This window comes from Schistocerca piceifrons, chromosome 7, assembly GCF_021461385.2.
Source record: "Schistocerca piceifrons isolate TAMUIC-IGC-003096 chromosome 7, iqSchPice1.1, whole genome shotgun sequence".
Classification (NCBI taxonomy): domain Eukaryota; kingdom Metazoa; phylum Arthropoda; class Insecta; order Orthoptera; family Acrididae; genus Schistocerca; species Schistocerca piceifrons.
In genome coordinates this window covers 27,978,877-28,050,965 of record NC_060144.1, presented here as the reverse complement: position 1 = coordinate 28,050,965, position 72,089 = coordinate 27,978,877, and positions in this window count along the sequence as shown.

Here is a 72,089-nt window from a genome sequence, read left to right as displayed (position 1 = left end):
GCTCGCATCCCACCGCTGTCTGAGGTGTCGATTGGAGTAGAATTGTCTTCAGCGATGAGTCTCGCTTCGAACTGTGAGCAGTGTGGAGACGCCCCGGACAGATGTGGAGTACCAGCCCAGGTGTCGCCCGCCATACGTCCAGGAGTGATGGTGTGGGGAGCTGTTTCATTTCATAACTGGACTTCTTTGGTTGTCACCCACAGCACTCTTCGGTACAACGGTACGTCGACGATTATCTACGTCTCATTTTGTTGTCCTTGACGGCAAGCCGCCCTGGGCTTACATATCGGTAAGATACTGCCACCAGCATACGGCGAGAATTTGCCTCTGTCTACTTCCCACCTCTATCTATCTCCTCCTCCCCATTCGGTCTGTCTGTTCATCTCCCCTTCTCTTGGTCTATTTCGTCCACCCTCTCTCTCTGACCATCCCCCCCCTCTCTTTTCATCTCTGTCCATTCCCTCCTCGCCCTTGTTCTATCCATCTGAACCTATCCCCAGCCATGCTCATCGCCCCTTCTAACCCCTGCAATACGGATCAATAAAGCAGGCCATTAGTACTCCCACAGCACGCCCATCATGTGGGGCAGCCTGCATGTCGAGTCCCTGAAAACAATTTCCTGCCTGTCACATGTAGGCTTCCCCACAAAGCAGGTTGATTTGGCAGGCCTTTAATGTTTCCACACAACTAGCATGTAATACAAGGCACCCTATACCGAGAGACCGGAAAAAATACGTTTCGACCGTGTCTCTACATATTTGGAGCTGGCAGGTTATAAACCCAACACTGCTGGTACTTATGAGGCCTTCTTTCTCGTACCAAATTTGGTTAAAATCGATCCAGGGATTTGGGAGAAGAGCTCACACATACACACAAATGCCTTCATCTCTATAACAGATACGTGTAAACTGTACGCAATTTGAAACTTTCTGGCAGATTAAAACTGTGTGCCGGACCGAGACTCGAACTCGGAACCACTGAGGTACCCATGCACGACTCACGCCCAGTCCTCACAGCTTTACTTCGGCCAGTACCTCGTCTCCTACCTTCCAAACTTTACAGAAGCTTTCCTGCGAACCTTGCACGACTAGCACTTCTGAAAGAAAGGATTTTGCGGAGACGTGGCTTAGCCACAGCCTGGGGGATGTTTCCAAAATGAGATTTTCACTCTGTAGCGGAGTGTCTACTAATATCAAATACCGGCCTTAATTTGAGGAAGAAATTTCTGAGGATGTACGACTGGAGTACAGCATTGTATGGTAGTGAAACATGGACTGTGGGAAAACCAGAACAGAAGAGAATCGAAGCATTTGAGATGTGGTGCTATAGACGAATGTTGAAAATTAGGTGGACTGATAAGGTAAGGAATGAGGAGGTTCTACGCAGAATCGGAGAGGAAAGGAATATGTGGAAAACACTGATAAGGAGAAGGGACAGGATGATAGGACATCTGCTAAGACATGAGGGAATGACTTCCATGGTACTAGAGGGAGCTGTAGAGGGCAAAAACTGTAGAGGAAGACAGAGATTGGAATACGTCAAGCAAATAATTGAGGACGTAGGTTGCAAGTGCTACTCTGAGATGAAGAGGTTAGCACAGGAAAGGAATTCGTGGCGGGCCGCATCAAACCAGTCAGTAGACTGATGACCAAAAAAAAGCGGAGTGTGCGCTGATACGAAACTTCCTGGCAGATTAAAACTGTAAAGTAAAGCTGTGAGAACTGGGCGTGAGTCGTGCTTGGTAGAGCACTTGCCAGCGAAAGGCAAAGGTCCCTAGTTCGAGTCTCGGTCCGACACACAGTTTTAATCTGCCAGGAAGTTTCATGTCAGCGCACACTCCGCTGTAGAGTGAAAATCTCATTCTGTATACAATTTAGCTATACAGTTATACAGGGTGACAATATTGTTGCAGAGCTGTATAAAATAAAATCGTTATAACTTGTGAACAGTTTGCGTCAGTACGTTCAAACTGCACGGCTGGCCGCGGTGCTCGATGGGAATTAGTAAACTGATGCGCACGCCACTTGCTGTTGTCGGCCATTTTCACGTTAAAATGTCACGGTACGGCGTGCCTGAGCGTATAGCGCTTTTGAAGGAATACACTGCGAGCAATAACAGCACAACTGTGGTCCAAAGGGAGTTTACGCCCGAGTTCAAGCTGGAGACAATAGGTCCAAGTGTTCTAACAATCAAGAATTTGATTCGATAGTTTGAGGAACGGGTAGTGTTCGTAATGACAGTGTTGGCAATGTCTGTCGTCCACAAATGGTGAAAACGCCTGAAAACGTCTAGAAGACACGCGCTGAGATTGAAACCAGCCCCAGGAAATCGATCAGACGAGCTGCACAACAGATGGGAATCAGTCGGGAGACACTGTGACAAATTGTTCCTGAAGACCTGCATCTCTCCCCATACAAAATTCAAACCCATCAGCCATTAAGCCCCAGGACCATGGAACCGCCGTTGTGTTTCGCCAGGACTATTGGCCACAGAACTGACGAACAGGATTTTAATGTTATTATGGTTTCATTTATCGACGAAGCCCACTTTCATTTGGATGGGCCGTCAACAAGCAAAACTGGCGCATTTGGGGAACGGAGAATCCGCATTTCGCGATCGAGAAGTCTCTTCACCCTTGACGGGTGACGTATGGTGTGCAATGTCTGGTCACGGAAATAATCGGTGCGACATTTCTTGATGGCACGGTGCCTACCGATCGGTAAGTGAAGGTTTTCGAAGATAATTTCATCCCCTTTATCCAAAGTGACCCTGATTTCCTGAAGACGTGGTTCACACGAGGCAGAGCTCGACCCCACCGAAGCAGGAGTGTGTCTGATGTCCTGGAGAAGCACTTTGGGAACCGCATTGTGGCTCTGGGGTACCCAGAGGCCACTAGCATGGGCCTCCATTGGCCGCCATATTGTCCGTATCTGAACACATGTGACTCCTCTTTGTGGGGCTATATTAAAGACAAGGTGTACAGCAATAACGCCAAAACCATTGCTGAGCTGAAAACAGCCATTCAGGAGGTCATCGACAGCACTGATGTACCAACATTACAGCGGGTCATGCAGAACTTCGCTATTGATTTGCGCTACATCATTGCCAGGGACGGCAGGCATATTGGACATGTCGTAGCCTAAATCCGAATATCTGTGTTGACGTTTACATGTTGAATAAAGTGTGTATACGCCGTAGTTTGTAACTGATTTAAGTTTTTGTCATATAGTTCAATAATTGCCACCCTCTATCGTTTAATCAAATGATAATATTTATAAAAAGTATCGTCCTGACTCCCCGTAAAGTAGGCTTATAGCTTGTTCTGTCTTCACAAAAGCCACCTTTTCCGTGGTCTTCCTATGCGTCTCTTTCCTTTAGACCTATATTCTATTACATGTTTAACTGTTCTTACCGTCTCACAGTCTTTCAGTGTGCTTCTTCCAGTTTGTTATCGCATATTCTATTCTTTCATTAATGCAAAATATATTTGTTTCTTTCCTTATTTCAGAATTCTTTATTCGATCTCTCAGATTACATCCTTTTACTGTCCTTAAAAATTTCATTTCAGCTGATTGTATCTGTCTTTGGGCTTTCTTAGTTATTCTTCTGGTCTCACTGTTGCATGTAAGCATAGATGTTGGCATTAATTTGTAGAATTTTGTGTTTGGCCTTTCATGATTTTGTTGGCTAAGGGTCTGTATCAATTTAAACTTGTTTAACTTATCAGAGATGTCATTACCATAATCATAACTTATATCACAACCTAATAACCGAAAGTGAGATATCTGTTCTACTGATTTTGCATTTAATATTGCTTTGGAGATAATGGGGCATTTTATATTTTCCTTTAAAAGCCATATTTTTGGTTTTATTTTATTATATTTCCACTTTATCGAGTTTGCCTATTAAGCTCACACGATGCAGATCGAATTATAAATCATCCTCCATGTTTTGTAAAATCGCTTGGTCATCAGCAAAGAGTTCGATATTGAAATGTTAGTTTCAAGGAATTACTTTTATTGCTCGCACAACTTCATGTTTCTCTTGCCTGATAATGTCGTCAATGTTTACATTAAATAAAGTAAGTGAGATTGCGCCCTCGTCACACTTCTGTATTAACTGTTATTGGACAAGTTCTCTCTTTGCCTGTGTTAATTAAAATTTCGATAATTGAATACAACTTTGTGTCACTTGTATTAAATTTCTAGGATAACATGGTCTTTGCATTACATTCCACAGCATTTATCTACACACTCTGTCGACGGCTTTTTCAAAATCCGCAAATGCAACACGAGTCTCCAGATTATGTTCACGTCTCCTTCCAATTATCTGCCGCTGTGTCGTATTACTGTCACCGTATAATCGTCCTTTTCTAAATTGACTGCTGTTGGTTATTCTCAGTGGATGCAAGCACTGTAACATAGTGTAAGTTTGTTTTCAGGGTATCCTATGATTTCACACATACTGTCAACAGCAGTATTGTTGGTGGCTGTGATATGTATGTGGCAAGATAGAACAATAGATAAGTGCAGTAGATTTGAGTTAATAAACAGAACTTTGTGAGAGTGTTATGTGCCACCATTAGATGTACGGGGAGCGGACAAAAATGAGGAAACACTAAAAACACAACACATTACCATGGCTAACACTCTATCGACGGCTTTTTCAAAATATCTTTGGCATCTAAAACATCTCCCAGTCGTCTCGGAATGACTTTCAAGGGAGTCTTACACCATTCTTCCTGCGAAATAATGGCAAGTTCAGACAGTAGTGATGGAGGTGGACCACAAAGGCTCAGTAACATGGAGATCTGGTGACAGTGGTGACCAGGGTAGGTCCTGGACTATGCGAGATGTTTGAGCCGGTGCCCTGTCGTCTTGGAATACTACTTCACCGCTGGCGAACAAACATTTTACCATGAAATGGAACGGATCAGTCAAAACGGTTCAAAATGGTTCAAATGGCTCTGAGCACTATGAGACTTAACGTCTGAGGTCATCAGTCCCCTAGAACTTGTTGTTGTTGTGGTCTTCAGTCCTGAGACTGGTTTGATGCAGCTCTCGATGCTACTCTATCCTGTGCAAGCTTCTTCATCTCCCAGTACTTACTGCAACCTACATCCTTCTGAATCTGCTTAGTGTATTCATCTCTTGGTCTCCCTCTACGATTTTAACCCTCCACGCTGCCCTCCAATGCTAAATTTGTGTTCCCTTGATGCCTCAGAACATGCCCTACCATCTGATCCCTTCTTCTTGTCAAGTTGTGCCACAAACTCCTCTTCTCCCCTATTCTATTCAATACCTCCTCATTAGTTACGTGACCTACCCATCTAATCTTCAGCATTCTTCTGTAGCACCACATTTCGAAAGCTTCTATTGTCTTCTTCTCCAAAATATTTATCGTCCATGTTTCACTTCCGTACATGGCTACACTCCACACAAATACTTTCAGAAACGACTTCCTGACACTTAAATCTATACTCGATGTTAACAAATTCCTCTTCTTCAGAAACGCTTTCCTCGCCATTGCCAGTCTACATTTTATATCCTCTCTACTTCGACTCTCATCAGTTATTTTGCTCCCCAAATAGCAAAACTCCTTTACTACTTTAAGTGTCTCATTTCCTAATCTAATTCCCTCAGCATCACGCGACTTAACTCGACTACATTCCATTATCCTCGTTTTGTTTTTGTTGATGTTCATCCAAGTCCTTTGCTGTCTCTGACAGAATTACAATGTCATCGGCGAACCTCAACGTTTTTATTTCTTCTTCATGGTTTTTAATACCTACTCCGAACTTTTCTTTTGTTTCCTGTACTGTTTGCTCAAAGTACAGATTGAATAGCATCGGGGAGAGGCTACAACCCTGTCTCACTCCCTTCCCCACCACTGCTTCCCTTTCATTTCCCTCGACTCTTATAACTGCCATCTGGTTTCTGTACAAATTGTAAATAGCCTTTCGCTCCCTGTATTTTACCCCTCCACCTTCAGAATTTGAAAGAGACTATTCCAGTCAATATTGTCAAAAGCTTTCTCTAAGTCTACAAATGCCTTTCCTAAATCTTCCCTAGAACTTAGAACTACTTAAACCTAACTAACCTAAGGACATCACACACATCCATGCTCGAGGCAGGATTCGAAACTGCGTACGTAGTGGTTGCGCGGTTCCAGACTGTAGCGCCTAGAACCGCTCGGCCAATCCGGCCGGCAGTCAAAACGGTCTCACAGTCTTTGGCAGTAATGCAAAATGAACACAGGTCGCATGGAATACTACGATATGGTTGCCCAAATCATCACCGAACGCCTACCATCTTTCCCTCTTAGGACGCAAACTCGACCAGAAATTGGAACAGTGTGAAACAAGACTCATCCGACGAAATGAAATTCTTCCATTGCTCCATCGTCCAGGTTTTATGGCTTCAGCTCCACGTTTACCTGTTACAGGAATTTCATCATTGATGAGTGGTTATGGAATTTCAACTGATACTGCTGTTCCGAGCTTATGGAGCTCCCTTCGTGATGTTTCGGTGTTGACAAGGTTCACGAGTGCGGCATTCAGTTCTGCAGTGACTTTTGCAGCTTCCTTCCTCTTATTTTTCGTCACAGTCCTCTTCCAACGATTGTTCGTTACGATCACTGAACAGCACTTTGGTCCTCGTTGTGACTTAATGGATGATATTTTTCCGTTCCCTGTATGCGGTATAAATCTTCGATATGGCACTGCATGCGCCAACTTGTGTACGGAAGAATCCACCATACGAACACCGACAATTTGCCGACCTTCGAATTCACTCAGCTCTGACGTAATGTACCGACAGCCACAAAGAACACTGTTCTGGGGACTGCTGACACCTGCAACGTACTGAGAACACTGCACAGGTGCCGTTACTCGTCGGACACAACAGCGCAACCTGTAGGCTTCGCTAGCGTCTGTATTTCTGTTGAGCACGCATTTCTCCCGTTGTTCCCGTACTGAGTGATGACCTCAGATGTTAAGTCCCATAGTGCTCAGAGCCATTTGTTACCGTACTTTTGCCCAACCTCTGTGTGGTGGCTTTTTTAGTGAGACTTCAGTCTGGAAATGTACTTATGCTCTGTACGGCCAAAGGGAGAAGGTGGGAAACTACCTGCTTCGGCTGCGAGTAGAATAGCTTGCTGGATAACGGTTTCCAGCAATGGGGAGGGACGCTGGACGCACGCTCGGGGACGAGAAACCTGACAAGGGAACCTCCCCATCGCACCCCCCTCAGATTTAGTTATACGTTGGCACAGTGGATAGGCCTTGAAAAACTGGACACAGATCAATCGAGAAAACAGGAAGAGGTTGTGTGGCACTACGAAAAAAATAAGCAAAATATACAAACTGAGTAGTCCATGGGCAAGATATGCAACATCAAGGATAGTCTGAGCTCAGAAGCGCCGTGGTCCCGTGGTTTGCATGAGCAGCTGCGGAACGAGAGGTCCTTGCTTCAAGTCTTCCCTCGAGTGAAAAGTTTAATTTTTATTTTCAGACAATTATTATCTGTCCGTCCGTCCGTCCGATGCGAGGTAACTGCGCCGTAGTATGGGGACGCTACACCTAAACAAACATCGAAACACACGACGTCAGTCGACTGCAGCGCACGGAAACCTAAATCTGGCAAGGTAGAAGAATCTTTTTACCCATTCGCCAAGTGTACAAGCTAGGTGGGTCGACAACATATTGCTGTCATGTGACGTATAGAATATATCAGACGTGTTTTCCTGTGGAGGAATCGGTTGACCTATGACCTTGCGATCAAATGTTTTCGGTTCCCATTGGAGAGGCACGTCCTTTCGTCTACTAATCGCACGGTTTTGCGGTGCGGTCGCAAAACACAGACACTAAATTTATTACAGTGAACAGAGGCGTCAATGAACGAACGGACAGATCATAACTTTGCGAAAATAAAGAAAGTAAACTTTTCACTCGAGGGAAGACTTGAACCAAGGACCTCTCGTTCCGCCGCTGCTCACGCTAACCACGGGACCACGGCGCTCCTGAGCTCACACTCTCCTTGATTTGCCTATGTTGCGCATGGACTACTCAGTTTGTATATTTTGCTTATTTTTTTCATAGTTCCACACAACTTCTTCCTGTTTTCTCGATTGATCTGTGTTCAGTTTTTCAAGGCCTATCCACTGTGCCAACTTATAACTAAATCTGAGGGGGGGTGCTATGGGGAGGTTCCCTTGTGAGTACGGTGGACACAGCGAATTCTTTCTCGGAAGACACTTGCAGTTGTTATGGAATTATAGCGGATTTTGGAACTCTGAGGCTGTTTTGCAAACCCAGAACGGAGGAGTAATGGCAGCTGTCAGTTGTATTCCTTTTTACTGTAATTGGTGCGGTTCCTGGCCACAGTTCTACAGGGAAATTCATCTGAGAGCAGCAAGCAGGACAGCGAGGTAGCAGGGAACTGAGTTACCAATGAGAGCTAGTCAGTGTGGTTGTTTATGAGTAAGCCCGTGAAAAGAGCATGGAGGCCAATATTTGGGGTATGGGGATACAGGAGTAGAAAAAGCAATGAGGATAGTGAGTTCATCCGTAGGACGGGGCGGGTGGGGAGGGGGGGGGGTAGTGCTTTTAATTGCGAAGTGGTGACGGTGGCGTTAGGAGAAAGGAGGAGCCCGAAGGAGGAGGGTGGCTGTTCGGCCTGGACAGGCGAAGCGCCATAGTAATCTTTCTGTTGTTGCATTTTTGCGAGCAGATAATTCTAATCAGTCGAAGAGTTGAAGACTTCCTAGCAGATTAAAACTGTGTGCCGGACCGAGACTCGAACTTGGGACCTTTGCCTTTGCGGGCAAGTGCTCTGCCAACTGAGCTACCCAAGCACGACTCACGCCCCGTCCTCAAAGCTTTACTTCTGCCAGTATCTCGTCTCCTACCTTCCAAACTTTACAGAAGCTCTCCTGCGAACCATGCAGAACTGGCACTCCTGAAAGAAAGGAGCACTTGCCTGCGAAAGGCAAAGGTCCCGAGTTCGAGTCTCGGTCGGGCACACAGTATTAATCTTCCAGGAAGTTTCATAACAGCGCACACTCCGCTGCAGAGTGAAAATCTCATTCTGGAAACATCCCCCAGGCTGTGGCTAAGCCAGGTCTCCGCAATATCCTTTCTTACAGGAGTGCTAGTTCTGCATGGTTCGCAGGAGAGCTTCTGTAAAGTTTGGAAGGTAGGAGACGAGATACTGGCAGAAGTAAAGCTGTGAGTACCGGGCGTGAGTCGTGCTTGGGTAGCTCAGTTGGAAACAGTTCGGCGCTAGCGGCCGTGCGAAGCGGAGGTCCGATACTTCCGCCTGTGCGGTGTGTGCGAGTGTTTGTTTACTTGTGGACTTAGTCTGCACGCGGGCTAGTAACACCGATCATGGCGAACAAGTACAGGAAAACTACATTACGATTCAATTTCTGCAAAGACTACGAACGACCAAAGGCTTTAGCAGTGGAACGATTCATTCGAGAGGACGTCAAGATACCGCCAAACGATATTATCGGAATTCACCTATCCATCGTTAGTCCCACGGTGTATGTTAAAATGGTAAATGACGCGGCGTGTGAGAGAATTGTACAGGCGACAAATGCAGGTCTCCGATTTTGCCATAGTGACGGGAATGTCGGCACGGTAACTGTAGAACATGCTGGTCTGGGTATACGGACAATACGTGTTTTTGAGCTGCCATTTGAGCTCCCGGCTGACGAAGTTATCGAGGCTTTTAAGCCATACGGCACAGTACATGGTCACACAGCCGAACGCTGGACACAATTCGCCACATACCCCGTTCTTAACGGAGTGCGGCAGATCACTATTGATCTTCAGAAGCATGTACCGTCCTATCTGACAATTGGTGGTTGTCGGGCGGTGGTGATTTACGATGGTCAACCACGTACATGTTCTGGATGTGGCCAGGAGGGACACCTCAGGTCGAACTGTATGCAACGGCGGATTACGCAACTGCCTTCAGATGTGCGGGAGCCGTCGCCGGCGATGACAGTACTACCAATCACCTATGCCAAAGCCCTCACTGCGTCCGCTGATGACCGAAAGGACACAGCCTCGGTGGAAGATTAAGATGGCACTCTCCGAAACCTTGTCGCAGACGTCGGGATGACAGAGCATGCTGCTCCGTCGAGCATACAATCTACGGCGACAACATCAGATGAGACCGAACTCCCACCCAGCACACCGATAGTACAAGAAGCAGTTCCAGCCACTACGGATACTGTTCCGTCTGAAACGCACTCTGAGACGACATCATTAGTTTCGACCGAACTCCCGCCAAGTTCAACGATGGGACTCGAAACACTTCCAGTTCCTACGGATGCTTTTCTGTCGGGCAGCCGTGATTCCCTGCAATCTGAGGACACGGACGGAAGATCACGCAAACAGCGTTCCCCGAAAAGGAGGAAACGGCGGCGTCGCACGACATCTCCTCGGGATGACTCCCCATGCCCCGACGACGATGTGCCTGTGGACCAAGACGACACAACAGTCTCTACGAAACAGGATGAGGCACTGGGAACTGTTCGATCCGACCCACAGCGGTCTGTCACATTGACGGTACCGGGACGTGGTGATGCTGAAGAGAAATCACAGCCAGTTGGCTCTCCAGACGCAGATGCTGTGGCTATGGACACGAATATATCACAGCCTGAAAAGATGTGGTATGAGGATATTGAGGAGGCGCCGGACGTCATACAGAGGCAGCCGGCACTCACGAAGACGGACTAATAATTGCTGAACGTGAAGGGAGAGGGGCGAGAGAACGTATTTTAACTCAGCCCCCGGCGCCGGTGCAGGGAGATGTTGTTGCGCCTCGACAGAGTGGGATTCAACGCCATGCGAACCGTATTGCGACATTAAATATCAATGACGTGCGTTCACCGGCCAAAATACACCTATTGAAGGAAACGGTTTGGGCATCTGATGTGGATATTGCTTTGCTGCAGTCCACATAGCTGCAGTCCCATACATCGCAGGCTACCAATCCTATTCGTCACATGGAGATCACAATGGGGGTGGGGTGGCAGTTTACGTGCGAGATGACTTCCCAGTGGATAACGTGTGTTACCTTCCGTCGGCCAGGGGAATGGCTTTCACGACGTTTGGGACACGCATCATCAATCTTTATGCACCGTCGGGAAACAATCGGCGGCGGGAAAGGGCGCGATTTTATGCAGAAGACATTGCCCCACTATTCCATGGACGTTCTGAATGTGTAATAATTGGTGGAGATTTCAACTGTGTTCTCAGCCAGAAAGACCAATTGCCGCAAGCAAACATCAGCCAGGAGTTGCGAATCGTTGTCAACGACCTTGTACTTAGTGACACGTGGGAATTACGACATGGAGCTGCACCGGGATACACCTATGTGACAAGTCATTCGGCGAGCAGATTAGATCGCATTTATATCTCACGGGCTCATGCAAATGATGTCCAGGACGCGGAACGCTGGCCATTGGCATTTTCCGATCACAGCGCTTACATCTGTACGGTGCTTCTTCCCCGTAGAGAGGTGTGGAACAGTAAGGCCCCGTGGAAACTAAACATTCAACATCTACATGATCCTGAATGCCGTCAACGGATCCTTGAGACATGGACGATGTGCGAGCGAAGGGTTGGAAGGTATGCGACGAAGCTTGATTGGTGGCTGACTTGTGCTAAACCGGCGCTTCGCGGTACGTTCATCTCATATAGCAGGGAAATGGCAGAATGGCGCCGCCGTACCACCGACTTTTATTTTGCAGCACTGCGCGACCTGGATGATGGCCCGCCGGGACAGGACATCTGGATCGAACGCAAAAGGATAAAAGCTAAACTAGTGGCTTTAGCTCGGAAACATCTTCAGGGAACCATGGTGCGCGCCAGATGTCGCGATACGATAAGGCACGAGATTCCTTCCATGCATCACGTCGTGAATGAACGAAAGCACCGACGACGCGTTTTGGTACGGGAGTTAATCACCCGCGAAGACCGAAGAGTGACGCGTCAAGCGGACATTGTTTCTGCATTCGTCGACCATTACCAACACATCTATCGGGAAGAAGCGGCCTCTTTCGATGACCTCGACCGTATAGCCACGTCCGTCTCCCGTACACTGACGGTGGAAGCCGCGGGAACCTTACTGGAAGCCATTAGCTGTGAGGAAGTACATGATGCGATCGCACAAGGTGCGTTGAATCGGTCCCCAGGCATTGATGGGCTTCCTGCTGAATTCTATCGCGAATTTCGCAACGAAATGGCACCGCGATGGACGGAAATGTACAACGAGATGTTAAATTCCGATGCGCCTATTCCACCGGCTTTTATGGAAGGCCTCCTGGTGCCAGTACATAAACCGAAGCCAGGAATTACGGTCACACATTATCGCCCCATCACCCTGCTTATTGCCGACTATAAGATCTTTGCACGGTTGCTAGCGTCCAGATGTCGTATGTTAATCCGTAGCGTTCTCTCTCCGGAACAGACGACACCGGGTGGATCGGTGAATGTGCAAACAGCTACTGGCGAATGCCGTGATGTGATAGCGCTGGCGGAGGAGTGCCGGCTTAAAGCGGATGATTTTGACAGTGCTTTTGATAAGGTGCGCCACAACTATCTGTATGCTGTATTGGAACAAATGGGTTTTCCAGACCGTTTTACTGGTCTCATTAGAAGGATTTACGGGGGCGCCCAATCATTGGTACAGGTTAATGGGCGTATAGCAGGGCCCATTCAAATTCGACGATCCATTCGCCAGGGCTGCCCTCTTTCGATGCTGCTGTTCGCGATAGCGTTGGAACCATTAATTGGGAGGCTCACCAATTCTCTTTCTGGGATGGAACTACGGGGCTACACCTTCAAATGTCGTGCCTATGCGGACGACCTCCTGCTGCTCGTTCGTTCTGAGGAAGAGGTGAAGACGGTCCTTGAACTGTTGTTGGACCACAGTGTGATCGCGGGTAGTGCAGTGAACATGAACAAATCGGCGGCAATGCCGGTGGGAAGGGGCCTTACGCCGGAAGAAATCAGTCCGTTTCCTTATGTGCAACGATTCCGCTATCTCGGCATAGACTTTACCTCATCTGTAAAACATACTGCAGCAGTTAACTGCCGACGTATTTTACAGACAACACTTACCATGGTCCGACAACATCTCCTACGGCGCCTTGATCCTTTGCAGCGAGTCGAGTACCTGAACACTTATGTGGTTTCTCGAATGGTGCATATTTCGCAGATCCTGCCCCTACCACTCACGCTCGGACGTCGACTTCAATCAGCACTAGGCTATTTCGTGATGATTGGGTCGCCCCTCAAGGTGCGATACGAAACGCTCACTCTCCCTACGGACAAGGGAGGACTCGGACTTACGGATGTTCACTGCCGAGCGACGGCGCTCCTTCTAGCCACGATGTACAAGCAATGGCGTAGCGGGCGTGATTCCCTTACATCCCGCCTACTGGATCTCCTGGTTCCAGCGTCCCTCACACCTCCGGTGGCGGTGGGCAACATTACGCCACATTTTGCGCATGTCTCAACATTTATCGTGGAACTTAGTTATATCAGAGACGAGCTTCCGCGCACGAGACCGCCATGCGCGAAGGATTTTTATGTTTGGCTGCTACGACGGATAAGTTGTAATGTAATTGAACTGAAACACCCCAGGTTGCATTGGCCGAAGATTTGGAGACATGTGCACCAAAAATTCTTTCCTACCTTCGTTCGGGCACTGTGGTTCTCTGTCGCCTGTGGCAAGTTCAACACCCACCAACGGCTCCATGCAATTGGACTAGTGGACACTCCACTATGCCCGAAATGTCACCAAGTGGATGACGACCATCACCGCTTAACTTGTATCGCGGTGGAGGACGTCTGGCTCCTAGGAAGACAGATGGTGGCTTGCTACCTCCGTGTGAGCCCGCAACATATTACACCTGCTTCCTTCTTTCATCCGGAGAGTGACTACTTTCCGGCGACTATATCACAGTCGATCATCTGGATCAAAGGTTGGACGATCGCGTACCTCTATGGGGATACTGCCACGTCGCGACTTGACTTTTGGTATTTCTTGCAGCAAGCCCACAGTGAGGTTCATAGATGGTCACACTATCGGAAAACCTTTGCCAATTATCTTCAGGCAGTCTTCCTTGACCCCCACGCAGTTGGAATGTGCCGGGTGCAGTCGGTGTGCACATTTGACAGTTGATGATGAACGTCACGCTTCTCTCACCACTCACTATGTAATGCACATACTATACGATGAAATGGTCTATATGTTCCTTTTAACAGAGTGATCCTTATAAAAAGAAAAAAAAAGTTGGTGGAGCCCTTGCCCGAGAAAGGCAAAGGTGCCGAGTTCGAGTCTCGGTCCGGCACACAGTTTTAATCTGCCAGGAAGTTTCAAGAGTCATATATGTTTGATAGTTTATATATGCTGCTTCATTATTTTTGGCTATGCCTAGTGGGATATTAATTTTAAAGAATATAATAATACTACATGGCAATACAGATAGATTTACATTGCATGTGTGATAGTATGTGTAATAATCGGAAGTAATGACTTACGTAGCCTTGTTTTATAGAACTTTACAATCAAATAGAGTGTTCCCCGATCATGTTGTGTCAAATAAATGACATTTTCGGCAACTGGTGCTTAATAATGTCCTTGCTGATTCGTAATACAGTCGTACGATGGCTTCAGAGCTGACAGAACGTGTAACTAGGAAAGACAGTGTGTTTGCGTCTCTGCGGAATGTACAAAATAACGAAGTCCACTAGCAAACGCAGTAGTGCCAGAGCCACCGGGCACCTGCGCTGCGCCACTTGTTCGCGCAGCCCGGTTTTCGGCCTCGGCCGGCAGGCAGTCTGAGCCTCGCAGCCGAAGTGCGGCGCGCGGCGCGGCCTGCCGTTTATTCGATTAGACCGGCGACAGGTGGGCCTGCGGAAGTGACGTCACGGCGTCTCTGACGCGGCAGCTATTTTGGAAGGAGCGCGAGATGTTTGCTGACTGCCCTCCACCCCTGGGCACGCTCCTCTCCTCCCCAACAAACCTCCTCTCTCTCACTTCTTCACACAGTACAGTAGCATTCCGTATTTTGACGAGAAGGCAGAAAGAAGCAAAAGTAATTGCGAGTGTGCCTACAGCTGTAGTTGTCAATGAGGCGATTGTCGCGTTGTCATTGTCTTGTGTCCGAAGACTGGTTCGATACAGATCCCCACACTGCTCAGATTTGTTCAACCGTGTGTAGCTACCGCCATGGGCGTACCCAGCGAGGGGCACGAACTCGTTCGTGCAGATCCGGGAGTAATTTTTTCGTCTTCGGCACGCTACTGTCGGCAGGGAAGTTTATAGAAATAATAAATTTAGCGATAAGCAATCCGCTCTGCTACTCGCAGGCATGTTACGTCGCCAAGGAACAGCGTATTCACTTGTAGGCAGTAAGGGATCATGACTATGTTTAGTTTCTAACGAACAACATCGTTTTTCGTACCATATTTAGATGTAAAATGCTTTTCTGCTCCAAAACTATTAATTTTTTAGTTACAGCTGACGCTAACTGTAGATTAATAGCAGTTGACGTGCAGGTTATGAGAAGTAGTAGATGGCGAGACATTTAGTGCGCGTGATTTATAAAATAATTTTGAGAACGTTCCACAAAACTCCAGTAAAAGCCCTATTAGGGCTGCCTGAAGCCCTTGTTCACTTGCATAATCTTATCTTTACAAACAATAGCCAAATACTCAGCAGTTTTGGAACCAGCAACTAATGTCCTGCAGTCTAAGTCTGCAGATATGATCGCGGTGACGGAACACACCAGAGCAATCCTTGACGTGCTCAGTAATGATCGAGCCGGCCGGTGTGGCCGTGCGGTTCTAGGCGCTTCAGTCTGGAAACGCGTGACCGCTACGGTCGCAGGTTCGAATCCTGCCTCGGGCATGGATGTGTGTGATGTCCTTAGGTTAGTCAGGTTTAAGTAGTTCTAAGTTCTAGGGGACTGATGACCACAGCTGTTAAGTCCCATAGTGCTCAGAGCCATTCGAACCATCAGTAATGATCGAAAGGAAGCAGACAGAGTAACTAGCGAATTACTTGCAAAAGCACAAGTTATAGCAGAGGAACTGGAAATAGAAATTACTTTTCCACGTTTTGGATGCAAGCAAAAATTCAGAAACAATCCACCATCCCAAAATGACAACGAATACTGGCGACGTTCGCTGGTAATACCATACATCGAATCATTCATGTCATCATTAAGTATACGATTTTCACCAGAAAATACACCAGCTTTTGCTCTAAATTAGCTACATCCCTCGAATATGAGCAATTCTAGTGTAACAGACTTCCTTAAAAGTGCAGAATTGTTTAAAACATTTTGTGGATTGGATGATATTGCCGGAGAACTGGAACTATGATACAATTTGTGAAGGAAAAACAATATAACTGAAGCTAAATTAAAGGATATGGAAGTCGTTAACCTGTTTAACGAGACCAATATTTTTTTCCCTAGCATGAAAAAGCACTAAAGATTTTGAGCACTATTCCATGCACAACAGCGACTGTGGAACGATCCTTCAGCACACTTTGAAGAGTGAAGACGTGGCTCAGAAGCACTATGGGAGAAGAAAGGCTCACAGGATTTTGCCCTATGAGCGTACACCGCAAATATGTAAAAGAAAACTGCGAGATGTTAGAGAAGAAAGTAATTGAGAAATTTGCGGCAAATCCTAGAAGATTATTACTGAATTATAAAGTTGTATTTTTAAACAAGTGCAGTCTTATATTTAAAATGTTTATTGAAAGCAGTTTTTCACTAGTTAACTGTTTTATTTAATAAGAAATGCTGCATGTTTTCTCGGATTGTACAAGTGCATTCTTGTATTTAAAATGTTTATTAAAAGCAGTTTTTCACTGGTTTACTGTTTTATTTAATAAGAAGTGCTGTATGTTGTCCCGAGTCCTTGTTTCCTGAGACTAGTATGACCTGCCTCCCTCCCCCCCCCCCCCCAGTTCAGATCCTGGGTACGCCATTGGCTACCGCAACCTCCATACCTGCTTACTGTATATGAGCCTTCGTCTGCCTCTACAAGTTTTTTCCTCTCCACACTTGCCTCCATTCCCAAACTGATGATTCCTCGATGCCTCAGGATGTGTCATACCAACTGATCATTTCCTTTCGTCAAGTTGTGCCACACATCTCTTTTTTTCCAGTTCGATTCAGTACCCCCTACTTATAGGTTGACTCTTTTCATAGAAGACAACAGAAACCAACCACTTTTTACAATGCTATTTATTTATTTAAATAGCGCCGTTACCAGTTTAGAACCGACTAGTTGATCTTCAGAGGGCTAGTTCACAATAGTTTTCGCCTTTTGCTTACCCAACTGATGAACTCTCCTTGGGGTGATGGTGCCCTACAACCGAAACAAGATGTGAGACAGTGCCTTTTTAACTTCAGTTATTTACGATGAAAAATCGGCGCCATTATGTTCCAATGCAGACTGCTTATGGCATCATACAGCTTTCGCTGCTGCAAGATCAGAAGCAGTCTGCACTGGAACATAATGGCGCCGATTTTTCATCGTAAGTAACCCTTTAATAATTTGTTTACTTCACTTAAAACCGTTGTGAGCAAAATTACAGCTGAAAAGACATTGTCTCACATCTTGTTTTGGTTGTAGGTCACCACCACCACAAGGAAACTTCATCAGTTAGGAAAACAAAAGGCGAAAAATAATGTAAAACGTGAACTAGCCGGAACCGGTAACGGCGCTATTTAAATAAGTAAATAGCATCGTAAAAGTGGCTGGTTGCTGTTATCTTCTATGTAAGAGTCAACCTGTATTTTGTACACAGCCACGGGCTCAAAATGTCAGATTTTTACAAAACAGCACCCCCCTGCTTACTCTGTCAACTCTTGTAATCATAAACATTCTTCTCTAGCATCGCATATCAAACGCTTCTATTCTCTTCTTATGTGACCTATTTATCCTCCACATTTCACTCCCATACAAGGCTGCCCTACAGACAAATGCCTTAGGAAAAGATTCCCTGACACTTAAATTTACACTGATAAGCAGAAACTTTATGATCACTTGCTCAATAATTTGTTTGTCCGTCTTTGGAACGAAATACATCAATGATTCTGCATATCAGAGATCAGGCAGTTTCTTGGTAGCTTTGTGAGGTATGTGGCACTAGATGTCTACGCAATTATTAGATGTTTTACCTCCCCCCATGAACTATGGACCTTGATGTTGGTGGGGAGGCTTGCGTGCCTCAGCGATACAGATGGCCGTACCGTAGGTGCAACCACAACGGAGGGGTATCTGTCGAGAGGCCAGACAAACGTGTGGTTCCCGAAGAGGGGCAGCAGCCTTTTCAGTAGTTGCAGGGGCAACAGTCTGGATGACTGACTGATCTGACCTTGTAACATTAAACAAAACAGCCCTGCTGTGCTGGTACTGCGAACGGCTGAGAGCAAGGGGAGCCGGCCGAAGTGGCCGTGCGGTTCTAGGCGCTGCAGTCTGGAACCGCGAGACCGCTACGGTCGCAGGTTCGACTCCTACCTCGGGCGTGTAAGTGTCTGATGTCCTTAGGTTAGTTAGGTTTAAGTACTTCTAACTTCTAGGGGACTAATGACCTCAGCAGTTGAGTCCCATAGTGCTCAGAGCTATTGGAACCAAAGCAAGGGGAAACTACACCCGCAATGTTTCCCGACGGCATGCAGCTTTACTGTATGGTTAAATGATGATGGCGTCCTCTTGGGGAAACTATTCCGGAGGTAAAATGGGGGCATTCGGATCTCCGGGCGGGGACTACTCGAGAGGACGTCGTTATCAGGAGAAAGAAAACTGGCGTTCTACGGATCGGAGCGTGGAATGTCAGATCCCTTAATCGGACAGGTAGGTTAGAAAATGTAAAAAGCGAAATGGATAAGTTAAACTTAGATATAGTGGGTATTAGTGAAGTTCGGTGGGAGGAGAAACAAGACGTGGTGAGATGAATACAGGGTTATAAATACAAAACCAAATAGACACGAAGCCCACGTCCACCACAGTAGTACAAGTTTATATGCCAACTAGCTCCGCAGATGATGAAGAGATTGAAGAAATGCATGATGCGATAAAAGAAATTAAGGGAGATGAAACTTTAATAGTCATGGGGACTGTAATTCGATAGCAGGGAAAGGAAGAGAAGGAAAAGTACGAGTAGTAGGTGAATATGGACTTGGGGGTAACGAATGAAAGAGGAAGCCGCCTGGTAGAATTTTGCGCAGAGGATAACTTACTCATACTTGGTTTGAGAATCATGAAAGACGGCTGTATACGTGGAAGAGGCCTGGAGACACTGGAAGATTTCATATAGATTATGTAATGGTAAGACAGAGATTTAGGAACCAGGTCTTAAATGCAAGATATTTCCAGGGGCAGATGTGGACTCTGACCAAAATTTATTGGTTAATAACTGTCGATTAAAACTGAAGAAACTGCTAACAGGTAGAATTTTAAGGAGATCGGACCTGGATAAACTGAAAGAACCAGAGGTTGTAGAGAGCTTCAGAGAGAACATTAGCGAACATTGACAAATACATGGGAAAGAAATACAGTAGAACAAGAATTTATAGCTTGAGAGATTAGATAGTGAAGGCAGTAGAGGATCAAGTAGGTAAAAAGACGAGGGCTAGTAGAAATTCTTGGGTAACATCTACATCTACATCTACATGGTTACTCTGCAATTCACACTTAAGTGCCTGGCAGAGGGTTCATCGAACCATTTTCATACTGCTTTTCTACCATTCCACTCTCGAATGGCGCGTGGGAAAAAGGAGCACCTAAATCTTTCCGTTCGAGCTCTGATTTCTCTTATTTTATTATGATAATTTCTCCCTACGTAGGGGGGTGTCAACAAAATATTTACACATTCGGAAGAGAAAGTTGGTGATTGAAATTTCGTAAATAGAGCTCGCCGCAAAGAAAACCCCCTTTGTTTCAGTGACTGCCACTCCAACTCGCGTATCATATCAGTGACACTCTCACCCCTATTGCGCGATAACACGAAACGAGCTGCCCTTATTTGCACTTTCTCGATGTCCTCCGTCAATCTTACCTGGTAAGGATCCCATACCGCGCAGCAATAATCCAGCAGAGGACGGACAAGTGTAATGTAAGCTGTCTCTTTAGTGGGTTTGTCGCATCTTCTAAGTGTCCTGCCAACAAAGCGCAGTCTTTGCTTCACCTTCCCCACAATATTATCTATGTGGTCTTTCCAGTGTAAGATGCTTGTAATTGTAATTCCTAGATGTTTAGTCGAATTGACAGCCCTTAGATTTGTGCGATTTATCGTATGCCCAAAATTTATCGGATTTATTTTAGTACCCATATGGATGACCTCACCAGCTTTCTTTGTTTAGTGCTAATTGCCACTTTTCGCACCATACAGAAATTCTCTCTAGGTCATTTTGTAATTGGAATTTATCGTCTGATGAGATGACAGGAGAGATATTGAATTTAATTGGTGAAAGGAGAAAATATAAAAATGCAGTAAATGAAGCAGGCGAAAAGGAATACAAACGTCTTAAAAATGAAATCGACAGGAAGTGCAAAATGGCTAAGCAGGAATGGCTACAGGGCAAATGTAAGGATGTAGAAGCATATATCACTAGGGATAAGATGGATACTGCCTACAGAAAAATTAGAGAGACCTTGATAGTGGCGGCACTCCTACGGAAATTCAAATGAGAGGTTCTCGGCCACCCTCCATACAGTCCATACAGTCTCTCCCCGTGATTACGCCATTTTTGGTCCCCAGCTGTACGTGCGGAACTGGTTAACATCGCAGCCCCGGGAATTTTATGAGACAGCCATTCACCGCCTTGTGTCACAGTCGGACAAGTGTTTCAACAGCCAGGGTCAATACTTCTAACATACAGGTACCGGTTTCTTTGATTATACCTCCGGCTCGTTTCTTTCTGAACGTCCCTTATATATCTCACTTCGCAGCTCGAAACCTGTATCCACTAGGCTACTGCGAACACACAAAATCTGCGCTAATATTTTTTATTTACATCTGAAGGCTGTCAACTGCCAATCTGTCATTACCTTGCATTTAATTACAACAAACCATATCGACGCTTTTTCGAGAGATCCTCAATATCTGGAACAGCATATATTTATAGGACATAGATCATAGAATAAAAATTCGTTCTCTTAGCTAAGTGGTCAGGGGGAAAAACTGCCTTGCAGCAGACCCGTGCTCGATTCCCGGCGGTATCAGAGATTTTCTCCGCTCGGGGACTGTGTGCTGTGTTGTCCCCATCACTGTTTCATCATCATCGACGCAGAAGTCTCCCAACCCGTCAAATACTGGCTTCAACAGAAACGACAAAATCTAGAATGGCGTATACTCAGAACTTGATACCATCGCAGAAGTCGATAGACATCCCAAACCGTCGAACCTGGTCATTTACATGTCATAGAGATGTCGCGGAGAGGTATCGACGCGGTGAGCCTAACGTCTCCGACAAAAGAAAAGGTATATCGATTGATCTGAAGGGAGAGGTGAAATCTAGTGAATAGCTAGGAAACTGGCTGTGTGTCGGTTGAAATAAAATATCAGTGATGGCATTAGTAGTAAACCTATATAGATAAAATACTTCTTCAATTTCCTCGGTACATACATTTTCTTCCCCCAAAAATTCTTCAGGGTTTACGTTTCCCCAAAAGTAACTCCCTAGAAATATTGATCCCCAAAACTGCGAAAACAAAACCAGTGTGGCGTCGCTGCCTCCCATGCAGGCGCGTCACAGGTAACGTTTTGGCGCTGTTGAACGGAACAGCGGGACAAACTGTCCTGCAGGAAAAGGCTCGCTCAGGTTCGAATGCTCCACAGAAAAATGGCTCTGAGCACTATGGGACTTAACATCTGAGGTCATTAGTCCCCTAGAACGTAGAAGTACTTAAACCTAACTAACCTAAGGACATCACACACATCCATGCCCGAGGCAGGATTCGAACCTGCGACCGTAGCAGCAGCGCGGTTCCAGACTGAAGCGCCTAGAACCGCTCGGTCACAGCGGCCGGCGCTCCATAGAACCAGCGATGCGTAAGGGGTACGACAGACCATGTCTTGCCTCTTTTGATGGCAGTAGTCTCATTTCCTAGTCTAATTCTCTTAGCATCACCTAATTCGGCCACACTCCATTACCCTTTGTGTTACTTTTGTTGATATTCATCTTATAACCGTCATGAAAATTGTCGCCTCACCCCTCTGTTTCGGAATTCATGCCACAGAAAACAAAAACTAGCACTTAGGCACGCGTATACATTCGTTTGCAATGGGTCCAGATCACGAAATCAAGGCAAAAAATATTTGTGTACCGACAAAATCGTCTGTATGGCATCGGGGTTTTTCGCTGTGCTCCTGAGCAACATTATTACGTGGTGGAGCGTCCCCTTGGTCGATGCAGGCTTTAATCCGTCTTGGCGAATCAGTTTATGTCACGCACACCATGTGGTTCTTCTCCAAGTTCACAAGTTCAGAAACAGCTCAGTGTAAGGGATCCAACATACGTTCGATTGCGTTCATGTCGGGGGAACAGGCAGGCCACCCCATTCTGGGGCAATCCTGGCGTGCTGAAGGAACGTGGTCACGAGAACAGCACTCCGAGCTCGCGAATTATCATCCATCATGATAAAACTAGCATCAAAATGTCAGCGATACGATCTCACTCTTATGCCGGCAGTTTTCGGCTACCATTTGCGGATGATTTTTATTCAGAAGTTAAGGAATGGATTAAGAATAAATCGGAAAAGACGAATGTAATGAGAAGTTGCAAAATGAGAACTGGTGATCACGAAGTAGATGAAGTTCAGAAATTCTGCTATCTAGGTAGCAAAATAACCCATGACGGACGGAGCAAGGAGGACGTAGGAAGCAAACTATCACCGTCAAAAAAAGGCATTCCTGGCCAACAGAATTCTGCTAGTGTCAAACATAGTCCTTAATCTGAGGAAGGAATTTCTGAGGATGTACATTTGGCGCACAGCATTGTATGGTAGCGAGACATGGACTGTGGGAAAACCGGAACAGAACAGAATCGAAGCATTTGAGATGTGGTGCTACGGACGAATGTTGAAAATGCGGTGGATCAATAGGAGAATCGGCAAGGAAAGAAATGTATGGAAAACACTGACAAGTGAGTAGGGACAGGGTGATAGGGCATCGGTTAAGACATCAGGGTACAACTTCCTTGGTACTAGAGGGTACTGTAGAGGTTAAAAACTGCAGCGAATAATTGAGGACATAGGTTGTAAGTGCTACTCTCAGATGTAAAGCGTGCCACAAGAAAGGAATTCGTGGCGGGCCGCATCAAACCAGTCGGAAGACTGAAGAGACAAAAAAAAATTAATAATAATAATGGTGTTATTGATTGCAGAACCTCGACTCTGTACCTCAAAGCAGTGAGAATGCCCTCTACAACCAAGAGAGGCGTACGGTGGTCCCATGTGTTACTGCTGCAGAACATCGCTCCAACACCACCTTGTTGTACATGTGAGACGTAGTGCCGGATACGTTCGAACTTACCAGCTTGTCTTCGGACACGATGTTTGCGTGTATCAGGGTACATATAGGTTCTCGTTTCGCCCGTAAAAAACACCCGCCGCCAGCCCTGGGGCGTCCATTTTGTATGATTTCTTGCCCATCTGTAACGGAATCGGCGGTGCTCTGGTGTACGACGGTGTGCTTCCAGTGGTCGGCGGGAATGGAGATTCGCATCACGAAATCATCAAGTAACAAAAAAAAAAAAAATGGCTCTGAGCACTATGGGACTTAACTTCTGAGGTCATCAGTCTCCTAGAACTTAGAACTACTTAAACCTAACTAACCTAAGGACAGCACACACATCCATGTCCGAGGCAGGATTCGAACCTGCGACCGTAGCGGTCGCGCGGTTCCAGACTGTAGCTCCTAGAACCGCTCGGCCTCCCCGGCGGGCTCATCACCTAACACTTTGATGCGATAGATGACGTTCTGTAGTCTCTTCGAACGCCAAATTCAGTTCTGGAACACTCAGATAGGGGTCCTTTGACTCACAAGTCATAGATATCGATCACCCTGTACGCCTGTGGATAGTGGATGGTCTGTGCGGTGTAAGTTCTCAACATTCGCGTAAACTGGAATTGATTCCGTGTCCGCCCTACATCAGTGTGTTATCACGTCTGAAAGTGTGTGAACGCTCTCGAAATGTTTGCGGATCGTGTAATTCGGTGGGGGCTTGGGTACCAGTCCAATATTCACCTAGTGGGATGTGGGAAACCGCCTAAACGCGCCGTCTGTCTTCGCTAATCCACCGGGCGTATTCGATCCGCGGCTGGTGCTGCTCACCGGGTCTCGGAAGCGGCGTGCTAACGCGCGCCGGTATCCGGGATGGCCAAACTGCTTACCTGCTACTTGTTTGTAGCTTTCCCCCTGTCCCTTTATAAATGTCATTCAGTCTGACAACAGAAATACACTTTTGACCATTAAAATTGCTACACCAAGAAGAAATGCAGATGATACACGGGTATTCATTGGACAGATCATTGGATAGATCCTGAGAAATCAGTACCCAGAACAACCACCTCTGGCCGTAATAACGGCCTTGATACGCCTGGGCATTGAGTCAAACAGAGCTTGGATGGCGTGTACAGGTACAGCTACCCATGCAGCATCAACACGATACCACAGTTCATCAAGAGTAGTGAGTGGCGTATTGTGACGAGCCAGTTGCTCGACCACCATTGACCAGACGTTTTCAATTGGTGAGAGATCTGGAGAATGTGCTGGCCAGTCAGCAGTCGAACATTATATGTATCCAGAAAGGCCCGGACAGGACCTGGAACATGCGGTCGTGCATTATCCTGCTGAAATGTATGGTTTCGCAGGGATCGAATGAAGGGTAGAGTCACGGGTCGTAACACATCGGAACTGTAACGTCCACTGTTCCATGCGAACAAGAGGTGACCGAGACGTGTAACCAATGGCACCCCACACCATCAGGGCGGGTAATATGCCAGTATGACGATGAAGAATACACGCATTCAATGCGCGTTCACCACGATGTCGCCAAACACGGATGCGACCATCATGATGGACGTTTTGCCATTCGTGCACCCATGTTCGGCGTTGAGTACAACATCGCAGGTGCTCCTGTGTGTCATGCAGTGTCAAGGGTAACCGCATCCACGGTCTCCGAGCTGATAGTCCATGCTGCTGCAAACATCGTCGAACTGTTCGTGCAGATGGTTGTCGTCTTGCAAACGTCCCCATCTGTTGACTCAGAGATCGGGCCGTGGCTGCACGATCCGTTACAGCCATGCGGATAAGATGCCTGTCATCTCGACTGCTAGTGGTACGAGGCCGTTGGGATCCAGCACGGTGTTCCGTATTACCCACCTGAACCCAACGATTCCATATTCTGCTAACAGTAATTGAATGTCGATCAACGCGAGCAGCAATGTCGCGATACGATACACCGCAATCACGATAGGGTACAATCCGACCTTTATCAAAGACGGAAACGTGATGGTACGCATGTCTCCTCCTTACACGAGGCATCACAACAACGTTTGACCAGGCAACGCCGGTCAACTGCTATTTGTGTATGAGAAATCGGTTGGAAACTTTCCTCATGTCGGCATGTTGTAGATGTCGCTATTGGCGCCAACCTTGTGTGAATGCTCTGAAAAGCTAATCATTTGCATATCACAGCATCTTCTTCCCGTCAGTTAAATTTCGCGCCTGTAGCACATCGTCTTCATGGTGTAGCAATTTTAATGACCAGTAGTGTACGTGTAGTACAAAAGGAGCCCGATTTCGCGGAAAGAAGATTTGCAGGCAGTAATTCCTTTAGCAGGGAACTGTGATAGCCAGGACACCTCATTCATTTAGGCAATACGCATCTCTTCAGAATGCCGGATCGTAGACGAGCCCCAGCGGCGGCGGTTCGCGGTTTCCGTGGCAGCCGCCGCGCCCCCTGGTCCAGCGGCGTTCCGCCGCGGCCGTGACCTCGGGTGACCGGCGGTGGCGGCGCGGCCTATTGTTCCGGCAGCGCCTGGCCTTGACGAGTGGCCGTCGCAACTCTCTGCTCTCCGGTACAGCCGCCCTCGCACCAACGCCGCGGTCTGCACAGCCGCCTCCGCGTCTTGTGCGGAGAGCCGTCGTTCTGACTGCCAACACGCGTTTGTCACCCTACAAGCATCGTCCTCGACGTCAGCCACCAATAAATGAAACCAACATCACACTCCATAACTTATAACGAAGTACGACAAGTAGTCATAAAGTAGCGCCTAGAAAAACTGGAGTTACGTAATAAATGTATTGTTTCTTTGCAGGTATACAGGGTGTTACAAAAAGGTACGGCCAAACTTTCAGGAAACATTCCTCACACACAAAGAAAATATCTTATGTGGACTTGTGTCCGGAAACGCTTACTTTCCATGTTAGAGCTCATTTTATTACTTCTCTTCAAATCACATTAATCATGGAATGGAAACACACAGCAACAGAACGTACCAGCGTGCCTTCAAACACTTTGGTACAGGAAATGTTCAAAATGTCCTCCGTTAACGAGGATACATGCATCCACCCTCCGTCGCATGGAATCCCTGATGCGCTGATGCAGCCCCGGAGAATGGCGTATTGTATCGCAGCCGTTCACAATACAAGCACGAAGAGTCTCTACATTTGGTACCGGGATTGCGTAGACAAGATCTTTCAAATGCCCCCATAAATGAAAGTCAAGAGGGTTGAGGTCAGGAGAGCGTGGAGGCCATGGAATTGGTCCGCCTCTACCAATCCATCGGTCACCGAATCTGTTGTTGAGAAGTGTACGAACACTTCGACTGAAATGTGCAGCATCTCCAATGTGCATGAACGACATGTTGTGTCGTACTTGAAAAGGCACATGTTCTAGCAGCACAGGTAGAGTATCCCGTATGAAATCATGATAACGTGCTCCATTGAGAGTAGGTGGAACAACGTGGGGCCCAATCCAGACATCACCAAAAATACCTGCCCAAACGTTCACAGAAAATGTGTGTTGATGACGTGATTGCACAATTACGTGCGGATTCTCGTCAGCCCGCACATGTTGATTGTGAAAATTTACAATTTGATCACGCTGGAATGAAGCCTCATCCGTAAAGGGAACATTTGCACTGAAATGAGGATTGACACATTGTTGGATGAACCATTCGCAGAAGTGTATCCGTGGAGGCCAATCAGCTACTGATAGTGCCTGCACACGCTGTACGTGGTACGGAAACAACTGGTTCTCCCGTAGCACTCTCCATACAGTGACGTGGTCAACGTTATCTTGTACAGCAGCAACTTCTCTGACGCTGACGTATGGGTTATCGTCAACTGCATGAAGAATTGCCTCGTCCATTGCGGGTGTCCTCGTCGTTCTAGATCTTCCCCAGTCACGAGTCATACGCTGGAATGTTCCGTGCTCCCTAACACGCCGATAAATTCCTTCGAACGTCTTGCTGTCGGGACAACATCGTTCTGGAAATCTGGCTCGACACAAACGTACCGCGCCACGGCTATTGCCCCGTGCTAATCCATACATCAAATGGGCATCTGCCAACTCCGCATTTGTAAACATTGCACTGACTGCAAAACCACGTTCGTGATGAACACTAACCTGTTGATGCTACGTACTGATGTGCTTGGTCCTAGTACTGTAGAGCAATGAGTTGCATGTCAACACAAGCACCGAACTCAACATTACCTTCCTTCAATTGGGCCAACTGGCGGTGAATCGAGGAAGTACAGTACATACTGACGAAACTAAAATGAGCTCTAACATGGAAATTAAGCGTTTCCGGACACATGTCCACATAATATCTTTTCTTTATTTGTGTGTGAGGAATGTTTCCTGAAAGTTTGGCCGTACCTTTTTGTAACACCCTGTACACCTGGAGTCCTGGTTTCCCTCTGAAGTCTCCGCGCCACAGTACCGTGGCAGGCCGCTAGGGGAGACAAAGCAAGAAGTGCGCAGACGACTAACTTAAATCGAAACGTGCTGCGCGCTTTGTTCCGGTTGCACTGAGGCGTGCTGCGGTACTGTGGTGCAGCGATTTCCGAATGTATCGCCATTACAGACATATACCTGCAAATATTTATTCGACAATATTATGGAAATGGAAGAGGATGTAGATGAAGATGAAATGGGAGATATGATACTGCGTGAAGAGTATGACAGAGCACTGAAAGACCTAAGTCGAAACAAGGCCCCGGGAGTAGACAACATTCCATTAGAAGTTCTGATAGCCTTGGGAGAACCAGTCCTGACAAAAAACTACCATCTGGTGAGCAAGATGTATGAGACAGGTCAAGTACCTTCAGACTTCAAGAAGAATATATTAATTCCAATCGCAAAGAAAACAGAGGTTGACAGTTGTGAAAATTACCGAACTATCAGTTTAATAAATCACGGCTGCAAAATACTAACACGAATACTTAACAAACGAATCGGAAAAGTGGTAGAAGCCGACCTCGGGGAAGATCAGTTTGGACTTCGTAGAAATGTTGGAACACGTGACGCAATACTGACCCTAAGACTTATCTTAGAAAATAGATTAAGGAAAGGCAAACCTACGTTTCTAGCATTTGTAGACTTAGGGAATGCTTTAGACAATGTTGACTGGAATACTCTCTTTCAAATTCTGAAGGTGGCAGGGGTAAAATACAGGGAGCGAGAAGCTATTTACAATTTGTACAGAAACCAGATGGTAGTTATAAGAGTCGAGGGGCATGAAAGGGAAGCAATGGTTGGGAAGGGAGTGAGACAGGGTTGTAGCCTCTCCCCGATGCTATTCAATCTGTACTTTGAGCAAACAGTACAGGAAACAAAAGAAAAGTTCGGAGTAGGTATTAAAAACCATGAAGAAGAAATAAAAACGTTGAGGTTCGCCGATGACATTGTATTCTGTCAGAGACAGCAAAGGACCTGGAAGAGCAGCTGAATGGAATGGGCAGTGTCTTGAAAGGAGGGTATAAGAACAAAAGCAAAAACGAGGATAATGTAATGTAGCCGAAATAAATCGGGTGATGCTGCAGGAATTAGATTAGGAAATGCGACCCTTAAAGTAGTAAATGAGTTTTGCTATTTGGGGAGCAAAATAACTGATGATGGTCGAAGTAGAGAGGATATAAAATGTAGACTGGCAATGCCAAGGAAAGCATTTCTGAAGAAGAGAAATTTGTTAACATCGAGTATAGATTTAAGTGTTAGGAAGTCATTTCCGAAAGTATTTGTATGGAGTGTAGCCATGTATGGAAGTGAAACGTGGACAATAAATAGTTTAGACAAGAAGAGAATAGAAGCTTTCGAAATGTGGTGCTACAGAAGAATGCTGAAGATTAGAGGGGTAGATCATATAACTAATGAGGAGGTATTGAATAGAATTGGGGAGAAGAGATATTTGTGGCACAACTTCACTAGAAGAAGAGATCGGTTGGTAGGACATATTCTGAGGCATGAAGGGATCACCAATATAGTATTGGAGGGCAGCGCGGAGGGTAAAAACCGAAGAGGGAGACCAAGAGATGAATACACTAAACAGATTCAGTAGGATGTAGGTTGCAGTAGGTATTGGGAGATTAAGAAGCTTGCACAGAATAGAGGTGCATCAAACCAGTCTTCGGACTGAAGACCACAACAGCAAACAACGTGCAAACAAACAAAATAATAATTACACAGCTTTATTTCTTCCGCCCTCCCCTCCCCCCATTTAACCAATGATCTTGCTCTTGGTGGCGAGGTTTGTTTGCCTCAGCAGTAGGGATAGCCGTACCGTAATACAACCACAACGGAGGGGTATCTGCTGAGAGGCCAGACAAACGTGTGATTCCTGAAGAGCGGCAGCAGCCTTTTCAGTAGTTGAAGAGACAACAGTCCGGATGACTGACTGATCTGGCCTTGTGACACTAACCGAAACAGTTTTGCTGTGCCGATACTGCAAACCGCTGAAAGCAAGGGGAGACAGCAGCCGTAATTTCTTCCAAGGGCATGCAGCTCTACTCCATGATAAAAATATGAAGTCGTCCTCTTGGGTAAAATATTCGGAGGTGAAATAGACCCCCATCCGGATCTTCAAAATGGTTCAAATGGCTCTAAGCACTATGGGACTTAACATCTGAGGTCAGTCCCCTAGACTTAGAACTTCAGTATTTAAACCTAACTAACCTAAGGATATCACACACATCCGTGCCCGAGACAGGGTTCGAAACTGCGACCGTAGCAGCATCGCGGTTCCTGACTGAAGCGTCCAGAACCGCTCCGCCACAGCAGCCGACCCATCCAGATCTCCGCGAAGGGACTACTCAAGACGACGCCGTTATCAGGAGAACGAAAACTGGCGTTCTACGGATCGGAGCGTGGAATGTCAGATCCCTTAATCGGGCCTTGATTTTGTATTTATAACCCTATACTCACCTGTGCGGAAGTCCTGTACTTCTGCCACCGACCTTAACTAATTACCACTATGTCTAACTTTAACCTATCCATTTTCCTTTTAATATCACAAGAACTCTTAGCTTTGGTGATCGTGTAATAGTTTCGGTTACTGATAATAACTTGACACCAGTGCCTATGAGTTTAATTTGTACACCACAGCACTGAAGATGATCACTATGTGACTGAAAATCGATTTTTCTGTCAATAAACCATCAATATTACGACCAACGCTGACCTTCCTTCTAATTTCACGTATATGGTCGTTGTGCATCCACCACTCTATGGAGTCGCCAATCAGTTAGCCATATTTGATGAAATGATTTTTCTTTCAGATATAGTGACATTTATGTTTCTAGACAATCACTTGTGACCGCCACATTCAGTCATCCTCAGATTAACTCGCAGCAGACTGTCTAAAAATAAAAGCCATTCCAACAAATACGTCGTTAACTATCCTCAATTTAGTTATATTTTTGTTTATTTTGGTAGTACTGTCGTTTTACGTTGATGACACATTCTTTGTTTATTTGTTGTTATATCTTTGCAATTTTCAAGCTGCTAGGTGAGTTTCGTTATCGCTGCCTTGCTGTTAATCATGGCTGCTCCGCTGTCTATTTGCACCAAAGAAGAGCAACGTTCAGTGATCCGTTTTTTGTGGTCGGAATGCGTATCAGGGGCCGAGATTAATCGAATACTTTCGGTACTGTACTGGAACAGTGTTTTGCCACGACGGAGTGTCTACGAATGGATTGAAAAATTCCGAAATTATCGCACAAGTGTTACGACGTTTACCGCTACAAATGAAGAGGCCATTGAGCGTTCACGTGAAATGATTCTCTTTGGCCGACGATTAACAATTGACGAAGTGACACATCGTCTGCAAGTTAGTCACGATTCTGCCTACGAAATCATACACAACAGACTTGGATTTCATAAAGTTTGTGCAAGATGGGTTCCAAAACAACTCACACAGTTGCATAAACAAACGCGCCGCGCTTGGACATCTGCAAAAAACATTTGGATCGCTATGGTAACAATGGGGACAACTTCTTAGACAGGATCATTACTGGTGACGAGACCTGGAACCATCATTACGATCCGGAGAGTAAATGGCAGAACATGGAATGGAAACATCCAAATTCGCCGTGCAAGAAAAAGTTGAAGACCCAACCGTCCGCAGGAAAACAGATGCTTAAGGTTTTTTGGGACGCACAAGGCCCAGTACTGGAACATTATGGGGAGAGAGGCACAAGACTAAACAGTGTACGCTACAGTGAGATGCTTACTGCCAGGCTGAAGCCTGCAATTCGAAGCAAACGCCGGGGATTGCTGTCAAAAGGTGTTGTGTTGTTGCACGACAATGCCCGTTCGCATACTGCTGCCCACACTGCTGAAACGCTCCAGAAGCTCGAATTTGAAGTACTGGATCATCCTCCAAGTAGTCCCAATCTTGCCCCTTCTGACTATCACTTGTTTGGTCCACTCAGACAGGCATTAAGGGGCCGTCGATTTGCCTCGGACGAAGCAGTGAAAGAAGACGCCCTCTAACATTGCTAAATGCAGATTTCACACGCCAGCCCCGTGAAGATTCGTCATAAGGCCAGGAAGAAGAAGGAGTGGAAGATGCGAAGACGGTATAGGTGGCATAGAGCGTGACGAGTAGTACACATTTTGGCTCATAAACTAGATATCTGCTCCAAAAACCTTTTATTGGCATATTGAGGCTGTTATATTTATGTAGTTATTTTTCAAGCAAGCACATTGAGGAGGAGTCCATGGCACCTATGATGCAGAGGAGTTTTGGGAGAAAACGTCGTCGCTGTCGCTGCAAACTAACACTGACTTGCTTTTGTTTCAGGTAAGCTGCCTGGATGGCAACGTAGCTTGTTCTGGCGTACAATGTCTGCCGGGTGCTCTAAAGAGATTTGGAACTTATGACGAAAGGTACGTATCCAATCACTATTTACGCCTTTCTGTCAAACTGGCGGCTAACTGCAAATACGCGACATCGCGCTTTTCTGGTATAGCTGGATTTAAACTCGCTGAATGAGTTACTACTCATTCTCTTGAAAGAGAAACCTGGTCACTTTGAAACGCTATACGTGACGTAGAACTAGTACTATGAGGTCATGTGATCCTCCACTCCTGACATAAGCCATGGCCGTAAGGTGGTGTCTGTGTGGCGGTCGGTCGTAAGGAAACAACTCAGTAAGACGGTTAAACGTGCAGAAGTCACAGAATGGCAGCAGCAAGAGGCTGGCACCACACCGTGATTGGAGCAGCCGGATTTGCTGTTGTATAGAAGCGGAGTGTCCACCGTGCCCACAAGGAATGATGATACAAGGAAGTAAGAAAAGAGATCGTAAAAATATCCTAAACAGCGGGGCGTGGAGAGGAACGTCACGCTTTGTCACTGAGAATCGGTTTCAAATCAGATACACTACTGGCCATTAAAATTGCTACACCACGAAGATGACGTGCTACAGACGCGAAATTTAACCGACAGGAAGAAGATGCTGTGATATGCAAATGATTAGCTTCTCACAGCATTCAAAAGGTTGGCGCCGGTGGCAACACCTACAACGTGCTGACATCAGGAAAGTTTCCAACCGATTTCTCATACACAAACAGCAGTTGACCGGCGTTGCCTGGTCAAACGTTGTTGTGATGCCTCGTGTAAGGAGGAGAAATACCTACCATCACGTTTCCTACTTTGATAAAGGTCGGATTGTACCCTATCGCGATTGTGGTTTGTCGTATCGCGACATTGCTGCTCGCGTTGGTCGAGATCCAATGACTGACTGGAGAATATTGAATCGGTGGGTTCAGGAGGGTAATACGGAACGCCGTGCTGGATCCCAACGGCCTCGTAACACTAGCAGTCGAGATGACAGGCATCATATCCGCATGGCTGTAACGGATCGTGCAGCCACGTCTCGATCCCTGAGTCAACAGATGGGGACGTTTGCAAGACAACAACCATCTGTACGAACAGTTCGACGATGTTTGCAGCAGCTTGGACTATCAGGTCGGAGATCATGGCTGCGGTTACGCTTGACGCTGCGTCACAGACAGGAGCGCCTGCGATGGTGTACTCAACGACGAACCTGGGTGCACCAATGGCAAAACGTCATTTTTCGGATGAATTTAGGTTCTGTTTACAGCATCATGATGGTCGCATCCGTGTTTGGCGACATCGCGGTGAACGCACTGGCGTATCACCCGGCGTGATGGTATGGGGTGCCATTGGTAACACGTCACGCTCACCTCTTGTTCGCATTGACGGCATTTTGAACAGTGGACGTTACATTTCAGATATGTTACTACCCGTGGCTCTATCCATCATTCGATCCCTGCGAAACCCTACTTTTCAGCAGGATAATCCACGACCGCATGTTGCAGGTCGAACAGAAAATGTTCGACTGCTGCCCTGGCCAGCACATTCTCCAGATCTCTCACCAATTGAAAACGTCCGTTCAATGGCGGCCGAGCAACTGTCTCGTCACAAAACGCCAGTCACTTGTCTCGACGAACTGTGGTATCGCGTTCAAGCTGCATGGGCAGCTGTACCCGTACACGCCATCCAAGCTCTGTTTGACTCAATGCCCAGGCGTATCAAGGCCGTTATTACGGCCAGAGGTGGTTGTTCTGGGTACTGATTTCTCATGACCTACGCATCCAAACTGCGTGAAAATGTAATCACATGTCAGTTGTAGTATAATATATTTGTCGAATGAATACCCGTTTATCATCTGCATTTCTTCTTGGTGTAGCAATTTTAATGGCCAGTAGTGTAGAAACTGATGCAGTCAGTGAGTGGAGGTCCATCTCATCCAGTCTGTGACCTAACACTACGAAGCAATCAACATCTGCTGCAGGGTACCTCGCAAGAGGCCATTTTTCACAGCGGCACATAGAGATGCACGTCTGCAGTGGGCCAGACAGCACGGAAACTGCACAGCAGCTGGCTGGCGACGTGTAGTGCCGCCCGACAAGTCGCGACTTTGCGTCTGTTCGAAGGGTGTACGGCGTCCAGAGTGCAGTCCAGTAAGGCGTTTATCCTTCAGTGTCGGATGTGGTTTTGTGGAGGCTGGCTGCTTTCTTCGTGCCACGACTTGAGTCTATTCATTGAGGTTACCGTGAACATGAACCATGGTGCTTATGTCAACACTCTCTGTGACCAAGTGTTCCGTTTCTTGTACATCTTGATGGTGACTGTGGTGTGGTCACTCCAGTTTCCCGAGGAAACAGCAGCTGTATTCGTTGGGCGCCACGCGTACTTTTTTGCTTTGATGAACTCTCAGGCACCCAATCACATCTCGCCTGGCTCCCTGAATTGCAAGGAAAACATACGGCACTATCTGCAAGAACTGGTGAACCGCGGCAGTCACCATCCCTTGAATCTGGTACAGTTATACGGGATCTAGACATCGATGAGTGGCTTATGCTGGATATGACACACGTGAAGAAACATATGGAATCTCTTCCTCGCTGGATTGAAGCCATTATTAAGGGTATAGGCGGTGTGTGTACTAGCGCGATGCGCTCTGGGGAGGGGGGGTGGGGGCTAATTTTGTTGTAGGGCTGCATCTAATCATAAATGAACGGCTTCTGCTGGATATGGCACACGTGAAAGAACTCGTGAAATCTCTTTCTCTCTGGATGGAAGCCAGTATCAAAGCTACAGTATTAGCGTGATGCATGCTGGGGGTGGCTAATTTTATGCTAGGGGTCCGTAGTCGGTGCATTGGTTAAAAAGGAAGACTCGTATTCGGGTGGAGCTCGGCTATATACTATTCATACATGTCGACTTAGCTCTTCTGTGATTGCGCGTAGGGTGATTGCTGTAATAGTTTATTTCTATCGGCGACTGACGCATTTCTCGTCCCGTCCACTCTCGCCCCTCCCTCGTTATGCACATATCCACATCGTCGAATGCAAAATAATGTTACCCATAATTTCATGTTATTTGGACCGCTGTTTACTTATTGTGCTGTGTTCTGGTATTATTGTTGACGTTAATCTTTCCATTATATACCTTGCATGACCCGCATTTCTCGCGGAACTTGTTTCCTTGCCGTGTTTGCGCTGCGAGAAAATAAAAGAGCGTTCTCGTTCACTGCCGATTTGGGTCCGTCAGTAAAATAAAGAGACTAGTTATTCTTTCTTTTCTTATCAGCTTATCTCACAATACTGCTACCGCAAGTTAACCGGCGACATTGTTAATGTTAGTTGACGGCAGTAGGTAAAAAAAGAAAGAAACACGCCCGACGAGGAAAGTATCCGAATGGGACGGAAATCGGTAGATGTGAAATTTTGTATTAGTTACACTTGCAATACCAGTGTCTGATATCTGAATTTTTATATCCAGTTTTCTCTAGGCATTATGAAAGTTTAATGCTATTGTTTTACTTTTATTTATTATTAGTTTGTTTTGGTTAACCAGTTCACATCACTAGTTAATGTCTCTGATTGTGTTGCCTGTAACATTTCTGCTACGTTCCACCGACTAAAATGCTTGTTTCATCTGCAAAGCGAATAGTGCTATGACACTGTTTTATTAATACTAGGTCGTTTATATACACCAAAAATAGATGGGACCCAGTACTGAGACGTGCGTACCTTACTTCTTTGTTATCAGAATAGTGTCTGGTTGATTTATTATCTTCTTGAAATCATTATTTATACTACTTGCCTGCGGCCAGTGGGATACAGTATGAGCCAGCTGTTAGATCTTCCTCTGCGGCAACAAGATATGGTCTGTGATGTCAAAGGTTTTAGACAGATCAAGCTGTGCCAGTTACTTGTACTCCAATATCAAATTATTGGAACAATTCATTCAGAAATTTAAATAGTGCTCTTTCTGTTGACCGGCCTTTCTGGAAACCATGCTGGGCTGTGGAAAATACGTTGCATTGTTCTATAAAATGCAGCAACCTCTTACGAAAAGCTTTTTCTAGTATTTTCAAAAATACAGATAGCAAAACGATAGGTGTATAATTAGCTATGTCTTCTTTCTTACCCTTTTGGAATAGTAACTTACTGGCCACAGTCAAATAGTAGAAATACAATTATATGCCTGGTAAATGTATGAATGATTACAATTACATAAAAATTGGATGAGTTAGTCAAGTGAAAGAGCTTCACGTATTGAGCAAGTGAATAATGCGTTGTTTAAACTCTGGCCCTTATTCAAGGCCGGCCGGTGTGGCCGAGCGGTTCTAGGCGCTACAGTCTGGAACCGCGCGACCGCTACGGTCGCAGGTTCAAATCCTGCCTCGGGCATGGGTGTGTGTGATGTCCTTACGTTAGTTAGTTTCAAGTAGTTCTAACAAGGGAACCTCCCCATCGCACCCCCCTCAGATTTAGTTATAAGTTGGCACAGTGGATAGGCCTTGAGAAACTGAACACAGATCAATCGAGAAAACAGGAAGAAGTTGTGTGGAGCAATAAAAAAAAAAGCAAAATATACAAACTGAGTAGTCCATGCTTAAGATAAGCAACATTAAGGACACCACCATCTCAGTAGCTCTGTGGTCCTGTGGTTAGTGTGAGCAGCTATGGAACGAGAGGTCCTTGGTTCAGGTCTTCCCTCGAGTGAAAATTTTAATTTTTTATTTTCAGACAATTATCAAAGTTCAGGCACACACACACAATCAACTTCGCTCTCCAAAGTTCCAGGACATGTTCAGATTTGCTTGGACATATGCAGGATTTGACGGTGTACACACGGAAAAATTTGAAAACGTTAAAAACATATGTTTTGACAGAGCACAGGGAAAACTGTGCGACTGTGAAACTGTTGCATTCATTTGTTGCAGTTTATGAGACAAACTCTTGTGATTTCATCAATTTTTCGGGAGTGATTATCAGATCCACAAGAAAACCTAAATCGGGCAAGGTAGAAGAATCTTTTTACCCATTCGCCAAGTTTACAAGTTAGGTGGGTCGACAACATATTCCTGTCATGTGTCGTATAGAATATATCAGACGTGTTTTCCTGTGGAGGAATCGGTTGACCTATGACCTTGCGATCAAATGTTTTCGGTTCCCATTAGAGAGGCACGTCCTTTCGTCTACTAATCGCACGGTTTTGCGATGCGGTCGCAAAACATAGACACTAAACTTATTACAGTGAACAGAGACGTCAATAAACGAACGGACAGATTATAACTTTGCGAAAATAAAAAATTAAAATTTCCACTGGAGGGAAGACTTGAACCACGGACCTCTCGTTCCACAGTTGCTCACGCTAACCACGAGACCACGGCGCTCCTGAACTCATATTCTCCTTGATGTTGGATATCTTTGACATGGACTACTCAGTTAGCATATTTTACTTAATTTTTTCATAGTTCCACACAACTTCTTCCTGTTTTCTCGATTGATCTGTGTTCAGTTTTTCAAGGCCTATCCACTGTGCCAACTTATAACTAAATCTGAGGGGGGTGCGATGGGGAGGTTCCCTTGTAAGCTCTAGGGGACTGATGACCTCAGAAGTTAAGTCCCATAGTGCTCAGAGCCATTTGAACCTTATTCAAGCAGTTATGCGGCTTGAAATTGATGGACAGAGTTGTTGGATGTCCTCCTCAGAGATGTTGTACCAAATTCTGCCCAATAGGCGCTTTAGCTCGTCAAAATCCCGAGCAAGTCGGAGGGCCCTGCCTATACTGCTTCAAACGTTCTGAACTGGACACGGATCCCGCGACCTTGCTGGCCAAGGTAGGGTTCGCGAACCACGAAGACAAACAGTAGACACTCTCACTGTGTGCGGCGGGCATTGTCTTGCTAAAATGTAAGCCTAGGATGGCTTACCGCGGAGACCAACAAGTCGGGACGTAGAATATCGTCGACGCACCGCTGTACTGTGAGTGTGCCGTGGATGACAACCAGAGGCGTCGTGGTATGAAATGAGATGGCAAGCTACACCACTGCTCCAGGTTGGCAGGCCGTAACGCGGGCGGCAGTCGGGTTGACACCCACCACTTGGCGGGTCGTCTTCCGGCACGTCTTACCACCGGGGCTCGTCGCTGGAGACAGTTCTACTCCACTGAATGTGCTCGCTGCTACTTCAGATGGGTTTGTTGGTGTACAGCCCCCTACTGTGAGCCGCCCATTAATGGTCCTTGTGGTCACTGAAGCAGGAGTTGCTCGTCGGATCAATGATAATGGTGAAAATGGGTCTCTGAATGCCTTTTTGACTACTGCCCGGTCCTCACGTTATGTCGTCTCCTTAGGTCGATCGATTCCTTCTCGAAGCTGTGTTCGGCCATATTTCATCCGTTCCTGCCAATGTCTTCAATAGTGACGCATCGCTACAATTCAAATGCCGAGCGATTATCTGATTACCCAACCTTCTTCGAACTCAACTACATGTCTTCTCTCAGATGCTGAAATCTGCGTATATTGTCCATGCGTCGTTCTGCGAGGCGTTGTTACTGTGCAACTTCACGCTATGGTATAGACGTGTCCCCTGTTTTACTATTCTTGCCAGCTATGCAGCGAAACTGCTCTGCAGCGACACGTATTCATCCTCAGGCCGCCAATATTTCGCGTTTGCCGCCAGTAACTGTGTGAATATCTCGATCTGTGAACAATTTGCATAACTTCCCGTTGTGCCTTTTTCTCCTTTTACAGTATATTTGTGGCGCCTGTGAAACCTCCGTCCCATTATTCCTTCAGTTCACATATTTCCTCATCAATGCATGAGTCCTCGCATGATTCAGCACATTTCCTGTAAGTGAGAGTACAGTCTAAGAGAGAAAAAAGAAAAAAAAAAAAGATGCCCGTTGAAGGAATCATCCAAATGGGACGGAAATCGGTAAATGTGATGTACATACAGAGACAAATAAATGATTACAGGTTCAGAAAAATTAGATTATTTATTCAAGAGAAAAAGAGTTTAATAAATTGAGTAAGTCGATAACGTGTTGGACCACCTCTGCCTCTCATGCAGGCAGTTATTGCGCTTGGCATTGATTTATAGTTATTGGGTGTTCTACTGATAGATATCGTGCCAAATTCTGTAAAACTGGCACGTTAAATCGTCAAAATCCCGAGCTCTTTGGAGAGCCCTGCCCTCCAATTGGGGATAGATCCGTCGACCTTACTAGTCAAGGTACGGTTTGGCAGGCACGAAGACAACTCTCGCCGTGTGTGGCTGTGCATTGTTTGCTGAAATGTAAGTCCAAGATGGCTTGTCGACGTACCCCTGTGCTTTAAGCGTGCCGCGAATGACAACAAAGGGTGAAATGATAATTAAATCGAAACCCTTAGCTGCCGACAGGTGTTGTTGATGTAGATCAATGGGGGACAGCTGAAAATGTGTACCCCGACCGGGACTCGAACACAGGATCTCCTGCTTACATGGCAGACGCTCTATCCATCTGAGCCACCGAGTTCGTAGAGGATAGTGCGACTGCAGGGACTTATTCCTTGCTCGCTTCCCGTGAGACCCACATTCCCAACTGTCCACAACCTACAGTCGTAGTGTTCCTACTAGCAATTTGCACATCATTCACTATTAGGAACACTACGAATGTAGGTTGTGGACAGTTGGGAATGTGGGTCTCACGGAAAGCGTGCAAGTGATAAGTCCCTCCAGTTTCACTATCCTCTGTGCCCTCTGTGGCTCATATGGATAGAGCTTCTGCCATGTAACCAGGAGATCCTGTGTTCGAGTCCCGGTCGGGGCACACATTTTCACCTGTCCCCATTGATGTATATCAACAACACCTGTCGGCAGGTAAGGGTTTCGATTTAATTATCATTTCATTCTAGAGAAGCTAGTGATAGCTGTTCTTTCGGGAGCAGATAACCATGTTCATATACAACCAAGGGATCTTGGTATGAAAAGAAATGGCGCCCCAGAGGATCACTCTTAGTTGTCGAGGGGTACAGAGGGCAACAGCCAAGTTGGTATCCCACAGCTATTCCGGACATCTCCAGACATGTCTTCGGCCTGGAATCTCATTGACTGTAGCACAATTGCCTTCAGTAATTAGTGTCACTTAGAACCCAGCACAGATGACCAGCGAAGAGGTGTCTGGAGACGTCCTAGACAGTGACGCCCACCACCAGGCCTCACAGCCGGGACTGATCGTCTGGGCTGCCGTTTCATTTCATAGCAGTACTACTTTGGTTGTTATCTGCGGCATCATTAAAGCACGGCAGTACGTTCCCCTTCATGGCAGGACATCTTGCGCTCACAGTTCAACAAGACGATGGCCGGCCGCACATGGCAAGAGCTTGTATTCCTGCTTGCCAAATCCTGCCTTGGCGAGCAAGGTCGCCGTATCTACCCCACAACTAAGCAACTTTAGAGCATTATGTGCCACTTTGACAGAATTTGGCACAATACCCCTCAGGAAGGCATCTGACAGCTCTATAAACCGATAGCAAGCCGAATAATTGCTTGTATAAGAGCCAGAGGTGGACCAGCGAGTTGACTTGCTCAATTTGTGATGCTCGTTGTCTTGAATAAATTATGCAGTTTTTCTGAAATTATAATCACTGGTTTGTCTGTACATGTACATCTACCGATTTCCGGCCCATTCGGATAATGCCGATTTCAGTCCCATCCTGATAATTCCTTCGTTGTGCGGCTTTCTTTTCGTAGGGTGTACTACACTTACCGTGCCCACAGCTCCACCAGGCGCCATTCAACCCCGGTGGTCATAATACACTGCTGGCCACCGTAAATGCAACACCCTGAAGGAAGCATCCGAATCAAGTGAAATTTACACCATGGGTTTGCAGCGATGAGATATGCAACTGATTAGAATTTCAGCGCAGACGCACATCACGCGCGCCTGTGGCGCCACCTCATAGCGCCGTTTAAGGCTTGGCGATTTCGAAGAGTGTACGTTCGGCACGTGTGTTTACCTTGTGGTTGTTTCACAAGACGATCAGTTATGCCTCGAAGACAACAGCGAACATCTTCTGATCAAGTATCCGAGTTCGACAGAGGAAGGATAGTGGCTTACCGAGATTGTGGATTATCATACAGAGAAATCGCTAGTCGTGTTGGACGAAACCAAACAAATGTAATGTGGATATGTGACCGTTGGATGCAGGAGGGTACGACGGACCGACGTGGTCGATCGCATTCACCTCGGTGCACCACTGCACGTGCTGATAGGCAAATTGTGCGCATGGCAGTGACGGATCGCTCAGTGACATCCCGAACCATAGAACAGCACATTGCGTCTGTAACGCATCATCCAGTGTCTGCGCGTACCATTCGACGCCGTTTACAGCAGAGTGGTCTGTCCGCAAGACGTCCATTGCTTCGTCTACCATTGACGCAGAACCACAGACGCCTCCGTCGCCAATGGTGTGATGACAGACGGATGTGGACGGCAGAATGGAATGACGTTGTCTTTACTGACGAGGCACGCTTCTGTCTGCAGCACCACGATGGTCGGATTCGAGTGTGGAGACACCGTGGAGAGAGGATGCTGGACAGCTGCATTATGCACCGCCACACTGGTCTTGCACCGGGTATTATGGTATGGGGCGGCATTGGATATTACTCTCGCACGCCTCTAGTACGCATTGCCGGTACTTTAAATAGCCGGCGCTACATATCCGAGGTGCAGGAGCCAGTTGTCCTTCCTTACCTTCAGGGCTCGGCCACAGCCATATTTCAACAGGATAATGCGCGACCACACGTGGCACGCATTATCCAAAGGCTATTCGTCAATAACCAGATTGAATTGCTTCCCTGGCCGGCTGGCTCTCCGGATCTTTCGCCGATAGAAAACATGTGGTCCATGGTTGCTCAACGAGTGACCCAGATTACATCCCCAGCTGCCACACCAGATGATCTTTGGCAACGTGTGGAAGCTGCTTGGGCTGCTGTACCCCAGGAACACATCCAACGTCTCTTTGACTCAATGCCGAGACGTGTGGCAGCGGTGATCTCCAACAATGGTGGCTACTCTGGCTACTGATTCTGGCAGGAACCACATGTCACAGACGTCTGTAAACGTAATCATTTGATACTTGGTCAACATGTTATCTACCAAATAAATTTTGTTGTGCTACCTCTTGTCTTTCGTGGTGTTGCATTTACGGTGGCCAGCAGTGTATTTTGACTCATCAGTGTACACCCCGCTATGGCTGGACGTGTAGGTCACTGAAGGAGTAGCACGAATTTAACAACCGTGTCGAAAAAGTGCGAACATGTTTACACCTCTGCATTGTGTCTCCCCTAAGAGCCACCAGTCGCATTTTCTCTGGCGTTTCAGCGGATACTTGCAGTGTTATTTTTGTAGTGTATAGCTGGAGTCAGTCCCAACTAACACTGTTCACCATGCCCAGCAGTGAACACCCAATGTCGACAGAAGGCGTCAGTTGTTTCGCTGTTGCAAACAAAATTATTTTTAAGGTGAAATTTTAAATGCCGATATGATAGAGCAATCCCGAAACAGTTGTAGTGCGATACTCGCTTTAGCTACATGTAGTAACAGGGGCAGTAAAATACGAAGAATAAGCAGTACTAGAGGGGCCCACGATGACTGCTACTACAATGCAGCAGCACTGCCCAGGCGCTGCTGCAGTACTGGTTATTCCTCGTGTTTACCGTCTCTGTAAGTATACGTATATCGATACGAAGAACATCGCACTAAACTGTCTCCACCTAACGCGGTATAGAAAGAATAACTAGATACAGAATGAATATGAATTTTGTTGTAACACACATAAACTGTCTTCTACATCTACATCTACTTCCATACTCCGCAAGCCACCTGACGGTGTGTGGCGGAGGGTACCTTGAGTATATCGGTTCTCCCTTCTATTCCAGTCTCGTATTGTTCGTGGAAAGAAGGATTGTCGGTATGCCTCTGTGTGGGCTCTAATCTCTCTGATTTTATCCTCATGGTCTCTTCGCGAGATATACGTAGGAGGGAGCAATATACTGCTTGACTCCTCGGTGAAGGTATGTTCTCGATACTTCAACGAAAGTCCGTACCGAGCTACTGAGCGTCTCTCCTGCAGAGTCTTCCACTCGAGTTTATCTATCATCTCCGTAACGCTTTCGCGATTACTAAATGGTCCTGTAACGAAGCGCGCTGCTCTCCGTTGGATCTTCTCTATCTCTTCTATCGACCCTATCTGGTTCGGATCCCACACTGTTGAGCAGTATTCAAGCAGTGGGCGAACAAGCGTACTGTAACCCACTTCCTTTGTTTTCGAATTGCGTTTCCTTGGGATTCTTCCAATGAATCTCAGTCTGGCATCTGCTTTACCGACGATCAACTTTATGTGATCATTCCGTTTTAAATCACTCCTAATGCGTACTCCCAGATAATTTATGGAATTAACTGCTTCCAGTTGCTGACCTGCTATATTGTAGCTAAATGATAAGGAATCTTTCTTTCTATATATCCGCAGTACATTACACTTGTCTACATTGAGATTCAATTGCCATTCCCTGCACCATGCGTCAATTCGCTGCAGATCCTACTGCATTTCTGTACGATTTTCCATTGTTACAACCTCTCGATATACCACAGCATCATCCGCAAAAAGCCTCAGTGAACTTCCGATGTCATCCACAAGTTCATTTATGTATATTGTGAATACCAATGGTCCTACGACACTCCCCTGCGGCACACCTGAAATCACTCTTACTTCTCTCCATTGAGAATGACATGCTTCGTTCTGTTATCTAGGAACTCTTCAATCCAATCACACAATTGGTCTGATAGTCCATATGCTCTTACTTTGTTCATTAAACGACTGTGGGGAACTGTATCGAACGCCTTGCGGAAGTCAACAAACACGGCATCTACCTGGGAACCCGTGTCTATAGCCCTCTGAGTCTCGTGGACGAATGGCGCAAGCTGGGTTTCACACGATCGTCTTTTTCGAAACCCATGGTGATTCCTACAGAGTAGATTTCTAGTCTCCAGAAAAGTCATTGTACTCGAACATAATACGTGTTCCAAAATTCTACAACTGATCGATGTTAGAGATAAAGGTCTATAGTTCTGCACATCTGTTCGACGTCCCTTCTTGAAAACGAGGTTGACCTGTGCCCTTTTCCAATCCTTTGGAACGCTACGCTCTTCTAGAGACCTACGGTCTTCTCCGGCAGGAGTTCGATTGCAACACAATAATTACACTCCTGGAAATTGAAATAAGAACACCGTGAATTCATTGTCCCAGGAAGGGGAAACTTTATTGACACATTCCTGGGGTCAGATACATCACATGATCACACTGACAGAACCACAGGCACATAGACAAAGGCAACAGAGCATGCACAATGTCGGCACTAGTACAGTGTATATCCACCTTTCGCAGCAATGCAGGCTGCTATTCTCCCATGGAGACGATCGTAGAGATGCTGGATGTAGTCTTGTGGATCGGCTTGCCATGCCATTTCCACCTGGCGCCTCAGTTGGACCAGCGTTCGTGCTGGACGTGCAGACCGCGTGAGACGACGCTTCATCCAGTCCCAAACATGCTCAATGGGGGACAGATCCGGAGATCTTGCTGGCCAGGGTAGTTGACTTACACCTTCTAGAGCACGTTGGGTGGCACGGGATACATGCGGACGTGCATTGTCCTGTTGGAACAGCAAGTTCCCTTGCCGGTCTAGGAATGGTAGAACGATGGGTTCGATGACGGTTTGGATGTACCGTGCACTATTCAGTGTCCCCTCGACGATCACCAGTGGTGTACGGCCAGTGTAGATCGCTCCCCACACCATGATGCCGGGTGTTGGCCCTGTGTGCCTCGGTCGTATGCAGTCCTGATTGTGGCGCTCACCTGCACGGCGCCAAACACGCATACGACCATCATTGGCACCAAGGCAGAAGCGACTCTCATCGCTGAAGACGACACGTCTCCATTCGTCCCTCCATTCACGCCTGTCGCGACACCACTGGAGGCGGGCTGCACGATGTTGGGGCGTGAGCGGAAGACGGCCTAACGGTGTGCGGGACCGTAGCCCAGCTTCATGGAGACGGTTGCGAATGGTCCTCGCCGATACCCCAGGAGCAACAGTGTCCCTAATTTGCTGGGAAGTGGCGGTGCGGTCCCCTACGGCACTGCGTAGGATCCTACGGTCTTGGCGTGCATCCGTGCGTCGCTGCGGTCCGGTCCCAGGTCGACGGGCACGTGCACCTTCCGCCGACCACTGGCGACAACATCGATGTACTGTGGAGACCTCACGCCCCACGTGTTGAGCAATTCGGCGGTATGTCCACCCGGCCTCCCGCATGCCCACTATACGCCCTCGCTCAAAGTCCGTCAACTGCACATACGGTTCACGTCCACGCTGTCGCGGCATGCTACCAGTGTTAAAGACTGCGATGGAGCTCCGTATGCCACGGCAAACTGGCTGACACTGACGGCGGCGGTGCACAAATGCTGCGCAGCTAGCGCCATTCGACGGCCAACACCGCGGTTCCTGGTGTGTCCGCTGTGCCGTGCGTGTGATCATTGCTTGTACAGCCCTCTAGCAGTGTCCGGAGCGAGTATGGTGGGTCTGACACACCGGTGTCAATGTGTTCTTTTTTTCCATTTCCAGGAGTGTAGAACCGTCACTTCTTGAATGTTGAAAGAACATTAATTATATCTGGAGGCTGACGGCCTGAATAGTCACAGTAAAATGAATGTTCCAAACTCCATTGTTCATACACTTAAGTGTACCACAAAGTCTGGAACAGACATGCAGTAGGTAGTTTCATGAGAGGGCGAGCAAAAGTTAAAGTCCCTAAGGAACAACAAAAGTTCAGGTCCAGCGTATTGCTGATATAAATATTATAAAGTCCAATTGCTGGATGCAGCATTGTAGGCCACATCTCTTCGGTACAGGAGGCCTCGAATGGTGACGGTGCGTAGCTGGCAGCGAAGGTCGATGTGGAGTGTTACGTCGTCGTAGCGGCGGCTCCAGAGTGACATCCTGATGGTGAGAATAGTTCCGTAATCGGCACCTGCCCCAGAAACCTCACTCGAGAGTGCTCTGATCGCCATCCTATGAACGGCAGTGCCTAAGCGCCAGGATACTGCAGCTACTGCTTGTGCTCATGTGGTCTGCAGAGCAGCAGACGTTCTGTGGCCAGTGACCTCTGGAGTCCGTGCGGAATGTGGCCGTCCCTCGTTGTCTGCCACCTGACAACATGGATACCTGTATGCAGCTGTAGAACCAAGACGGCTTGTGATGGTAATATGTTATGTTTTGTAACATCTGGCGGTTTGTAAGGCGATTATGCCTCTCTTTCTAAGACACAGTTGTACCACTCGCGAGAAAACTTATGAGACATGTCCACCCATCATTGATTTTCGGTCAGTATTATTTCATATTTGCTTCAATCTGTTATTATCAAAGTATTATACTTAGTAGTAGGGGATGTGTGATATGTTCGCCTTGAGCATCAGGCTTGTAATGTATGTGTTTGTGTTCCGACATGTGCAAAGGAAATGACTATGTCCAGTTGTAAGGAAGGTATGGATTTGACTTGGAATACTGTGATAACAAAGGGAAGAGTATGTCAAGTCATAAGAATGTTACAGATGATTGTATTTCCGGAGCCACAGCTGTCAGCAGGATTTATTTTTGATACTTCGTTCAACTGTGACCGCAATCGTAGCATTTAATTGTAAGTGTAGCAATCAAATATACAGGGTGAGTCACCTAACGTTACCGCTGGATATATTTCGTAAACCACATCAAATACTGACGAATCGATTCCACAGACCGAATGTGAGGAGAGGGGCTAGTGTAACTGGTTAATACAAACCATAAAAAATGCACGGAAGTAAGTTTTTTTAACACAAACCTACGTTTTTTTAAATGGAACCCCGTTAGTTTTGTTAGCACATCTGAACATATAAACAAATACGTAATCAGTGCCGTTTGTTGCATTGTAAAATGTTAATTACATCCGGAGATATTGTAACCTAAAGTTGACGCTTGAGTACCACTCCTCCGCTGTTCGATCGTGTGTATCGGAGAGCACCGAATTACGTAGGGATCCAAAGGGAACGGTGATGGACCTTAGGTACAGAAGAGACTAGAACAGCACATTACGTCCACATGCTAACACCTTTGTATTGGTCTTTTTCACTGACGCACATGTACATTACCATGAGGGGTGAGGTACACGTACACACGTGGTTTCCATTTTCAATTACGGAGTGGAATAGAGCGTGTCCCGACATGTCAGGCCAATAGATGTTCAATGTGGTGGCCATCATTTGCTGCACACAATTGCAATCTCTGGCGTAATGAATGTCGTACACGCCGCAGTACATCCGGTGTAACGTCGCCGCAGGCTGCCACCCACGTTGTTCCATATCCTCTGGGGTTGTAGGCACATCACGGTACACATTCTCCTTTAACGTACCCCACAGAAAGAAGTCCAGAGGTGTAAGATCAGGAGAAAGGGCTGGCCAATTTATGCGTCCTCCACGTCCTATGAAACGCCCGTCGAGTGGCACTCAAGCGTCAACTTTAGGTTACAATATCTCCGGATGTAATTAACATTTTACAATGCAACAAACGGCACTGATTTCGTATTTGTTTATATGTTCAGATATGCTATCAAAACTAACGGGGTTCCATTTTAAAAAAACGTAGGTTTGTGTTAAAAAACATACTTCCGTGCATTTTTTTATGGTTTCTAGTAACCAGTTAAACTAGCCCCTCTCCTCACGTTCGGTCTGTGGAATCGATTCGTCAGTATTTGATGCGATTTACGAAATATATCCAGCGGTAATGTTAGGTGACTCACCCTGTATATGTGACTGATTTCTCACGATGACTATTCTGCCTTCGCGTGCTTGTCGTGGAGTGTCTGTGTCAGGAATGGTTCGCGTTTCCTGTTAACAGCAGGAGCCATCTGAATGGAAAAGCCTGTTGTGCAGAAATGTAGCTGACTTAACTGTGTCATCTTCTAGATGGTCGAATAGCGAACTAATACTTGGTACGTGTTAGGCAATATTGTAACCGTGACAGGAATGGTCGCAGGGTTGCCGCTAACGAAAACGTGGCAGGTCCGAATGGGAGCGGCCCACGATCAAACGAGACTGACGAACGGGAATGGAAGGACAAGCACAACGACAGACAACCGAGCAAGACAGCAAGATCAACAACAAAATATTAAGCAACGGGGTCACAAGATACAACCTCACGAAATCAAAACAACATCCACTCGTAAACGGGAAGTAAGCACACGCAACGTAAATACAGTGTCTGAAAGCGAGATATCAACCGACTCAACGCCAATACCAGACTGACTCGCCGAGTGAGAGGCAGCCACCTAAATACACGACAGGGCATATCGCTATTGGCTCCTGAGACCACGTGCTCCACAGTGGCGGACTCACGTTAGACTCGGGCCAGGAGGGTGCACAGCCATGGCGTATGGCGCGATTGCTGCAGAGACCTCTAGTGGTCATCAACGTCCATGCCGTCTGGCGCGGATTCGAAACCCGTGGCGCTCAGGACCAGAGGCAGGTTTCGTGATTGCGTGGAATGAGAAGATACAATATGTATGTATGTTTGTGCTGGACCATTATTCCCTCCCATGTAAATTGTCCAGTTGACTGCTTCTGCACATTTCGCACCTTTATTTAGTTGAGGGAACATCGATTGTGGTATGTGCATCTAGCAGGTGAAAGACAGGTGGAAGACACATTTGCTGTTCTCTAGACATGAGAAACATCTTAGTTAACTTTGTAAATTATAGGGATAATTTTGAATCTGTTACATCACCGACACTGGTATTCACGAGTGGAAATATCAGTTTCCTGTATTTTTCTTTTTTTCGAGTTTTTTCATGTAAAGGGCTTCAGAGACGGGATAAGTTTATAGTTACTCAGTGGTTTACAGCACACTCCACTTTGCTGAAGTTTCGGGTTTCTAGAGAAATAATTTCCAGTCTATATCATCGGAATGATGTTGCATGACCGATACTGCTAAGTGCTTGACGTCGAGAAGTATCGCGAAAATGGTATGATATGCTGGCAAACCATGCGAAATTACGTATGTTCTTGTAATCCAAGAGTCTGGGGATAAGTGTAGATAAGCAAGCAGGTTGGGGCCAGAAGCAGTAACGCTTTTGTGCCGAGGGGAGCCGACCCCGAATTTGTAGAACAGTTCTGAGAGTGACTTCGATCCGCTGAGAGCGCTCTGGTCATGTGTTGGGGTGGATGACCACCTGACCTCGCAGGAAATATCTAGTAGAGCAAGGAGTATACCTACGATGCATGTGCTTATGCTGTTTGTCTTTGTGGTAAATGTACGAGTGTCTGGCGGCCAGTAGCTATATGAATGATGTAAAATGGGCGATTTTGAATGGTGCAGGATACGAAATGTATGTTTACTAGATCGAGATAGTACGCGGTGATATATTGCTGGGTTGGAAATCGGTTTCATGCTCTAATATTCAAGGTCCTGTCCTCAATGGGAGATCAGTGTAATTGAGTAAGATTCTTTCCATACCTGATGATCTGTAGGTCACTTTGCAAGGTTTAATTGTTGGTGCAATATAGTGATCTGTGCAATACAGTTTTTTGCTGCTGAAAGTCTCGTCTGCAAAAAGAAAAAAAAGAGGCAGACGTGCTTCCGCACCTGTGGCATCAGTAATTCGATTGTATAATTTGATACGAGCAAATCATAATGCTGTATTAATTCACAAGACAACTTTTTTGCTGGGATATAGGAGAGAATCTAGATAGTCGTGAGAATGGTTGCATATGGTGTAAGCAAGAAGGCTAACATGTTTTTAGATCAGCTTGCAATGGTGTGTAGATATGCGTGCACATATTGCAGCGATGCGTCAGCCACGCTGGGCAGGTAAGCACGGCTAGACACAGCTCGAATGTCCCGTTAGGATCGTGAGGAGCAGAAAGAAGCCTGTGCTATTCTGGGAAGCAAACAGGTCTTCGGTCTAGTCATGTCAGCAGCAGAGCCTAGGTGAACACATATCTCGAGAGGAATTTCTCAGGTGTCAGTTATGAAAGGGATGCTGCCGCCTCATGGTTGCGGGACCCGAATGGGCACCAGTGCATGGCTCGGCAGCTGACGGTTGTCACTTCGTGCTGTCACTTCGTGGGGGTTGTCAGTGCATCCTGACTTCTGGGAGCGTGTGTGGTAGCGTCCTGTGTGGACCAGTGGACAGGGGGTGGCAGGAGGCAGATGGTGTATGTGTGCATTGTTTGTGTGTCTGTTTCATTATTTTGCAAGTAGGTGTGTAGGCTGTGCTATGCATTATTTCAACAGTTCACGAGTAGTGAGCGTGTCCGGGGGGCTTTTTATATGCATTGCTTTTATAATTTACGAGTTGTTTTCATGTCTGCGCTTTGGTTTACTGCACTATTTCGGTGGTTTACGACTAGTTTACAGTTCTATTCTATATGCTGAGTGCTGCATTATTTCGGTAATTTACGAGTTGTTTGCATGTCTGTACATCAGTGTACTGCGTTATTTGCGCGTATTTTGCAGGTCTGCAGACTGTGTATTGTGACCCCAAGCATATCAGAGCGAGTGTGTTGTATCAGTGTAATAAATGAACTACATGAAATCCGTCCCCAAATAAATTGTTCAAAAATAAATACAGTACACTCCTTGCTCTCTCCAGCAGCCCAGTGCAGGCCGAGCCATTTTCCCCCACCCCAGACGTCATCTTGGATTATGTCATGGGAGGGACGACAATGCCCTCTAGGTCAGTTGGACTCCGGACCTGGTGGTGGACACACTGGGTGGTGGTACTGCCTCAAATTGTTTAAATAAAGACTGCCTGCAAAGTAAAGACTGCCATCTTAGATTATGCTGCGGGAGGTACAACAGTGCCCTTTGGTGGCAGTACTGTGTACGAGGTCAGTTGGACTCCGAACCCCATGGTGGACTCTCTGGATGGCGGTATTGCCACAAATTGTTTAAATAAAGACTGCCTGCAAAATAAAGACTTGCATCCATCCTATCCAGCACAGGCTGAGTCCTTTTCTGGCCATTTTCCCCCCACCTCACACCGCCATCTTGGATTACATCATGGGAGGGATGACAGTGCCCTCTGGTGGCACTATTGTGCACTAGGTCAGTTGGACTCCAGACCCCATGGCAAACACACTTGATGGTGGTACTGCCTCTAATTGTTTAAATAAAGTCTGAAAATAGAGACATCCACCACAGGTCGAGTCCTTTTACCTTTTCTTAGGAAGAGGCGGTGGACAGATGACTTAGGTTAGTGGAGGTAGCCCAAGTGACCCGCCATTTTCTTAGATTAGTGGAGGTAGCCCTGGTGTGTTGCATTGTCGTGATGGAATTTGAATTTCCCACCAGTGGGGTATGGCAGGGGGGCATTGCACTTTCCCGCCAAAAGACGCCATCTTGGATAACGGTACTTGCGTCATCAGCTAATCTCATGGCCGACATCTTGGTTGATGTCATGCACTGTTGCCAAGTCTACAGGCCGCCATTTTGGATGACGTCATTGCCACCAGCTTGGATACATCTTCAGCAATGGAGAGTGGGGCGACACTGGCTTTGTTCCACTACTGAAACATGTTGACTCATCATCACCACCAAAGAAAGCTAAGGCAGCACGTCGGCCAGAAGCGTCATGGCGTCAGTTTTATGGGATGCTAAAAGGTATTCCGCTTATAGATTATCTTCCAACTGGTCAAAAAATTACGGGACGATACTACAGTAACCTCCCGGACCAACGACAGCGAAGAATACCCGATGAAAGGCCACGTTTATCAAGAAAGAATGTCATATTTCCTGAAGACAATATGCGTTCACACACATGTCGCAAAAATATGTGGAGTAATATACGAATTGTTGCCACAAGCTTGCTATTCACCTGATTTGACACTATCAGATTTACATACCCACCGCAAGCTCAAAATTTTTCTCGGTGGACGGAGATTCTCTTCAAACGAAGAACTGGCAGCTGAAGTTGACAGGTATTTTCAGGCCTGAAGGAATTTAATTTTCGAGATTGGATCAAGGCTCTGGAACACTGCTGAACAGACTACATTGGAGTGAAGGAAGACTACACTGAAAAATAAAAAAGTTTCGTTGACGTAAGTCGTATCTTTCTATTCCATTTCGAGAACATTTCAAACTTCGTTCGGATTCGCCTTAACTTCGTCTGGGTGGGCACGCCAGTCTCGATAAATTCAGCGAACGGCATTGTTTTCACCCGGCTGTTTGGAGAAACGAGTAATGGGCAATTTCGTTCACAAGTGGACGCGGACACATCATTTTCGGATGTTTTTCGTCACATATGAGGAGGATGATGTGCCCACGTCCATTTCTTCAATTGAAGTTGAACATATGTTGGAAACTGATCAGGAGTGCCTAAGATTGGATTAGATTAGATTTACTTTCGTTCCAATTGATCTGTAGTGAGGAGGTCCTCCAGGATGTGGAACATGTCAGAAAAACAATAATACATGGCAACAAACAAATAAGCTAATGTACCATTCCACAGGTCCAAAGTGGAATGACTGTCATCTTTTAATGAACACTATATGAAAGAACCATTTTACGAACACTAATGCACTGAATTTAAAATAATTTTTTTTAAATTTATACGGTAATAAACATGTAATAGAACTACTTGTTTACTACCTTATAAATAAACATGTAATAGAACCACTTGTTTATTACCTTTATTTATAAGGTAATAAACAAGTAGTTCTATTACATGTATATTACCTTATAAATAAAAAAAATTATTTTAATTCAGTGCATTAGTGTTTGTAAAAAGATTCTTTCATATAGGGTTCATTAAAAAAATGACGATCATTCTACTTGGGACCCTTGGAATGGTACATTAGCTTATTTGTTTGTTGTCATATATTATTGTTTTCCTGACATGTTCCACATCCTGGAGGACCTCCTCACTACGGATCAATTGGAACGAAAGTAAATGTAATCTTATCTACTCTAATCTTAGGCACTCCTGGTCAGTTTCCAACCTATGTTCAACTTCAAATGAAGAAATTGACATGGGCACATCATCCTCCTCATATGTGACGAAAAACATCCGTAAATAATTTGTCCACGTCCAGTTGTGAACGAAATTGCCCACTACTCGTTTCTCCAAACAGCCGGGTGGAAACGACGCTAATAAAGTACTCGTTTAATGAAAGAGCCTGGAGGAAATTAGGCCGTTCTTTGTTTTTTTTTATATATATAATCTTATTGGACTTAACTGCTAAGGTCATCAGTCCCTAAGCTTACACACTACTTAATCTAAATTATCCTAAGGACAAACACACACACCCATGACCGAGGGAGGACTCGAACATCCGCCAGGACCAGCCACACAGTCCATGACTGCAGCGCCTAAGACCGCTCGGCTAATCCCGCGCAGCCTTTGTGTATTCACTACGGCACAACTCTCGAGGGTTGCCAAAGATCGTGGCGGCGCTTGTATGGCGGAAGAACCGGCGCTGTTTGCTTTCTTCTGGCCCGGACCTCGGCGTTACTCCAAGGGAAGCACATGGACGCTGGCCGTGGAAGTCCGCACTGTTTGTTTTCCGTGTCGACATAAATCCTTGTTTTGATTTATTCTTTTTTCCCTTACAAAGCACAATATCAGAATTGTGTCTTCTGAAGAATTTTGCTCGTGTAATAAGAAGATAAGGATTGACTGGAACACCCGGGCGCTTTCTGTTATTGGACTGGCTGTCACGTCCGTGGACCGCTCGGCGTCCTGACGGCTGGAACGGAAGGCGGAAGAGGCGAGCCTGGAAGTAGGGAGGCATTTGTTCCGCCGCTAACAGAGACTGATGGCTGGGCGTGGTCCCTGTGACCCGGCACTCTGGCTGCCACCCAGCCCGCCGCTGCTGCCCTACTTACCCCGAGAGCCGCGGGGCGCTGCGCTTCCTATACTTCCACAGCGGGGCAGCGCCGGGTTTGGATCGGTCGCGGCTCAGAGCACAACTCAGATATTTCCCATGCCCCCCCCCCATAATAAAACTTAACCTTATTTTTAAAGAAATATAAATAGGATGTAACATTAGTGCGTTATTCCAGCAAAATTTGAATGCGGTTTATGTAGAGGGTGGCGCAGATAAAAGTACCCCATGTAAGTAGAAAGGAAATGCAGTGAAACTACACTACTGGACATTAAAATTGCTACACCACGAAGATGACATGCTACAGACGCGAAATTTAACCGACAGGAAGAAGAGATGCTGTGATACGCAAATCATTACCTTTTCAGAGCATTCACACAAGGTTGGCGCCGGTGGCGACACGTACAACGTGCTGACATAAGGAAAGTCTCCAACAGATTTCTCATACACAAACAGCAGCTGACCGTTGCCTGGTGAAACGTTGTTGTGATACCTCGAGTGAGGAGGAGAAATGCGTACCATCACCTTTCCGACTTTGATAAAGGTCGGATTGTAGGCTATCGCGATTGCGGTTTATCGTAACCCTATATTACTGCTCGCGTTGGTCGAGATCCAATGACTGTCAGTAGAATATGGAATCAGTAGGTTCAGGAGGGTAATACGGAACGCCGTGCTGGGTCCCAACGGCCTCGTATCACTAGCAGTCGAGATGACAGGCATCTTATCCGCATGGCTGTAACGGATCGTGCAGCCGCAGCATGGACTATCAACGCGGAAACCATGCCTGCGGTTACCCTTGACGCTGCATCACAGACAGGAGCGCCTGCGATGGTGTATTCAACGACGAACCTGGGTTCACGAATGGCAAAACGTCATTTTTTCGGATGAATCCAGGTTCTGTTTACAGCATCATGATGGTCACATCCGTGTTTGGCGACATCGCGGTGAACGCACATTGGAAGCCTGTATACGTCATCGCCATACTGGCGTATCACCCGACGCGATGGTAGGGGGTGCCATTGGTTACACGTCTCGGTGACCTCTTGTTCGCATTGACGGCACTTTCAACAGTGGACGTTACATTTCAGATGTGTTACGACCAGTGGCTCTACCCTTTATTAGATCCCGTCGAAACCGTGCGTTTCAGCAGGATAACGCACGACCGGATGTTGCAGGTCCTGAATGTGCATTTCTGGATACAGAAAGTGTTCGACTGCTGCGTGGCCAGCACATTCTCCAGATCTCTCACCAATTGAAAACGTCTGGTCCGTGGTGGCCGAGCAACTGGCTCGTCACAATACGCCAGTCACTACTCTTGATGAACTGTGGTATCGTGTTGAAGCTGCATGGGCAGCTGTACCTGTACACGCCATCCAAGCTCTGTTTGGCTCAATGCCCAGGCGTGCCAAGGCCGTTATTGCGGCCAGAGGTGGTTGTTGTGGGTACTGATTTCTCGGGATCTATGCAACCAAATTGCGTGAAAATGTAATCACATGTCAGTTTTAGTATATTATATTTGTCCAATGAATATCCGTTTATCATCTGCATTTCGTCTTGTTGCAATTTTAATGGCCAGTAGTGTATAAAAACGAAGAGCTGAAACGAATTTACCATTTATTCACAATGAAAAATATAGTGACAAGAATAGTTATAGAAGATATTAACAGTAATCGTCTGCAACATAAATAAACACCTGTCCACGTCTAAGCGTATTCAGATACGCCCTTCGTAAAGTTAGCATAACGATGTGGCAACTGTTTCATAATGAGAGCACTTAGCAACTTCCAACAGACATTGAACAGAATTTCAAAATTTTCCTTAAGTTCTTCATTAGTCTGTGAGTCAGTAATCCGAAACTAACACAGTCAACACAGTTAGCGTTCTGTGTCTTCATCCAGAAAAGTTTTACGTGCTTAACGCCAAATATTTAACACACTAACTCATATGCGAGTTCGATTTTTTAATCGATTTGAAGTGGGAGTTAATAATACTTTCAGAGAAATCATCTTACCACTGTTGTATCTGATGCCAACGTATCTCTTTTTCAGGAGTACTTTCCGTGCTGTTGCCAGTTCGCCTTTTACATCCTCTTCTCTTGTGCCACCTTCAAGTTTTTTATTGCTACAGAGTCAACTTTTTTGGTCTCTCTCTTCGTAGTCTAATTCCCACAGCATCACACGATATAAGTCAACCGCCTACTAGATTACGTACGATGTAACAGGCTTCATAATTGTACTACTAATCGTGTACTTGTGTACTGTCGTATTCTGTGGTCTTTATACCTCACTTACCCACATTTCATTACGCCAAGTGATAACTTTGGGCTAGTCTTCTTGTATTTTCTTGCGACGCCACATCGATGCTATTTCCCGTGGACGGCTGCCCTGTTAGCGAGCAACGTGACAGCGCTCTTATGCACAACCGCCCCGACTGCATGGCAGACGAGTAAAGGAATTTCCACACATTCTGTTCTCTCTTACGAACATAGCCAGTCCTTCGTATCTCACCTCCACCTTAACGCTCTTGTCTAAACAATACAACCGAAACAGAGTACAATCACTTCTGTCCGTGCCGGCCGCTGTGGCCGAGCGGTTCTCGGCCCTTCAGTCTGGAAACGCGCGACCGCTACGTTCGCAGGTTCGAATCCTGCCTCGGGCATGGATGTGTGTGATGTGCTTAGGTTAGTTAGGTTTAAGTAGTTCTAAGTCTAGGGGACTGATGACCTCAGATGTTAAGTCGCATAGTGCTTAGACCCATTTGAACCATTTTTTTGAACTTCTGTCCGTCATACAGCTGCGTATATACATAATTGCGGTAGCAGGAACACGAGTTTGGAGTAGTATCGCTCACGGCGTCAGAGAGTTAAGTGGCATCTGCTTCAAAAGACGTCCAATCTACTAAAGGAACGATAATGCTGCCTTAGTTTTTGTTCTCCTTTCTTACGCTAATACAACTAAGCGTCATTGTTTCCTCTCAGGCCATTACGTTTAAGCAGCTTCACTTGGCCGAAGCACTGTATCTGAACCCCTACCTCCAAGAACGCCGAAGACTGTTGTGGTGCAGCTCTCCACGCTAGTTTACCCTGAGAGAGCCTCGCCACCAGCTCGTAACTAGCGCAGCCTACATCAACTAGAACCTGCGTACTTTACTCAAGACTTGATCTGTTTCTACAATTTTTACGCCCACACTTCCTTCCATTACCAAATTAGCGATCCCTTGATGTCTTAGGCTGTGTTGCATCAACCGATCCCCTCTTTTAGTCAGGTTTTGCCACACATCTCCTTTTTCCCCAATTCGATTAAGTTCTTCGTCATTAGTTAAGCGACCTACCCATTTCGTCTTGAACATTCTTGTGTAGCACCACATTTCCAAAGTTCCTAGTCTCTTCTTGTCTGCACTTCTTATCATCCACGTTTCACTTCAGTAAAGACGTTACAGACAGGGAGGCTTCAGGAAAGGCTTCCTAACATTTAAATTTGTATTTGATGTTAACAAATTTCTTATTTTCCGAGGTGCGTCTCGTTTCCTACCAGTCAGCATTTTAGATCTTCTCTATTTGCGCCATCATCAGTTACTTTATTCTCTAAACAGCAAAACACATTTACTACTTTTAGAGTCTCATTTCCTAATCTAACTCCCTCAAGATTGCCTGATATAATTCGACTACATTCTGTTATCCTTGTTTTACTTTTCTTGATGTTCGTCTAATAACTTATTTTCAAGACGTTATCCATTCAGTTCAAGTGCCCTTCTGAAGCCCATTGTCATCTGCGACAGAACTGCACTGTTATCAGCATACTTAAGACTCTTTCTCACTACAATCCTTCTGAGTGTGCTGCCCAATCATCTTATAAAATACTCAAGGTTTTTATTTGACATCCCCAAACTGCAGTTTCCTTTAAAAAAAAATTCTGCTTGATTTCCCTTGCAGCGGGCTAAATGTACAGACTGAATTACGTCGGGCGTAGGTTACATTCTCAACTACTGCTTCCCTTTCATGTCCTCCGATCCTTGTAATATTGCAGCCTGGTTTTGTTCAGGCAGCAAACAGCGCATATGACAGGCTTGCGTATTCAAATACATACATATGTAAGAAGGCAGAATACGGCGCTGCGGTTGCCAACGTCTACAATTGGACAACAAGTGTCTGGCGCAGTTGTTAAATTGGTATCTGCTGCTGAGCCGTGGTAAAAATTGCTGTTTTGAAGAGCGCGCCGCAGCGCGTAGTGTGAAGCAGTCGCCCTCCGTTTCTGGCGGTGGCGCCGCTGTGGCAGTCGCAGCTTTGGTGTCTCCCTTCTGGTGGGAAAGGGGAAAGGTTGGCTGTTCACGTGCATTTAAGGGGCGCTATGAGCTCGCCAGTCGGTCAGTCTGGGTCTCTCTCTCGTCCGCATTTGTTAGGCAGTTAGTGTCTGTGTGTCATTCGGAGTGCTAGTATGTCTGTCGTTCGGATCAACCTTTACAGCCGGCAAAATGAGTCTTTCCACTCCACCAGTAAGAGAACTCAGCGAGTGGTCGCCCGGTCGGGGCGTTACACCGCCAGTCTGCTCGAGTTTGATGCCGGCACGGTAGTTCAGCGTGTTCGGTCAGAGGGCTGCGTGCTCTCTGTAATAAAAAAAACTGAGTCCAAGAATCAAGGCTCAACTTGAACAGATGTATTGTGACGACCGCCCACACCAAACGCAACGAACAATATCGAGAAAAAAAAAAGTTTGCTCAGGCAATGGTCATTGGCGGTTGGATCGATCGGTTGGTCGGTCGCGCACTGAGACACAAGATGACTTGTCCATCTTGAGCGTCGGCGCATGTGAGGTCGCCACGTGAGTCCAGTGGGCCGTGGCGTATAGAAAGGGGTAGTGACTTCGCCGTCGACACGAGAGCAACAGGAGTCAACCCACGACATCGGTCTGGCCGGTGCGAGCTGCGACGCCGTGAGACGGGAGATCGGCGCGCCTTCCTGCGTCCGTTGAAGCGGCTGGCAGCGGACGGTTCGGGAGAGCGTTTTGGGGGGTGCTGCGCCAGGTCTTCTCGAGAAATCGCCGTTTATTAGAGGTTAAGTCATTGGTGATATGTTGTATTTACTGTTGTTAAATTCTACTTGTTTTCTTGGTGAGGTCACCAGCTGTTTTGCTTTGGGGTCGTACCACCATTCTTCTCCGTTTGCCCACTCGCGGGAAGGTGGTTGTTTATAAATTGGGTGGTCCGTTTTTCCCTTGTGGAGTAGAGGCGGGTTAGAACGACGTGCGGTTCGGGTTGTTCGGTAATCTCCCTATCAATCCACCGTACGTTAGTAGCTGCCTCTGTCATGTTTGTCGGATTTGGTGTGTTAACGAATGTATTGCTTGGAGTGTAACGGTCTAATAGCTGAAATATGTTTTGATCTTTGGAAACTTTGATATTATTGCGTATGATCTTGACAGGCGGTATCTGTGTACTGTAGAGCATCTTAACTATTGTTTAGCCAACCTTGAAGAATTTTATATAAGATTGCATTTCATGGGCTTTTATTTAAATGGTCATTTTAGTATATAAAGTTGCCACCCTTCCACCGTAAGACTTTTCTTAGAAGTTAAAAGCAAGTTGCTCCTTCGGTGGCAAGGTTAATATTTTAATTGTTACTGTTTTGTACCATTTCCAGCCCTCCTACGGGGGGTGCATAGTTTGTGTGCTTGTGCAAATTGTTAAAACTCTTAGTTTAAAGTTATCTGGTGTGTTGCAGATTTGCACCAGTGTGGTCTTTCAGAGGCTGTTGTGAGCGGTCGTAACTACGGCCGTGTCAAAAGGGAGTGGCATGGTTCTCTGCCCGAAAGCTCATACAGTCAAAACTTGTTTCTTTCTGCCTCTGAATAAATTGTAACTTTGATATTTAGAGGGTGCTTTCTGATTATAATTTTAAATATGTTTCTTTTAGAAATATGCTTTTAGGCACTATTAAAGTGAATAAAATTCCCATTTGTTAAAAGGAATTTGGTTATGTTTTCATCAGTTCAAATGGTTCAAATGGCTCTGAGCACTATGGGACTTAACAGCTGAGGTCATCAGTCCCCTAGAAGTTAGAACTACTTAAACCTAACTAACCTAAGGACATAACACACATCCATGCCCGAGGCAGGATTCGAACCTGCGACCGTAGCGGTCGCGCGTTTCCAGACTGAAGCGCCTAGAACCGCTCGGCCACAGTGGCCGGCTTTTCCATCAGTTACTCCCTGACAACTACTTCTGTGCTTACATAGTGTGATTAAATGTGTTAATGTACTTGATGAATCGCTAGTAAATAAAATAAATTCTTAAGAATATTCTTTGGAAATAAATCACGGTTCAGCTGCTGTAATGGCAGGTTATCATGATTTAAGTGAATTAAGTGTTATAGTCGGCACTCGAGCGATGGGACGCAGCATCTCCGAGGTAGCGAAGAAGTGGCGATTTTCCCGTACGACCATTTCACGAGTCTAGCGTGAATATCAGGAATGCGATAAAACTTCAAATCTCCGACATCGCTGCGGCCGGAAAAAAGATCATGCGAGAAAGGGACCATCGACGACTGAAGCGATTCGTTCAACGTGAAAGACGTGCAACTCTTCCGCAGATTGCTGCAGATTTCAATGCTGGGCCATCAACAAGTGTCAGCGCGCGAAACGTTCAACGAAACATCATCGATATGGGCTTTGGGAGCCGAAGGCCCACTCATGTGGTGTAGGGGGCTGCATGAGACCAAGCTTTATGGCTCGCCTGGACCCGTCACCACCGTCAGCACCGACATTGTACTGTTGATGACTGGAAACATGTTGCCTGGTCGGGTGTCTCGTTCAAACTGTATCGAGAGGATGGGCGTGTACGGGTACGGAGACATCCTCGTGAATCCATGGACGCTGCATAGTGGAACATCTGTAATGGTATGGGGCTTATGCAATTGGAGTGATACGGGACCCCTGAAACGTTTATATAAGACTCTGGCAGGTGAAACTTACGTAAGGACCATGTCTGATCACCTGCATCCATTCATGTCCATTGTGCATTCCAACGGGCTTGGGCAATTCCAGCAGGACAGTGCGCCACACAACACGTCCAGAATTGCTACAGAGTGGGTCCAGGAATACGTTTCTGAGTTCAATCACTTCCGCTGGCTACCAAACTGTCCAGACATGAGAACTATTGAGCATACCTGGGGTTCCTTGCAACGTGCTGTTCGGAAGAATTCTCCACCCCCTCGTACTCTTATGGGCAGCCCTGCAGGATTCATGGCGTCAGTTCCCTCCAGCACTACTTCAGGCATTAGTCGACTCCATGCCACGACGTGTTGCGGCACTTTTGTGTGCTCGCGGGGGCGCTACACGATATTAGGCAGGTGTACCAGTTTGTTTGGCTCTTCAGTGTAAGTGTGTGTGAGTGTGTGTGTGTGTGTGTGTGTGTGTGTGTGTGTGTGTGTTAGTTTTTTTTTGGGGGGGGGGGGGGGGGGTCCTGCCTTACAGGGTGCCTAAACGATGCTGCCTTCTAGGATAGCTATATAACAATCCAAGCAAATCACATTAAAGGTTTTTATTACAATAAAGTAGATTGACAATGCTTAACTTTCGCTTGCAAAAACGTGTCGCAAGCGATTGGCGACGTGTAAGCAGTGAGTATCCTTCGCTAATTACAATGTCCATGCGAGTTATTCACGCACGCCCATACGCCACTGCTGTTAATATCACTGCTCTTCTAGGCCTCTCTACTAGTGCCTCTGCTTGTGTCTGTCTTCTACTGGATTCTTGCAGGAGGGGCGTTTATATTCTCACCGTACAGATGCCGTTCCTGTCGTGGTGACGTCCTAGCCAGCGTACTATTGGCTGACGTCGTCTCACAGCCTTCTCTTCTCATGCGTTCTTCATCCTCGTGCCGCCGTTTGTCGTTACGCCGGAACAATATATATGCTCACTATTGCCTTGCGTGTTCCTGCGTTTTCCTATATTTCTCCGCTCCGGGACTCGAACTGGTGTTTCCCGAAGTTGGCCTCTATGTGCTTTTTGATTCTTCTGTAAATAATTTGTGTAAAGATTTTCAACGATGAGTTATTAAACTGGTAGTTCGCTAACATTCACACCTAACAGCACCCGCTTTCTTTGGATTTGATATTGTTACATTCTTTTTGAAAACTGAGGCTATTTCGCGTGTCTCCTGTATTCTGCACACGTAGTGGGATAGCTATGTCACAGCTAACCCAACGATTTTGATGATTCTGAGCGAGTATATCGATTCCAGGCCTTGTTTCGACGTAGGTCTCTCGCGTTCTAACGAATTATTCTCGCAATTTTGTAATATCACACTTATAAGTAGTGTTGTATCTTCTACTGTGGCAATTTTTTTTATCGTTGTTATTGCTAGTAGCACTGGTGCCAAGATTGTTACATTTGGTATTAGTCAGTGTAGATACCCAGATGCCGTTAGATATGTAGAAATGTTGCGAGAACGTAGTTTTTACAGGCGATATTCTTGGATAAATGTTTCTCTTGAGTTCTTGCCACGTCGGGTTTATGTATATACCCAAGCTTTCAACGACTTCCTGTGACGTGAGCGTCAGGAGGTAACTGTCGTACTAATAAGCTGTGTGGTGCTTTGGTATGTAGTTGGCCAGCGACAGGGGAAGTGGTTGAAAGCTTCAACATACTGGCGAATGTGACGTGGCAAAAGAACCGAGAAACATTTATCCATGCACAAATGTTGTATCAGTTAATCAATTATTAGATGATGTACCTCCTCCCATGAACCATGGACCTTGCCGTTGGTGGGAGGCTTGCGTGCCTCAACGATGCAGATAGCCGTAACTACGTGCAATCACAAGGGAGGGGTATCTGTTGAGAGGACAGACAAACGTGTGGTTCCTGAAGAGGGGCAGCAGCCTTTTCAGTAGTTGCAGGGGCAACAGTCTGGATGATTGACTGATCTGGCCTTGTAACACTAACCAAAACAGCCTTGCTGTGCTGGTACTGCGAACGGCTGAAAGCAAGGGGAAACTACAGCCGTAATTTTTCCCGAGGGCATGCAGCTTTACTGTATGGTTAAATGATGATGGCGTCCTCTTGGGTAAAATATTCCGGAGGTAAAATAGTCCCCCATTCGGATCTCCGGGCGGGGACTACTCAAGAGGACGTCGTTATCAGGAGAAAGAAAACTGGCGTTCTACGGATCGGAGCGTGGAATGGCAGATCCCTTAATCGGGCAGGTAGGTTAGAAAATTTAAAAAGGGAAATGGATAGGATAAAGTTAGATATATTGGGAATTAGTGAAGTTCGGTGGCAGGAGGAACAAGACTTTTGGTCAGGTGAATACAGGGTTATAAATACAAAATCAAATAGGGGTAATGCAGGAGTAGGTTTAATAATGAATAAAAAAATAGGAGTACGGGTAAGCTACTACAAACAGCATAGTGAACGCATTATTGTGGCCAAGATAGACACGAAGCTCATGCCTACTACAGTAGTACAAGTTTATATGCCAACTAGCTCTGCAGATGACGAAGAAATTGATGAAATGTATGATGAGGTAAAAGAAATTATTCAGGTAGTGGAGGGAGACGAAAATTTAATAGTCATGGGTGACTGGAATTCAACAGTAGGAAAAGTAAGAGAAGGAAACGTAGTAGGTGAATATGGATTAGGGCTAAGAAATGAAAGAGGAAGCCGCCTGGTAGAATTTTGCGCAGAGCATAAATTAATCATAGCTAACACTTGGTTCAAGAATCATGAAAGAAGGTTGTATACATGGAAGAACCCTGGAGATACTAAAAGGTATCAGATAGATTATATAATGGTAAGACAGACAATTAGGAACCAGGTTTTAAATGGTAGGACATTTCCAGGGGCAAATGTGGACACTGACCACATTCTATTGGTTATGAATTGTAGATTAAAACTGAAGAAATTGCAAAAAGGTGAGAATTTAAGGAGAAGGCACCTGGATGAACTGACTAAACCAGAGGTTGTACTGAGTTTCAGGGACAGCATAAGGGAACAATTGACAGGAATGGGGGAAAGAAATACAGTAGAAGACGAATGGGTAGCTTTGAGGGATGAAGTAGTGAAGGCAGCAGAGTATCAAGTAGGTAAAAAGACGAGGGCTAGTAACAGAAGAAATATTGAATTTAATTGATGAAAGGAGAAAATACAAAAATGCAGTAATGAAGCAGGCAAAAAGGAATACAAACGTCTCAAAAATGAGATCGACAGGAAGTGCAAAATGGCTAAGCAGGCATGGCTAGAGGACAAATGTAAGGATGCAGAGGCTTATCTCACTAGGGGTAAGATAGATACAGCCTACAGGAAAATTAAAGAGACCTTTGGAGAAAAGAGAGCCACTTGTATGAATATCAAGAGCTCGGATCGAAACCCAGTTCTAAGCAAAGAGGGGAAAGCAGAAAGGTGGAAGGTGTATATAGAGGGTCTATACAAGGGCGATGTACTTGAGGACAATATTACGGGAATGGAAGAGGATGTAGATGAAGATGAAATGGGAGATACGATACTGCGTGAAGAGTTTGACAGAGCACGGGAAGACCTGAGTCGAAACAAGGCCCCGGGAGTAGACAACATTCCATTAGAACTACTGACGGCCTTGGGAGAGCCAGTCCTGACAAAACTCTACCATCTGGTGAGCAAGATGTACGAGACAGGCGAAATACCCTCAGACTTCAAGAAGAATATAATAATTCCAATCCCAAAGAAAGCAGATGTTGACAGATGTGAAAATTACCGAACTATCAGTTTAATAAGCCACAGCTGCAAAATACTAACGCGAATTATTTACAGACGAATGGAAAAACTGGTAGAAGCCGACCTCGGGGAAGATCAGTTTGGATTCCGTAGAAATGTTGGAACACGTGAGGCAATACTGACCTTACGACTTATCTTAGAAGAAAGATTAAGGAAAGGCAAACGTACGTTTCTAGCATTTGTAGACGTGGAGAAAGCTTTTGACAATGTTGACTGGAATACTCTCTTTCAAATTCTAAAGGTGGCAGGGGTAAAATACAGGGAGCGAAGGGCTATTTACAATTTCTACAGAAACCAGATGGCAGTTTATAAGAGTCCAGGGGCATGAAAGGGAAGCAGTGGTTGAGAATGGAGTGAGACAGGGTTGTAGCCTCCCCCCGATGTTATTCAATCTGTATATTGAGCAAGCAGTAAAGGAAACAAAAGAAAAATTTGGAGTAGGTATTAAAATCCACAGAGAAGAAATAAAAACTTTGAGGTTCGCCGATGACATTGTAATTTTGTCAGAGACAGCAAAGGACTTGGAAGAGCAGTTGAACGGAATGGACAGTGTCTTGAAGGGAGGATATAAGATGAACATCAACAAAAGTAAAACGAGGATAGTGGAATGTAGTCGAATTAAGTCGAGTGATGCTGAGGGAATTAGATTAGGAAATGAGTCACTTAAAGTTGTAAAAGAGTTTTGCTATTTGGGGAGCAAAATAACTGATGATGGTCGAAGTAGAGAGGGTATAAAATGTAGACTGGCAATGGCAAGGAAAGCTTTTCTGAAGAAGAGAAATTTGTTTACATCGAGTATAGATTTAAGTGTCAGGAAGTCATTTCTGAAAGTATGTGTATGGAGTGTAGCCATGTATGGAAGTGAAACATGGACAATAAATAGTTTGGACAAAAAGAGAATAGAAGCTTTCGAAATGTGGTGCTACAGAAGAATGTTGAAGATTACGTGGGTAGATCACATAACTAATGAGGAGGTATTGAGTGGGATTGGGGAGAAGTTTGTGGCACAACTTGACTAGAAGAAGGGGTCGGCTGGTAGGACATGTCCTGAAGCATCAAGGGATCACAAATTTAGCATTGGAGGGCAGCGTGGCGGGTAAAAATCGTAGAGGGAGACCAAGAGATGAATAAACTAAGCAGATTCAGAAGGATGTAGGTTGCAGTAGGTACCGGGAGATGAAGCTTACACAGGATAGATTAGCATGAAGAGCGGCATCAAACCAGTCTCAGGACTGAAGACCACAACAACAACAACAGATGTTGTAGTTCTTCCCTCCCACGCAAAATTCGCTAAAATAATAGCACAGAAAAATTCTTAAAGCTGGGAACAGCTTGCACACAAAAATTAACAACTGAAGAGAATTATCACATCGCAAAGTCAGTAGTCCATGGTAAGAAACTGCTAGGTAAATACACATCACTGTGCAATAAAACACTATTTGCTACATTAGAAAAACTGTATAAATAATCCTCCTCTCTTTCAAAACAGATAAGGTTACCCCCTATATTAAACTGTCCTCCGTACCACCTACTCTATTTGTTTCTCAATCACTGGGCCTCAGTCGTTAGGATAGCTGTGGACGACACATTTCCAGGCCGCTGGATTGGCAAAAGGAGAACTTACACTACTGGCCATTAAAATTGCCACACCACGAAGATGACGTGCTACAGACGAGAAATTTAACCGACAGGAAGTCGAACCTCTGATATGCAAATGTTTAGCTTTTCAGAGGATTCACGCAAGGTTGGAGCCGGTGGCGACACCAACAAGGTGCTGGCATGAGGAAAGCAACCGATTTCTCATACACAAACAGCAGTTGACCGTCGTTGCCTCGTGAAACGTTGTTGTGATGCCTCGTGTAAGGAGGAGAAATGCGTACCAGCACCTTTCCGACTTTGATAAAGGTCGGATTGTAGGCTATCGCGATTGCGGTTTATCGTATCGCGACATTGCTGCTCGCGTTGGTCGAGATCCAATAACTGTTAGCAGAATATGGAATCGGTGGGTTCAGGAGGGTAATACGGAACGCAGGTCTGATCCCAACGGCCTCGTATCACTAGCAGTCTAGATGACAGGCATCTTATCCGCATGGCAGTAACGGATCGTGCAGCCACCGCTGAGACAACAGATGGGGACGCTTGCAAGACAACAACCATCTGCAAGAACAGTTCGATGACATTTGCAGCAGCACGGACTATCAGCTCGGAGACCATGGCTGCAGTTACCCTTGACGCTGCATCACAGACAGGAGCGCCTGCGATGGTGTACTGAACGACGAACCTGGGAGCACGAATGGCAAAACGTCATTTTTTCGGATGAGTCCAGGTTCTGTTTACAGCATCATGATGGTCGCATCGGTGTTTGGCGACATCGCGGTGAACGCACATTGGAAGCGTGTATTCGCCATCGCCTTACTGGCGTATCGCCCGGCGTGATGGTATGGGGTGCCATTGGTTACACGTCTCGGTCACCTCTTGTCCGCATTGACGGCACTTTGAACAGTGGACGTTACATTTCAGCTGTGTTACGACCCGTGACTCTACCCTTCATTCGATCCTGCGAAACCCTACATTTCAGCAGTATAATGCACGACCGCATGTTTCAGGTCCTGAATGGGCATTTCTGGATACAGAAAGTGTTCGACTGCTGCCTGGCCAGCACATTCTCCAGATCTCTCACCAATTGAAAACGTCTGGTCAGTGGTGGCCGAGCAACTGGCTCGTCGCAATACGCCACTCACTACTCTTGATGAACTGTGGTATCGTGTTGTAGCCGCATGGGCAGCTGTACCTGTACACGCCATCCAAGCTCTGTTTGACTCAGTGCCCAGGCGTATCAACGCCGTTATTGCGGCCAGAGGTGGTTGTTCTGGGTACTGATTTCTTGGGATCTATGCACCCAAATTGCGTGAAAATGTAATCACATGTCAGTTGTAGTATAATACACTCCTGGAAATGGAAAAAAGAACACATTGACACCGGTGTGTCAGACCCACCATACTTGCTCCGGACACTGCGAGAGGGCTGTACAAGCAATGATCACACGCACGGCACAGCGGACACACCAGGAACCGCGGTGTTGGCCGTCGAATGGCGCTAGCTGCGCAGCATTTGTGCACCGCCGCCGTCAGTGTCAGCCAGATTGCCGTGGCATACGGAGCTCCATCGCAGTCTTTAACACTGGTAGCATGCCGCGACAGCGTGGACGTGAACCGTATGTGCAGTTGACGGACTTTGAGCGAGGGCGTATAGTGGGCATGCGGGAGGTCGGGTGGACGTACCGCCGAATTGCTCAACACGTGGGGCGTGAGGTCTCCACAGTACATCGATGTTGTCGCCAGTGGTCGGCGGAAGGTGCACGTGCCCGTCGACCTGGGACCGGACCGCAGCGACGCACTGATGCACGCCAAGACCGTAGGATCCTACGCAGTGCCGTAGGGGACCGCACCGCCACTTCCCAGCAAATTAGGGACACTGTTGCTCCTGGGGTATCGGCGAGGACCATTCGCAACCGTCTCCATGAAGCTGGGCTACGGTCCCGCACACCGTTAGGCCGTCTTCCGCTCACGCCCCAACATCGTGCAGCCCTCCTCCAGTAGTGTCGCGACAGGCGTGAATGGAGGGACGAATGGAGTGTCGTCTTCAGCGATGAGAGTCGCTTCTGCCTTGGTGCCAATGATGGTCGTATGCGTGTTTGGCGCCGTGCAGGTGAGCGCCACAATCAGGACTGCATACGACCGAGGCACACAGGGCCAACACCCGGCATCATGGTGTGGGGAGCGATCTCCTACACTGGCCGTACACCACTGGTGATCGTCGAGGGGACACTGAATAGTGCACGGTACATCCAAACCGTCATCGAACCCATCGTTCTACCATTCCTAGACCGGCAAGGGAACTTGCTGTTCCAACAGGATAATGCACGTCCGCATGTATCCCGTGCCACCCAACGTGCTCTAGAAGGTGTAAGTCAACTACCCTGGCCAGCAAGATCTCCGGATCTGTCCCCCATTGAGCATGTTTGGGACTGGATGAAGCGTCGTCTCACGCGGTCTGCACGTCCAGCACGAACGCTGGTCCAACTGAGGCGCCAGGTGGAAATGGCATGGCAAGCCGTTCCACAGGACTACATCCAGCATCTCTACGATCGTCTCCATGGGAGAATAGCAGCCTGCATTGCTGCGAAAGGTGGATATACACTGTACTAGTGCCGACATTGTGCATGCTCTGTTGCCTGTGTCTATGTGCCTGTGGTTCTGTCAGTGTGATCATGTGATGTATCTGACCCCAGGAATGTGTCAATAAAGTTTCCCCTTCCTGGGACAATGAATTCACGGTGTTCTTATTTCAATTTCCAGGAGTGTATATTTGTCCAATGAATACCCGTTTATCATCCGCATTTCTTGTTGGTGTAGCAATTTTAATGACTAGTAGTGTATTTCCCTGCCAGCGATATCTCCATACAGGATCCTCATTAGATTGCATTCTTCGGGGCTTTGTGGAGGGTGCTGTCTACCAGACCCCTGTGTGGGACTTGCAGCAAATGCGAGCGCGCATCAGAGTGGCAGTCGCACACGGTAATGAGGACATGCAACCATTACCGGACTGGGGGAAACTGGAATACCGCTTACATATTCTGCGTACTACAGATGGAGCAAACAACGAACTGTCTTAAACAGCTACTGAAACTTCGGGTATGTGTAAACGTTATGCCGCAAACCACACTGTTCTACCAACCACAATTTCTGAAATACCAGTAACCCCTTATTCTTTAAAGAATCGAAGTTCCATATGCTAAACTGTTTCAAACGTCAGATTACTTTACAAATGAGTTAATGTGGTAAATATTTAACTCGTAACTTGTAATCAATATAAAGGTTTGAATTATATTTTAAGTTTGTTGGAAATCACTAAGTGCTCTTATTCTTACTAGGAGCCCCTTGAGCACGTGGTCACAAGTTCAACCCTTAGTAAGGCTCATTTGAAGGTGTCGCGTTAACAATTATCACAGGAAAAATTTTAGCTGCTAATGACTCACCATGTGCTTCAGGAGACTTACAGATAATGAATGTCCGGGAGGTGCAGAGATCAACCTTCTATGGGATGTACCTGTTACATTTCACAAGATGGACATCGCCGACATTGAAGAAATGTTCAAAACGAACGATTAACTGGCACCATGAACACCGAATGAAAAATGGCGCGCCACAGTGATGACAGAGGTTTGCACAATCAAGATCGAAAGCGAACTCCTTGGGAGTCACAAACCGTGCAGGAAGTTCAGCTAGGTACCCACTCTTAAAGAATGCATAGAGAATCATACTGTTGTAATGGGGTGATGGGAACTCATGGAATGTTATGGTATGCAAGCGAATTCAAAACAGTCTGTCGTGGAGCTCATCGTAAAACGAGCTATCCTTTAAACCATTGCTGCAGATAGTGCGATAGTGTGTTTTATAGGCACGAAAAAACATCCAGAGGCTGAATTTGGCCGGTCGTTCACACTTCGCGCGGCAAACGTCTTTCCTGCTATGCTTACTGATTTCAAGTTTTAAAGAGAGCTTGGTCAAGTTGGATCAGAAAATGTTCAAATGTGTGTGAAATCGTATGGGACGTAACTGCTAAGGTCATCAGTCCCTAAGCCTACACGCTACTTAACCTAAATTATCCTAAGGACAAACACACACACTCGTGCCCGAGGGAGGACTCAAACCTCCGCCGGGACCAGCCGCACAGTGCATGACTGCAGCGCCTAAGACCGCTCGGCTAATCCCGCGCGGTAAGATAATCATCTTGTACAAATGATTAAAGGTCATTGCTGTTACTTGTGAAGTGAAATAAAGGTCTATGAAACTTGTTTTAAGTTAAAGTTTTGTGGTCTGGTACTCCCTCGCTGGCAAGACAATTTCAAACTGCAGTACCTGTCTCAATGTGTAAAACTTTTAACATAAGATTGCACCTATTAATTAGTAGATCATGACGGCATTTCAGATTTATAAATTCGGTCAATAACTTAGCGAAATACTGATAAGTAAATTTTTCTACCTCTGGGAGCCGTTAGATAGGCTACCTGCAACTAATGTTGGGTTCCGGGAAAGTCGCTTTTGTGTTCCATCCGTCAGTTGACCGGCTGCCCGCCGTATTGCAGGGCGGCCACGGAAACCCCGCCTGCCGGTCGAGTGGGACCGCACTACGCCCCCTCCCCTCCCCCCCATTCTTTTTGTGGGTTTTAGCCTGAAGGCCAGTGTAATTCGAGCACTGGAAAAGGCATCACGAGCGTAACAGTAAAGTTTGCGAACGCAACAGTGGAAAGAGCGAATTATTCAATTCCACAATGAGTGTTTCTTTACGATTCGTATGTGCGTGCAGAGTCCGCTCGTACTTCGGAGATTGTTTGAACAGAAGTTTACACGTGTTCGAGTTCCGACTCGTGATCCAGTTCACAAATTCGTGAATAAATTTCGTGGCCCAAGAAGCTTGGACGACGACGTACAGTGCTCACCGAAGCTCGTCTCGATGACATTGCATACCGCCTGGAAAATTTCCCTAAAAACACACTCTTTGACACCTTTGGCAGCAAACACAAAGAGTGTTAGTAGTACACGAACTTCGACCTGGTGACCCTGCGCACAGGATTAAGTTTTGCGAATGGATTTCAAAACAAGTGCATGACGCTGAAATAGATCCTTATTCTGTTTTCAGACGAGGCATGGTTCAATTTGCACAGGTACTTTAATTCCCAAAACGGTCCACATTGGAGTGCAGATAGACTTGTAGTACTTCATGAGAAACCGTTTCACGATCGGAAAACATTGGTGACAGAATAATAGGCCCAATTTTTTTTTAATGACACAGTTGCAAGTGAAAGATATGTGCAGAACATTTTGCAACCGTCTTTTAATGAACTGAGTCAAAGACAACGTAGCTTCGCATTTTTTCAACAGGATTCGGCAATTGCTCGTACGGCAATGTTTCTTTGCACGCAATTCACGATGTGTTCGATGAAAGAGTGATTAA